The sequence below is a fragment of the Agelaius tricolor genome, unplaced genomic scaffold (assembly GCF_023055355.1).
Source record: "Agelaius tricolor isolate 1412-34295 unplaced genomic scaffold, bAgeTri1.0.p SCAF_12, whole genome shotgun sequence".
Classification (NCBI taxonomy): domain Eukaryota; kingdom Metazoa; phylum Chordata; class Aves; order Passeriformes; family Icteridae; genus Agelaius; species Agelaius tricolor.
This window is the reverse complement of record NW_027269272.1, coordinates 1217994-1290082: the sequence shown is the minus strand read 5'-3', so window position 1 is coordinate 1290082 and position 72089 is coordinate 1217994. Positions and strand designations below refer to the sequence as shown.

The 72089-nt window shown below is 40.9% G+C and overlaps 1 long non-coding RNA gene across 2 annotated transcripts; it reads right to left on the bottom strand.

Moving 5' to 3' along the window:
* Positions 1-40374: 40374 nt before the first annotated feature.
* LOC139594661 (uncharacterized) lies at positions 40375-67472 on the bottom strand. Of its 2 annotated transcripts, XR_011680724.1 has the most exons (4): positions 67433-67472; positions 54851-55017; positions 44067-44139; positions 40375-40578 (listed from the first exon to the last, which is right to left on the bottom strand). It is a non-coding gene; the product is annotated as an uncharacterized lncRNA (long non-coding RNA). The 2 variants fall into 2 exon arrangements; XR_011680725.1 differs by lacking the exons at positions 54851-55017; positions 67433-67472 and adding an exon at positions 48135-48185.
* Positions 67473-72089: the final 4617 nt, after the last annotated feature.

Here is a 72089-nt window from a genome sequence, read left to right as displayed (position 1 = left end):
TCTGAGCTCTCAGATCTCAAGATAAGGCCTGACTGCACTGTGCTGCTCGTGATGGTTGAAAGCTCTGTGCTACAGTAAGGACAGCCAAGGAACAGGAGACCTGGAATCCTGACTGCATTTAGGGCTTACCTAATCTAATATTCCATGAATGGTCAGGACCAGGCACTTCATAGGATCTGCTCCACAAACAGAACTCTAAACATGGGTTGCATCTGTCAAATAATGTGATGTTAGGAAATGATACTCTAGGCAGGGAAGTCTGTACTTCATTAATTACCAATAGTAATTACTTAGCAAGAATGGAATTCTTTCCCCTCTAACATATGGTTTTAGATAAGAGAATTACTAGACTTCATTATCTGGAGTATAGAATTGGAGGGTTTGCTTTAATGTAAGCCATATGCTGGGATGCCAAGTGGATACTGTGTTTGGGAAATTCTTGTCACAGTTACCCTACATTTACCCTCTAGTGAGGGTAAACTATTTAACTTCTCATTTATGTTGGCTTTGTTTCCCATTTTGTAAGCACACTTAAAACTTTCTAACATTTACATACATCTCTTACTTGAAACAAACTCCTGATGCTTCCAAAAAAAAACCCAGTACTTAAAAGAAAATTAAAAAACACTTCCATTTACCACAGAATACTTAGGTTCAATTACAGCATCTGTTTTTTAAGCAGAGTTCCTGATTTCTGACTGAGTTTGCCAGCTGGGCTAAATCAAGCCCCAGGAGTTAGCTACCCCTCGTTTTCAGAGCACATCTCAAGTGACCCTGCATGTCAAAAATTAACAGTGTGTGTAAGTTAAAAGGAAAAATTATTCAAGTAACAAATGCCACATGGTGTAAGCATTCCATTTCCAGACTTACAACCAAATAGTGTTCCCAGACCATCACAGCAAGGAAGCTGCAAGGCACCAAGAGCCCCACAGGGAGCTCAAATTGCCAAGGGAATGCCAGGGACCGCATGCTCCAGCAGCAGCCTTGCAGAGCCTTCAGGAGTGCTCTGTCTGCCACCCTGGAGCAGGGGTACTGCTGGAAGTTCCTTTAAGGAGCACTGACAGCCCCGAGTTTCCTGGTTTCCTCCCCACTCTGCTGTTCAGTCCCCTGCAAGGAGCTCCTTTCACCACAGGGATGCAATGACACCCCTCATCTCAGACGGGGTCAGGGACTTCTTTATTTCAAACTCTGAGGGGAAAATCAGAGTCCTTTTAATGCTTAAGCAAACAGTGGCAAGGCTGGAGGTCATGAATGTGTCCATTTCCCCAGGTAAAATGGATGACAGCTCAGGATTCCTCTATTCATTTTTAGGACAGGGACAATTGATTTAACATAGTGGCAAGCACCATAAGCAAAATAATTCCTAAAAAATCCAATTATGGAAGCCTTGATTAGGACATTTATGTAACTCTGTCTTGTAAACTAAGCCTCTCCCTCCCTTAACCACTGGGTCTAGGCTTTAACCTGTTGCCTTTCCTATTCAGATCAGAGATTACTTTGAGCCGGGTGTGCTGTCCTGGAGCAGGATGTCTGTCACTGCCAAGCAAAGCTCCTCTCCTGGGTGTCCCTGCAAACCACAGCACCCAGTCTGGAGCTTCCCAAATGAGCCCTGACACAGCCAGAGGACTGGTGTCTCCAGAGCTCACATGTCTCAAGCTCTCCAGGCAGAGCTGCTGAGCTCACTCTGGGCAGGGACTTGTTCAGAGCCAGCTGTGGGTCTCTGGCACTCCTCTGCTCAGGCAGCTGGGCTGGATGGCCACTGCAGGTCCCTTCCAGCTAAAATTATCTCTTCTAAATCCACCAGCCTTCTCTGAGCCTCTACTCAAACCCTGCAGCTTATTCAGCTTCTCTGGCTGAGCTTGAAAACCGAGGAAAAGAAAGAGTAATTCTGTTGCACTTGTAGCTTTGACAAAAGAACATTTTGTTTTCAACCTAACTCAAAGTAAACTGACAGGTAAGTGAAAGTGTGACATTGTACAGATCCTGATGGCCACATCCATTCAGACCACCTGACAGTTCTGTGAGGTAATTAGTTGGATTTGCATAATACCTGCTCTGCAATAAATCCTTGGACCTTTACCAGATCATTGACTTTCTTCTGTCCCTCCAATGCTGCAGCATTGTGGAATTCACTCCTTGAGATGTATTGAGGGGGAGAGGAGAGGAGAGGAGAGGAGAGGAGAGGAGAGGAGAGGAGAGGAGAGGAGAGGAGAGGAGAGGAGAGGAGAGGAGAGGAGAGGAGAGGAGAGGAGAGGAGAGGAGAGGAGAGGAGAGGAGAGGAGAGGAGAGGAGAGGAGAGGAGAGGAGAGGAGAGGAGAGGAGAGGAGAGGAGAGGAGAGGAGAGGAGAGGAGAGGAGAGGAGAGGAGAGGAGAGGAGAGGAGAGGAGAGGAGAGGAGAGGAGAGGAGAGGAGAGCTTGTCTCTACTCAGGGGAGTCTGAAGTGGCATGTTTGGCTTACCTACCATACTTTACCACTCAAAGCCAACCTGGCATTCCATAGGGAACATAGCACTCTTGCCTCAGTTTTTTTCATCACCTTGTTCCATGGACATGCTTTAAGGATTTCTTTTGGAGGCCTTGCTCACCTTAAGTGGCCAAAGGATTCACCCTAAAACACACATTGTATCATGCCCAGATCCACTCCAGAAAAGTGCTGAGTGCTGAGGAGCAGCACCTTCAGAGAAAAGAGGATGCTTTCACCACAGCTGAAAACAAGACTAAAGCCTTGCCCTTCAGCAAACATCCACAGACATCTTAGTGTTTCTAAATGAACAACGTTGAGTTAGCTGGCATATCTGGCACAGTTGCCAAAACCCACTCCTGTTATCTGTCTTTTGAAATGGTGAGCTCCAGATCTATTTTGGTATGAAGGACAGTTTACCTTCCTCAGTTCAGCAGGTAGGAAGCAACAATGTCAACTTTCCAAACAATGTTCAAAGTGGAAATTTAACAGTCAACATGCTTCTGCTTCCTCAGGCTGTATCTCTAGACTTTGAAGTGGTGATTACTTTTGCAAAACCTCATTTTATAGGCATGCCAACAGATCTCCACATAGATTGCAAATTAACTAGCACAGAAAGCTGCAACTGGGGTCCTCATTAGCACACAGTCATTTCCAGTGCTTCTCTCCAGCTTCCTAGATCATTACTTGAGCTCTGAACTAAATCCAGCATCATAATTAAACTACCTCTTTTAACTTGAGACCCTATAAAATTGCAGTCGAGTTTATTCTGCAATCTGTTTGTGCTTTGTATTCTGACTGAAGCACAGGTTTGCTTTTTCTGAGACTTTGGTATTTGAATTTTACTTTTACAACCCAAACAAAGCAGTGAAAAGTGTTTGATTTAATTTTTTCCTGGGCAGAGCTTAGTTTTATGCTTTCTTTGATTTTCAATGTCAAATATGGCAAGACTGCCCTTCAGGATTTGCAGACTCAACCTGACAGATATTTACTAGAGTAAGAAGAGGGAAGAGAAAGATAAAAGTGCAAATACCAAATTCAGCACCTTTCTCTATGTAGGGAACCTTGATCTAGATCTCCCATTTTCTAGTAAAGGAGCACTCAAAGTTTTCACTCTTTAATCAGTCTGGAACCAAACTTCAAATTATGTCATTGGGGAGAAAAAGAACAATCAAAAAAGAGTAAATATTTTATCAAACCCGCATTTTCAGCAGCTGAACTGGAACTTGCCATCCTCCCACAGAGCCACAAATGCCTCTAGCTGCTTTCAGGTTCTGATCAGCAAAACCCTAAACAAGGTTCAAATACCTGCCAAGGCAGGGCATTCCTGAGTCTGGGGCAGCAGTTCCAAAGGTCCCAACCCAAGCTCGTAGGTGCCTTTAGATTTCACATGAAATTCCTCACTCTTGACAACCCCCAAGGGAGCAACATTTACCCTAAAAAACAAACAAACAAAAAACCCCCAACCACACAAAAAAACCAAAACCAAACCAAACCAAACAAAAAAACCCAAACCAAAATAAACAAACCAAAAACCCCTAAACCAAAGAAAAAGCTGGGCTTTGATTAATATTGAAATGATGCTTCCAGTAAGTCAGTGAAAATCTCTAACTTTTGAATCTTGCTAGGTGTAAAGCAACATGCTGAGTAGTTAGAAGATAAAAAAGAGGAGGTTTTTAGAAAAAGCAATTTTGGCCACAGGCAGAGAAATGGTTTTGGACACTTCTGCCAGGGTAAACAAAGGCTTGGCTTCTGCACTGCCTCATTGTTGCTGCTTCCCATACTGTAGGTGGCAGATGGAAATTGAGCCAGGCATTCAAATGCTACCTAAGTCAGGATTTTATGCTTTCATGCGGTGTCTCAATTAATCAAAGTTTTGCAATAAAATTTGAGCAGCAACGCTCAAAGCCAAGTCAAGTCATAAAATACAAGCTGATTAATTTCCCTCTAATTTGTATGATAATTAAAATTCCAACTTTTAATTCTGTTAATTGTCCTCCCACAAGGAGGTTGATTGGGCTTTGCTAATACATGCTGTGAAAACGCATTTCCCACAGGTCTGTCTTTGTTTCTTTTAAAATGCAATGCTTTTACATAATTATCCCTTAACTTCCATAGATAAAGGCAAGCTTATCTCTGGCCTGTTTTGACACAAGTCCCCATGTAACTTAAGCTGTGTCCATAAATCACATGCTCAAAGTCATTGGGTGTTTCATCAAAATACGGTGCCAGTGTGTGCTTCTCTGTGACATTTTAATGAGCAATTAAACTTGCAAAAGACAGAGGGAGGAAAAATCTAGAGTAAAAAAATACACACACATTCCCTTCTGGAAGTCAAATATCTCTGAACTGGAATCAGACAAAATATGTGATACAGCAGACATCCTGCTTTCCTCTCCGCTTCTGCTTTCCATAATCCCAACAAACTGCACATGAGAGCAGTCAGAGGAGAGCTGGGCAGAGCTGGCACCTGCACACCTGGAAAAGAAAGTTTAACTGGTAAAGCTGCAGTCAACCTCCAGCTTGTGCATCTCTGGCTGACTATAAAATAAACTTGTCCTTTATCTGATAGACCTGAATGGAAAATCTTACCAGTCCCTTCCTTGGGGTACAACAGTTATTTGGGGTACAGAGACAATACCTGCCATGCTGTCTGCCGTACATTTTGGCCATTGCAAAGAAGGAACAAAGAAAGTTTTCTGTGTGTACTTTATCTCTGGACACATGCAAAAGTTTGCATAAGCAAGGATGGAGATGAGGCTGGTAAATCCATCACCATTTGCACTCAGTCTTGCCTGGTTATCAGTATCCATGCAGACTATTTTTCTTCCTCAGAGTATGAAATGACCACTTGCCTTCTGCCCTTTCATGTGCCTTGAATATCCTTTCTTTACACTTTCCTAGCTTATACTTCTTTTTCTGCATAAATGGGTATCATATCATGAGGACACAACATAAAATAACCTCCTGTCTTAGGCTGCAAGATGTGGCTGGGGTGAGTATTCTATCCCCATCTGTCACAGCTGGGGCAGTTCTCTGCTGTCCATGGGGCAGTTTTTTCTTTATCTCTCCCCCAGCCACTCCTCCCTGCAGGAGATCTCTGCTGTCCATGGCCACTGAGTGTCCCTGCAGGGCTGATCCAATTCCAGCATCCCATGGGGAGATGCTGCATTGCCCAGGGCAGGAGCCAAGCATTCCTACCTGGATCCAATGTGAGCCTGGCACAGCCCAGCAGCCTTTGCCCAGTGCATTGCCAGAGGAGCAGCTTCTGCTGCCCTGCATGGCCAGAGGGAGCCCAGGCCCATCTCCAGCAGCCCTGGAGCTGCAGAGGAAAACTCCCCCCTTGTGCAGGATCCCTGCTCCAGCAGAGCCACAGCTGGCACTGCAGGAGGGCTGAGCCCCCATGGGATGGGGCTGTGCCACCCCCTGGCACACAGGGGACAGGGCATGCTCTGACTCTGGCAGTGGTGTTTTGTATTACTGCATTTTTATTTTTATTTTTCATAATAAAGCACTGTTATTCCTGTCACTCCCATATCATTGCCTGAGAGTCTTTTAATTTCAAAATTATAATAATTCAGAGGGAGTGTGTTTGCCTTTTCCATTTCAGGGGAGGCTTCTGCCTTCCTTAGCAGAGACCTGTCTGTTCAAGCCAAGACACCTCCCAAAGCTGTCTGGATTTCCACTGCAGGGATAGGTGATTACACTTCTTCATAGCAGGGGCACTGCCATGTTCCCACCATTTAACCACTTTTCAAAGCCCCCAAGTTACAACTTTTAAATTCCAACAGCACCGGCAGTGAAGCTGGGGCTCAGGTGATGGATGACAGACAAGGAAAGCAGAGTCTCAGCCCTCACTCCCCTCAGGAGCAGCAGGTGGCCCAGAGCTCTCCTCTATTCTTGAACCTCATCAGCATCACACCATCATCCTGTGTGAGAAAGCAAAACCTCTTTCAGGCCTGAACCCCTTATCTGGGACTTTTCCCATCTTCCAGAGCTATTCCTTTGACAATGCAAAAACGATTAAATCTTATTTTCCATGGAGAATAACACTCAAAATGTAAAAGGGGGCACGGAAGCTCTGGCATAGATCACCCTCTGACTCAAACCTATACAGGAATATGCTGAGTGTGTTACACTAATCATATGGCCAAAATCTTGGCAGATAGGACAAGAAAATCAATTGTAATTTCTTTGGCTGTTTTCTCATATATTCTCAACTTGTTAGCAGACATTTTTTTTAAGAGAGCGGTCAATGAATATTTAATGTTGGGACGCACTGCCAATTTTATCTGCCAGCTAATAAAGAAGCTGCTTGGTCATGGGTGTAAGAGAAGAGGTCTATTTTAGCCTCTGTGGCTGGCTGGCTGTAATAAGAGGGATGACAATTTTAAATTGGGAGATTAATGGATAATTTGGAATCACTGTCATTCTGACACAGCCAGTGACCTTTTCAAATTGACAGATAGCTCTATTTCACCCCAACCAGCTAGAACAAGAGATGGTTTTAAACAATTGGACCTAAATGCCAGGCTTAAAGGAGGCCAGGCATAGGAATGTGGCAGGGCAGCTTATAAGTAAAATAGGCCTCCCACAGATTAATGGAATAGTTAGGAGGGCCATCCATCCAGCAGTTCCAATTCTCAGGTTTTAGCTACTGCAGCATTAGCAAGGTAAAAGGCACTGATGTCAGAAAGAAGAATGCTCAGTATTATCTTTTCCAGCAAGGAAAACAGTCCAGCTGAAGCATTGGACCTTCTAGGGTCTGCCGAAAATTATATTGTGAAAAAATATGAAATAGGTGAAAGGAAACTTCTGCAGACATCTGTACCCATCCTGTGATATTGGGCAGCATTGCTTCAGCAGTAACACACAGAGCCATAAATCACTTGTGAGAAAAATAAAATAAAAAAGAAACAGAAAAACTCATTTCCTGCTAGAGCCAAGTTTTGCTCAAGAGTGCTGAATAATGGACCTTAAAAGTAAGTTATTGCTAACCACAGAAAAACTACTTTATGCAAAGCTGTGAGAGCCATCTCTTTGTATGTTCTCTTCAGAAATCTTTCGTATTTTGATTCCCAGTGTTCAAGTCCAGTTTCATGACTTTGTAAGTGAAGTCATGTTTATAAACAAGGAAGTGAGTTGTCCCTTGACAAACTTGACGTCATTATGCTGTTTAATACACAACATGAGAAGAAATTGATTTAAAGGTTACTCTCACATTAATTTAGAATTCTGTTTTTAAAACTGTTCCTGTACAAAAGGCTTTGTTTTACTTGCAGGGGTTTGCTAGATGTGGATTACCATTTCTTTCCAGTGACAGATCAGTTGTCACACACTGTCACATACTCATTTTTTTAGGAAGATGAATGGGGTAGCACTTCAGGCAAGCAGCTCACCTTCCCAGTGATCACTGCTGGGAGATCCACATTCCCAAATGTCTGCACACTCTTACCCTTATTGTCACAAACTGTTTCTGAGCAGTTATTTTAAAACACTGACAACTACTGGGCCATTTTCTAAATGCAGAAAATGTCATCAAGCACTCCTCATGTGGCAAACTGAAAGCCTGTGTTGGAAAAAAGACGGGGATGTTGCAAAGAAATACACTGACTTTCCAGGAGATGGAAAAGCCCATGTGAGGCAGATGCATGTCACCTGCCACACTAATGAAAGGTCCCCATGAATTCCAAAGTCAGCAGTGGTCATCATCTGTTACAGCTAATTTCAGCTCATGTCCCCACATCAGGACTCAAGTCCCAAATGCAGCACAAGATACAGCTCAGGATGCCATGCAGATGGCTGTGCACCCCAATAATCCTTATTGGGTTCAGTAGCATGGCTAAGCTGAGATCTTGGAACTAGGAGCATATTTTAGATTCTCTGGGAATTAAGCAAGACAGAGTTCTTGAGAGATTCTGCTTGCTCCTGCTGGCCACTGAGAGTGCCAGACACTGTAACTAACTCCAAGTGTTAAAATGGAACAGAATATTCCTTTTGAAAGGGATGGGTGATGCCTCAGGTTTCAGCTTTTATATTTTTCAGATTCTATTCTGCTTTAGTGTGTGGGTCTGGGCTTCATATTAGGGATGGTGAGCTCTGTGCACAGAGCAGGGAGACAAAACAATTCCTGCTCCAGCTGGGCACCAAGGACAAATGATCCAAATCTCAGCCCAAGAGCACAAACACCGTGGGCTGGAGAGAGAAAAACAAGCAGGGTGGGGCTGCATGGGCTAAAGCTGGAATTGGACAATGAACTCCAATGTGCAAATGGAGCAGAACTGATCAAAGGGAGAGACCCCGTGCCCAGTCGTGCATTTTGTGACCATTTTGGGTTGTGCTGTCCAAGGTGGATCTATTTGAGACCTCTTAATAAATCCCTACTTTATTCTTTAGCTCCATCTAGTCTCTCTTCTAGGTCAGCCTTCACAAGGCATCACTGGCAATGATCACACCTTGTCCAACTGCCTGATCACTTCAGGGCTGACCAAAAGTTGCAACTTTTTATTAAAACCACTGTGCAAACGCCTCCTGAACTGACAGCCGTGGGACACTGACCACTTTTGTATTTGTGGGGTGCCCCATGGCAGAAAGGAATGATGAATCTGACTCTCAGAAGGATAATTTATTATTTTATGATACTGTATTATATTAAAGAATAATATACTATACTATACTAAAGAATACAGAAAGGATACTTACTGAATGCTAAAAGGATAATAATGAAAACTCCTGACTCTTTCCAGAGTCCCGACACAGCTTGGCCCTGATTGGCCAAAGAGTGAAAACAACTCCCAGCAGAATCCAATGGAACAATCACCTGTGGGTAAACAATCTCCAAACACATTCCACATGAGCACAACACAGGAGAAGCAAATGAGATAAGAATTGTTTTCCTTTTCTCTGAGGCTTCTCAGCTTCCCAGGAGCAAAATCCTGGCAAGGAGATTTTTCAGAAAATATGACTGTGACAGACCACCTCTCCAGGAAGCCTGTTCTAGGCCCTGACCCCACTCTCCAGTAAGGAAATGCTTCCTTTTGCCCAGCTGGAGCCATTCCTTCATCTCCTGTCACTGGGTTTCAGGAGGAAGAGCTCAACACCTCCCTGTCCACTTCCTCAGGAACCCTCAGAGGGCAGTGAGGTTTCCTCCTTCCCCTCACAGCCCCCAGCCTGCACCTGTGGCCAGCATTACTCTGCCTTGCACAGGAAATAAGCTAAATGATCATAAGAAGGCAAAGCTGCCATAAATCACCCAAACCTTCCTGACAGGAAATAAAAAAAAAAGCCAGCAAACCTGCAATGAGATCAGTACCTACTTTTTCCCAAAAATCTTTAAAACCTGAAAATGTACTTATGAAATACACACAGCAGATTCTTAACTAGCTATGTAACATTTCACCTGGATCAAGTGTAATATTTATTACATTTAGTGAGTGATGCACAAGAAATTCTGCCATTAAACATGATAAATCCACTTCCATGATCCATTATTTGTGAGCACACTTAGAAGTACCAGCTAACAGACTAAAATTCTTGGTTTTTTTCTGAATTATCACAGTATTTTCAAATTTTCAGCATGATTTCAGGACATAGGAGATGTTTCATAGACAAATAGGGGTGTATGGGGTAAATTTATCACCACACTGTGATAAATGAGTTACACATTCAATATGCACTAAATCTCTTAGGTAAGCTAGGGATGAGTAAGTGCAGGGATTGTTGTGGTTAACAGAAACCAGGAGATTCCAAATGTTTGCTAAAGTGACACAGAGGAGTGATCAGAAAGTTACACTGGAATTGAATCATGCTAGGTGTCAGAAAGGGACAAAATATCCCAGAGAGGAACAACCATAGAAAAGATTTTGGCATTGCTACTGCCAGAACTAAAGAGAAACTTCTGTTTTCTGTCAGAGCCCATCCTGCCTGCACACCACAAACAGAGTGCACACAATAAAGGGCTGAAGCAGAGCAACCAAGTTGATAATTTTAATATTTCAATACAAGTTTTAAATGACATTTTCAGCAAATGCAAGCCAGGTAATTCTAAAATTGGAAGCAGTTAAAACTTATGATTTTCTTTTTACCCCACAACTAAAAGCAGGAAATTATCTTTAAATTTATAGTGCAAAACCAAAGAGGTGCTTTTGTGACATTCCAATGCTGTGCCACTAATAGCATTTATTCAAAGTCATACAACTAGAAAATGGCCCACTGTAGCCAAATTGCTTCTTTTAGAAACAGAGTGGTTTGAAGATAGTTGGCTGCTAGTACATTACAGAAGTACAACTTTGATTTTATATTAGCAAGACTGGGAAGTCTGCACTTTGCTGTGACACATTAGAGCATTTGTGCAATTTCAGCTGAACTAATCTGGCACCCCATTTACATCAAAACTTTGCAGGAGAGCTCTACAGCATAAAAAGACCTGTTTGTGATGATTCTTTCATTTGATGGTCTCTGAAAATAATCCTGTCTCAAGTAGACAGGATTACTTTCCAAGTTTCATTTTCTTGTGTTATCAAAATACCAAAAGATTTTGAAGAGGAAAAACTGGAATTAATCCTCCAGGCTGAATATGTTGCACTTTATTTACAAAAGAAAAATGAAAAAGTAAAAAAGAACAAACAAACAAAAAAAAACCCCACCAACCAAATCCACACAAACAGAAGAAAGCAAAGCAAACAAAGCAAACCACCCCAAATAAAAATGCTGGTAATGTTACCAGGCTCCATCCCTGCCCAGTGCTAAAGCAATTGTGTAATTGAGGGTAACTGCTCACAAACCCAAATCCCTCCTCACAGCCTTCAAACCCTGAGCTTTTAAAGGTCACAGAATTGTTATTAGAGAACTATTTGGTCTTGCTTTGGGAAGGTCTTATCACAAATTCAATATTTGTTACATATGATTTCTTTTTCCCTCCTACTTTGCCATGAACCTCACAGATCAGTTGGGCTGAGGGGTGAAACAAACTCATGCCTTTTAAATCAGGATAATTTCCTTCACTTTCCCATTGCCACACCTTAGTGACCAAGAGCTGTTATACATTTTGCAAAACCACTACTTAGAATTTGGAATTGGGCATCCAAAAATTAGAGGAAGCTCGAATATTTTGGCTTTTGCCTAATTCTGTCTGTCACCAGGATAGAGGAGAACCAGCACATGGTAAAATTAGTCCTGCCAAATTTAACTGCTCCTATGAAAGCAGCACTACATAAACTCACCTAATTGTGAGTTAATTCTGTGCTACATCTCCCCAAGTGACACAATCTGGACTCTGTGGTGTGAGAATTTTACCTCTAAGAGCTGTGTTAGTGTGCAACATCTCCCCTCCAGAAGTCCACAGATAAAAGACATCATCTTTTCCTTTCTTGATATGAAAAAATTACAGGTGGAATTTATTATGCTGCTAATCAAGCAGAGGCTCCCATACCCTTGACACACCTTTGCTATGTGAACACAATTCCTGAGACAGTAAAAAACTGGTTTAATACCATATTAAAGTAATGGAGTTAGATGCAACATTAATTCCAAGGAAAAAGCACCTAAGGAAATTCTATGTATGTATTAAAGTACAGCAGCATTTTGAAAAAATATGAAACAAGAAAATAAGAACTCCTCATTTTTTTGGCTTTTTGCTAGTTTTTGAAAGCAGGGAACAATGAGAATAGTTTCAGATCTCCCTTTTCATAGAACATTACTGCGTTCTAACTGAACCCAATCAGTTACCACCCCAAGGGAAGGCACTGCAGGATTTACTCATTTTTAATGAAAGTTCAGTAGTGAAGCATAGCAAAACACCTTCATGAGTAGAAGAGCAACCCACTAAGTCTTAAAAGCATAATAAAATATTTACTAGAATTTAAAAAAAAAAAACCCTATACTATTTTATTGTTAAGAAAGAACAAAAAAAACCCACGCAAAATATTAAGGGTGTTTCAAAACATGTTTTTCCTTTTGATATTTAATGGATGTTTTTATTGCCATGCTGAATATAAACTCTCTAGATACATCCAACTGCTTGTTCAGTTATGTGTTAATCAAAGACAAAATTCCTTACCTGTAAATCACAAAAAGGAAAGGTTTTCACCACTTCTGTGTGGTATTTTAGAATAATATTCCAAAATCAGCCCTTTTTCTACATGACAAAATCACTGTCTATTAAGGATTAAATATAAGCAGGTAATTAATGACAAGGTCTTAAGTGCTTCAGACATTCTAATATTTGGTGTAAACTTTGGCCCTCAGACACAGCAAGCAAGGACAAAGTTCTGGAAAGCAATTGAAAATATCCCTGTCACTTTGAAAGGTGAATTAGGCAGTAATAAACTGCCATAAAACTTTCACGAGGTTCCCTGGCCATTTTCCAGAGGGAAGCTAAGGTAATATCCTTACTAGAGCAGGGCAGTAAAATGGAGAAGACCAAAGGAAAAGGAGCTTTTTAAAATGTTACAAGTCCATCTGTAATCTTAAATATTAGCAAGGCCAATGCACCTTTTTCTTGCTGAAAACTCAGGTCTGCCAGTGAGCCCAGCACCAAGATTTATGTCCACAAGTGGCTCAGTGACAGTATTTTTCCTCTCATACAGAAACTGCTCATTTGCCTCCTTAATAAACCCAGAGCACAGCAGAAGTGTAAATGCAGCCCACCTTGACAAGGGGAGAGAATGAGGAGGACTCCATCTTATCAGAAGGCTAATTTATTACTTTATTATACTCTATTATATTAAAGAACACTTTACTATACAGAAGAATACAGAAAGGATACTTAAAGAAGGCTAAAAAGATAATAATGAAAACTCCTGACTCTTTCCAGAGTCCCAACACAGCTTGGCCCTGATTGGCCAAAGAGTGAAAACAACTCCCAGCAGAATCCAATGGAACAATCACCTGTGGGTAACCAATCTCCAAACACATTCCACATGAGCACAACACAGGAGAAGCAAATGAGATAAGAATTGTTTTCCTTTTCTCTGAGGCTTCTCTCGCTGCCTTTCAGCTTCCCAGGAGAAAGTCCTGGGCCAAGGGATCATGTTCAGGGAATGTGAATGACACACAGCAGCTCAAACCCAGAGAAGTCCTCTAATCCCAGAGCAGTGCCCCTGTGCTTGGAGGGAACAAATCACTCTCCTAAAGGCTCTTTTTCCCTGGGAGAGGAGAAACATGTCCTGCTTGGGACAGGCTGGTTTATTAGGAAGGTAATAATAGGAATCCAGCTGAGAATTCATGCCCACTTCCCCAGATCATTACAGGCTCCATCTAAAAGCTCTGCTTTATCATCAAGAACTTGCAGAGATGGTAAGAAATTTGAATTTTAGAGATGGTAAGAAATTAGAACTGTTCATTAAGAACATGCAACACCTTCCTGTCCCTCTCTAAATGAGCTATGATTCCATGTCCCTGCCAAATTTATCCAGGAAAATTTATGCAGAAAAAAAAAATCCAGAAAAACAGGGAGATCCCTCAGCATTTTCAACTGCAATCCTCAAGTGCTCAGCCAACTCCTCCAGGGTCACCTCCCAGCCTGGCTAAGCTGCTTTGTGTTCCAGTGGCTGGAGTAGCAACCTGCATCAGGCCAGAAGCACATCAGATCTTAATTCCAGTTGGCATTCTGCAAGACTTCAATAAGTCATTTGACCTCTTCATGCCTCAAAGCATGGCTTGAAAGATCTGTGGGAAGTCACCACATCCATGGAAATCAGCACCTCACAAACTGAGAGTTTCCAGTGAAATTAATTAATATTAATTAAAAATTTAATATTACAGAACTGACTGTTGGTCAAATTCTGACTAAGAGCAATATGGTAAAATATAATTAGACCTTGTTCAATTCCCTAAGAGATCACACTGCTGGGAATGGGGCTGTGGACACTCTAAAATCAAGGTACAGGATTTCACATTCTACCATAGTCATTTTTTTAAAAATCACTTAGGCTGGACAGATTTATTGGCTGCAATTAAATGAATTATGATCACATCAGTTTTGCACAGTAGCTATTATGCAAAATAAATTCAGGGATTTGAATCAAAACTATGCCCATGCCATCACACAACACAATTCCTGCTAAAGTGAACAGGTTATACTCCCAAAATCCATCTCACTTTGTCCATATAATATTTTGTTCATGAGACAGGTATTTTGGTAGTCCTAGGATGCTTTAGTCTCTCTTTATTCTCCAGTGCAACTCCTCCTTAGGCAATTCCAGAAATATTCATCTTCTTGACCATTAGGGAGAATGCATCTAGCAAAAAGGGACAGAAAGATGTCAAAATTATATTGAGGAGAATAAATTACAACCATTTTAAGTTTTATTACATATAAAAGTTCTTCAGCTACATGGAAAATGAATTGACAGAGAAATAAGGCAGTCTATTAGGAATCAAGGATGAAGTTAGTAAAGGCCAAAACAAATTGGGCTCAATTGCTGTGTGCCCTTTTGCAATGGATAATAATAGTCTTGGTGGTATGTGGGAACCCACATTTAACATTTCCTGCTAAAAGGCTTCCCACAATTCATGGGAACAAAGGAGACAGGCAGTTTTATGATCTTTATTGAAATGGAGTTGGCAGCACAAAATTCCTCCCCGGATGGAATGGAATCAGGGTGGGTATATCCCCCATTTAGCTGGAACAGGCACCGAATCTGACCTGTAGAAATGTAACCAAGGGCCACTTTGGAAATTTGAATAAAGGAAGGTAAAAAAAAAAAAAAAAAAAAAAAGACAAAACCACAAAACAAACAAACCAACCAGCAAAAAAAAACCCCAAGACACCAAGAAGTCATCAACCCAAAGATCCCAAGAGGTGAGCACCTTCATGGCTTTGTGGTTTGGGCTTTACATTCCTGCCTGAGCTGCTGATTTCTTTCACTGCCTGCCCCAGAGGCACCAACAGAGCCACCTGACTGTGCTGCAGGGTGAGATCACCACAAAATCGGAGCTTATTAATCAAAAGCTAATGCTTGGCAAAGCAGGCAGCTCTTCACAGCACAGATTAGTCTGCTTTAGCAGCACTGTCTGTAAAATCAAGGTGGGTATGCTTAATCAAATATATAAATACATTCAGAGTATATAGTCACCTTGTAATCTAACATTAAGAGAACCAAACAATTGATAAACTCCATTAAAAAACTCTAACAATATACAGAAAAAACCTGAATGTATCAGCTTCTAATGAAATATACCTCCAAGTTTCTGTTGTTAGATCTAGTTGCAACAGATAACATGTTCATTAGAAAAGGAGCAAATCAGACAGAAATCACAGTCATCCCAATTATTTTTAAAATATTTTTATTTTTACTACAGGACTTCCAGCTTATTGGAGGAGGTGAGAAATTATATTATGTCTGACAAGGTACTCCCTGCTTCCTCCCTGCCTTAGTTTTAATTATCAGCTGAAGAATTTGGGCTAAATTTATTATAACTATGCCCACTAGAGAATTCTCTCCTCTGACTCATGAGAGATGCCTGCATTCATTCCACTCTTCTTGCAAACATAAGTCCAAAAATAGACCAAAATACACTGAGACTTTTGCCCCAGGAGCCTCATGCCACGCTAATGAAATCAATGGGAAATTCACCACTAACTTCAAACAAATATAAGATCAAGCACAAAATTATCTTCTAAGATTTCATACCTATTTAGAACCCTGCAGAAGATCTGAAACTGTTTTAAGACATTTATTAAATTAGGTTCTACATAATTTTGTGAACTTGGGCATACCCCATCTTAGCAATAAGTAAGCAAAAGGATTTTAAAAGTGGTTTTCAAATGCTAAATCTGCACCTGATTGATCACTGACCAACATGAACTTCATTTTTAGCAGTACTACAAGATGCCTGGGACAAAGTGGCTTTCCAAAAGATCAGGGCCCAGTTTTCCAAACTGAGGCCTCTATAACTTCATGCCAACACAGGAAAAAAATAATCAATAGTCACACTTGGAAATGCGATTGCTTTCAACTTTACCAAACTCTGCCCAAAAATATTTATGGCAGAGGTCAGTCTTGGCAGTGATTGCACTCTCTGTACAGTTCCTTTTTCCTTCTGCTACAATGGAATTCTTTCTTGTTACTTTTCATTATGGCACAGTCAGGACTGCTTGCTTTTAAGGGGTCTTTCCTCCCCTTTCTGTTCTTGACCCAACCTTCATGGCACTGTACTGGTTTGGGGTCTTCCTGTACATTCTCTTACTTACAAGATTAAGTTCATTGTCTCATGAAATAGCATTTTGACTATTTTGATCACTTTCCTAAGCCCAAACCAGAACATTTAGTAGCAGGTATTATCTATGATGTCCTGTTTTACCTCTTGTTAACTATTGCCCCCAATAATCTAGTGGAAAAGTCATGGAAAATTATAGACTCAAGATGCTTGGTAAAATAGACCATGATCCAATTCCTTCAACTAAGATAAAAGTTTTCTACCTAATCTCTACAGCATGTGTAGAGATCTTGTAGACAAGAATTAAGGCAGAAAGCAGAGCTGAAGTGCAGTAAATGATTCACCTGAAGCTGGGGCAATGGAAACAGAGAGATTTGCTAACAAGGTTCCAGACTCTGAGGACAGATGTTGGAGTCTGTGACATAAGTTACAGGGCTAATACAAAAAAACCCATTTACAGGTATTTACTGAGCTGCTGCTTGCTCCCAATTTACTTTTTCATAGCTCAGTGACAGACTGCTCATTATCAGGACAAAGATACCTGCATGTTACTAATGCCTACAATGCCAATATCAAATTTGGTGTTCAAATTTTTATTCAACACTTTGCAACACTTAGAAGACTTAGGTAAAACCCTTCCAGAGCACCTTGAGGAATAAACCTTTAGCTGTTGGGCCCTAAAAATACAAGGCATCTATTGTATTTGCAGGGACCCCGTGGCAGGAAGGAATGATGACTCTGACTACATGTTCTCAGAAGGCTAATTTAGTATTTTATGATACTATATTATATGAAAGAATACTATACTATACTATACTAAAGAATACAGAAAGGATACTTACAGAAGGCTAAAATGATAATAATGAAAACTCCTGACTCTTTCCAGAGTCCCAACACAGCTTGGCCCTGATTGGGCAAAGAGTGAAAACAACTCCCAGCAGAATCCAATGGAACAATCACCTGTGGGTGAGCGATCTCCAAACACATTCCACATGAGCACAACACAGGAGAAGCCTGTGGAGAAGAGTGTATACTCTAGTGGCCAGAGCATGAACTATTACCTGATAACCCTAAATAAAAACCATTACTGTGTTTGATAAACAGACAAAAATTCAATGTCACAATCTTAAATTAAAGCACGTGCATCAGACTGACATCTGAATATGATTAAACAGAGCTAGAGTGTAGAGAGTTAACTTATGGCAGCTCAAGAAATAATCAGGTCCACTACAGTTATACAACACAGCTATCATCTACTAGAAATAAACCTGCATAACTTAGCAGCTGTGTATTTTGAAGGCCTCCCTTCCTACACCATTTATGCAACTACAGATTCAAGTAAACATTCTGAACATGTACACTACAATGGGAATATAGGAAGAACAGCAGAATCAAATTCAGAATAAATAAACCCCAAGTAAAGCAGCTTAGTGTACCTGTTAACTTGCACATCTCAGTTCATCAGAGCAAAAAGTGTGATCAGCTTTCACTCCAAGAGATGTCCACAATGGTTTAGGGCAAAAAAGAGCTGGGGCAGTTAAGACTCACTAGAAATATTCAACTGCCCATTAATTCAGGAGGTGAGAATACCCAGACTTGTGTTAAAGTATTTTTGCTGCAGGGTAGGGGAAAGGATGTGCTCATTCCATAGGCAGAAACATTGTTGTCCTGTTCTGTAGGGCCTTTTATCCTTTTATTGATAGGGAACATGAGAAATACTGAAAGACCTGGCCTTTTTGTCTTCTGTGCACAGCTAATCCTAGACCTCTGCTTTGGATCAACTTGTCTGAGCTCACACAGGACAGTCCACAAGACTTTTTGTCCAAATTGCTTTTTGTTTAAACTCACACAAATAGGTAGGTTCTGCACTTAAGAGCTGCCAGAAATTAAATACTATGTCAAAAATTTTAAGACCTACTAATTGACTGGGATTCTTTTAAAAATTGTATGTAAAAAAAGTCTCAGCCTAACTGCAATTCATGATAATATGAATTAGCTGAATGCAGCACTGCTGATGAAGCTTCAAGGTACTTACTAGAGGAGAAGCAAACATCTGGTTGTTTGTAAAAAGCACTTTTTTCAACTCATCCCCCCCAGCTTTTGTAATATTTCAGGTCATTTGCCAGCAGGGAGGACAGATTGAGGAAAACAGCAGTCCTGTGTCTGGGGAGGTCTGCTCCTGGGTAAATCAGAAAGAATTGAAAAAAACCCACCCACTTAACAGCAAAGTGCATTGGATAGCTGTGGCATTCACATTCTCTGAAAAAATTCCTTCACCCAGGATTTTTCTCCTGGGAAGATGAGAAGCCTCAGACAAAAGGAAAACAATTCTTATCTCATTTGCTTCTCCTGTGTTGTGCTCACGTGGAATGTGTTTGGAGATTGTTTACCTGTACTTAGAAAAGGAAAACAATTCTTATCTCATTTGCTTCTCCTGTGTTGTGCTCATGTGGAATGTGTTTGGAGATTGTTTACCTGTTACTTCAGTTACTTTCCAGCTCTTTAGAGCAGGTAAAGTGTGCCAAGTTATCACCACGTGCCCAGCAGGCAGCACCAAGCAGTTCATCCAGTGTGTCCTTAGCAGAATGCTGGGGCCTTTTGTCGCACTTGTATGCTTAACTTTCCATTTTCAGTGTCAAATGGGGATGGGAATTTCAGGTGACTGAATAATGGGATCTGTGGGATATATCCTTGAAATAGCTTTCACATTGATTTCTCAGCAGAGCAAATATCTTTCAGTTCAAGAAAAGTCCCAGCAGATAAGAAGGCAGCTCCCCACTTCTCCCAGCACCATGCTTTGAGAATAACATATAAAAATTCATCATTGCAAGTTTCCTCTCATTCTTTCACTCCAGAGGCAAAGCACCAGGCACTGAAGTCAGCCTTGTCCTTTCAGTCTTCCTGCAAAGATTTACTGAATTGCTTTTTTCATTCTGTCCCACTCCTGTCAGTATACCAAAATTCAGCAGAATACTGCATATGACAAATCAAACTGTCTCTCTCCAGTTAAGGATGAGATGTCCTTCAAGTCCTGTATTTTTTACAGCTGGACATATATCATGTTCCAGTTGTGCCCCGTGAAATTCTAGATAAACATATGGAAGATTGATTGAGATCCAGCACTAACAAAGTGCAAAAGAACAAAAAAATTATCTCTGCATTTGGATGGAAACAAATTCTAGGGACTTGGACTGTCCTTCCTGGTTAAGCTCAGGTATCTCATATTTCCTTAACAAATATATAAGGGAATTTGTTATTCCCTTTACAAATGCATGCATTTTAGCCCATTTAACCACACACCAGGGTAATAACCTCATCTCAAGCTTTTTTGAATAGGAAATTCAAGTGTTCTTCATGTCAGAAGAATGCTTTTGCCTCTCTAATTAATGTCCTAATTGGCAAGGATCATGCCCACCAGAGCAACTTCCCATTAATTTTGAAGCCTCAAGATATCTTGAGGATTCTCACTACTTCAAATAGTAGGTTCAGAGAATCACATGGACATAAAACTCAAAAAAAAATCATATTACAGAACTGACTGTTGGTCAAACTCTGACTAAGAGTAACATGGCACAATATAATTTAACCCAGGAAACCTGATATAATTCCAGACTGTTCACCTGTATTTGTGCAGGGTGAAATAACTAAGCTTTCTGCATTTCTCTGAACTCAGTTACCTCCAGGACCTTTGATTTCACATTTTTGCAGCTGGCAAAAATCTCTCTCCTATTGTATTTGCTGGGAAATGCCCCGTGGCAGGGGGAATGATGAATCTGACTCCATGTTCTCAGAAGGCTAATTTAGTATTTTATGATACTATATTATATTAAAGTGTACTGTACTACACTACACTAAAGAATACAGAAAGGATACTTACAGAAGGCTAAAATGATAATAATGAAAACTCCTGACTCTTTCCAGAGCCCTGACACAGCTTGGCCCTGATTGGCCAAAGAGTGAAAACAACTCCCAGCAGAATCCAATGGAACAATCACCTGTGGGTAAACAATCTCCAAACACATTCCACATGAGCACAACACAGGAGAAGCAAATGAGATCAGAATTGTTTTCCTTTTCTCTGAGGCTTCTCAGCTTCCCAGGAGAAAAATCCTGGGCAAAGGAATTTTTTCAGAGAATGTGAATGCCACACTCTCCCATTTGCAAACTGAAAGCTGAGCCTGCAGCACTTCACCTCACCCTCTGCCATATGTTTCAGTTTCACAACTTTGGGCTTCTCTTTGCAGAGTCTGAGTGTGGGGTTTGCTATTCTTAGCATTTCTGCCTGATTAAAAGCTCAGTTTCTGGTGACTTGTAGCAGAGAAATCACAAAAGCTCCAAGACTCAGGTTCCAAGCTCTGTAGCATGCACTTCTCCTCTGATGGTTTTCAGCTTTTACTGCTCCAAAGCGCAACTCAGAGCACATGCTGTGCTGACCCACAGCTTCCCATATGCACTCAAATGAGCTTTCTTCTCCTTGGCAACAATAAATAATCTAATAAAAAAGACACTGCATCTTATAAACAGATTGTTATTCCTTTGCAGATCTCTCCAAGGGCCAGCAAACTTTGACCCAGCAGACTGACATCTCCAGGCAGATCAGATTTAAAAAGAAAATACCCAGCACTTCTATGAAAATATCTATGCCATGCTTACACAAGCCACATGCCACCTCAGCTGTTTGAGAGCACTCTGAACCTCAAGTTCCAAATCCAAATGAGGATATAAGTGTTCTGAGGTGGCCAGTGGCAGGGTGCAAGGGGCAGCTTTAACTGAGGTCACACTGTGGTTGCCAACAGGGAAACAGAATGTATTTATACATTTTAAAGCAGCCACAACAGACTTAATTGATCCCACAAAGGAATCGATTGCTCACCATCCTTCTCAGTGCAAGGGAATGGGGGGCATCAAATAAAGCTGCAGAAAACAAGCAAGTGAAGAGGAAATTCAGGCAGCACGCAATTGATCTTAGATAAAAATTACATTTGTCCATCCTGTCTTAAGCATTCATTTCCGGGCTCTCATCTAACTGCACTCCTGCAAGGCCATTAAGTTAATTAAGTTTAGAAGACCAAAAGCATCTCAGTTCCAGATGAATCTGATGAATCCACATGGAAATATCTTTGGGAACCAGTCTTTTATTCATGGGGATGACTGTTCTTGGCCAGTGCAGGATTGTTCTTCAAAGTATTAAGACTATTCCTATCTGCCTTTCAATATTCCCTTCTTTCATAAAACAAAATATTCCTGGACTGCACGTAGATGCTGTAACTCATGACCCAGTGATGTTAGTTACTTTTCCAGCTTCTGAAAGTTTCTAAGGCAGTAATTTCCAGCTTCCTCATCCCATTTGCTTGGATTAGTTAGACCTGGAATTTGGGAACAGAGCTCAGAATCTCTTCCCCTCTGTGCCTCAGAGAGGTCTGATACCTTCCTGTCACATGGCACTATGCCCCTTTAAAACAAAACTGCTCAGAACTGCCAAGTTCCTTTTTCACAGAACAAATTCAGCTACAAAATTCTGTCCTCCATCAGACCCAGCTCTAACATTACTGATTATAGGTGTCTCTCCTCTCCTCCCTCCTGCTATTGAAAGTATGTTTCAGATTAATTTCCCTACACAGGTATTTGCTGTAGAATTAAAAACAAATTAAACATTTCATCCCAGATTTCTAAGTCCTAGAGACGTTTCCAAACAATTTGGTAGGAAAGTACATTTGGAATAAGAAAGAGGCTGCTTGCATTTCACTTCAGATTACCATTTGCCACTTTGGCTTCATTTTACAGTCCGCTTCATCAGCATGCTCTGCAGTTGCCAAACATACCCATGCAATTGTTACTCTGTAGAATGAAAACCCAGCTGTACACACAAGGACCCAGGTGCCAAGACATATTTAGAAGGATAAAAACTATTGGAACTGATGGAGTCCCACACTTAAATACTGCAGTGGAACTGGGGTCAAATTTTAGGCACGAATCAAGACAATGCAGAAGCTAAAACCACTCAAGAGGAAAGTTCTTCATGGTCCTGGCTCCACTGCCAGTGCTGTGACCCCTTGGATGTTGTCAGTGCTTGAGAATGTCAGATAACACTCATTACAGAGCAACCTGCGTGAAATTCAGTGACCTCTGACACCAAGTGGATCAGACTAGACAATCTGATTATGCTTTCTGTGAACCCCCTAAGAGCTATGGATTAGATCCTCCAATGAAAAAGGCTGGGCAGAGCCCCCCACTGCTCTTAGAGCAGAGGTCTTGCCATCAGCATTTCCAAACAGAAATCAAAGTCAACCTCTCAGTCACCTCCCTTGAAGTTGACAATGTTTTGGTTTTTTGGTTTTATTTCTCAAACAGTAAGAACCAGAAAGCAGCTTGGAATTTCTGTTTTTTTAAAATAATTCTGCTGGAAACACTGAGTGGAGAAGCTGGGAATTTGTGGCTTGGAGTTTGGACATGAATCAGCAAAGATGGGATGCTCCCCTTGGCAGAGTGCCCTTGAATTAGAGGAAACTGTAAAAGGAGCAATTCTCATGGTTCAAGCTATTGAGGCTTGTGCCCTAATTCTGCACAGATACACACACATGGTGTTTCTCAATGAATAGATGTTGCTAGGGATTCTCGTCTCTCCCATCATTAAGTTTTAACCATTAAAAACACAAGTTTCTCCATGCAGACCTGTTTTTATTGTAAGTAATATAAAAGTAACTTAGCAAAGAAAAAAGGTGGATTGAGATTACTATATTTAGCAAAGGACTACATAGATATGATTTCAAGTACATGAAAAGCAGAAGGATGGGTCAGTGCATGAAAATGCCCAAAGGACAAAGAAGTATGAAAGATCCACAGAGCAGAAGCTGTGAATTGTGACAACTACTTGGGTTTAAAGATACTTATAAAACAATTGCCTGCATTTTCTCACATTCTCTAAAAATTAAAGTTCAGCAAAACAAAACCTGTATATACACAAGACAGAGAAGGAGTCCTGTTCCACATAGATTTACTCTTTCTTATAAAAGAAAAAAAAAGAAAAAGAAAGAAAAGCACACACATGCACACAAAAGAGGAAGCCAGTAAAGTCAGGCTACTTGACAACCACAAATCCAGATGTGCACATGGACTGGTCACCTGCCAGGGGTGGAGACCTTCCCACTGAGCCTCAGCAGGAGCAATCACTACTCCAGGCAGAGGAGAGAGGCTGCTGCTACATGAAGATAAAACCTACAGTGCGTCACAAGGAAGCCCACAACCAAGGGTGACAAAAGAAATTCTTGCTGCAGCCCAGATTGCAACTGTACACACCTGACCTGACTGGGGAGCTGCCCCAAAATCTCCTCCTGCAAACAATCTGGGTGGATCCCACCACTTTGAACAGAGCAGGTCAGAGCTCACAGCTCACTTTGTCTGGATACAATTTCAGTGAAGGCAATCAAGAATAGTTTTACACACAACAACTGATACCGGGGTCCCTTAGATGCCATTTTAGCCTGCTTACAAGGATTTGTGGTCAAATAACCTTGGGCAATTCTAAGAGTAGGTATCCAGCTAACAGTGCAAACAAACATAATGAGGCACCTCATTGCATGGCAGGGCAGGTAAAATGCTACATTTCTCCTCTGGGACCAATCTAAATGTACATGAATAGACATTTGATTTTGGGAGCAAAAGAGAAAAGGGAAAATTGTCCTAACCAGATGGATAAGCCTGGCTGGCTGTGGCTGTGCTGTACACTTTCCCAAGTGCTACCAGGTGCCAGCCACACTGATGCTCTCAGTGAGTCACCACAAGCCAGACACTCTCCAGAAGAAGCTGTCCTGTGGCCAACAGCAGAATTTATCCAAGAATTTATACAAGTCCAGCTTTGACCCCAAGTTCTTGCTTTGGAAGCTCAGACTACACATCCTAGCCCTAGGAATACCAACCCCAGGAATCCCACCAGGCCTCTGAACACAGAGGAACAACAAAACTGCTTTGATTTACTGCTCAAAGTCTCCATCTGCACTGAGACTGTTGTTCTGAGAGATGCTTCCATCCATCCCTGACTCCTGAGAAGCACTGGGGTACTCAGTGCTCACAGACAGTGTGTTTGTGTGTGGTTCCAGCTGTGGTGCAAGCTGACTGATCAAGGAGTTGGCAGCAAGGCCCAATGGTCCACATCCAAAGCAAAGTTCAGCTTACAGCTCCGAGCCTTTGCCCTTTAAAGCATTTTCCTGCACCACCCTGTGCCAAGAAAATGAGTGAGCAAACAGAGAAAGGCAAACACTGATTGCAAAAGTCTATTCCTGATATTCTGAATGTGCTCAGTGACTTGTCCATCACAGCCAGATGTTTGAGATTTGAACAAACTAAAGCCCAAATTAAAGTTGAACAAATTAAAAGCCCTGCTTTTTGCCCTTGGCGTATTTTGGTTTGTAGTGCATCTCATTAGTGTGGTTTCCTTTAATGGCTCATTTAGTTTTTGGACTGAAAATTAGAAACCAAGCAAATGCTAATTTAAGCAAACATTTTTTGTAGAGCCACTTGCTGGCACCTCAGAACTTAGGGGGCTTGGGAAGGATAGGGAAAAAAGGGCTTTCTGTTTATCCACTTCACCACAAGTCTTTTTGATGCTAAAATATTCAGGTTCTAAATACTGCAAAGAGAATATTTGTTTTCTTAAAAAACACTTCCATGAGAATTTAGAGGTCTGAAGTTGATATATCTACCCTTAGTGGCCAATTTTAATTGGCAATATCCCTTTAAAAACAAAGGGCCTTAGCTGCAAAGAGGTGCTTTGAATGAGAAAACAAATTTGGTTTTGAGGAGTTCAGATGCCTGGAACCTGACATCTTTAAAGCAGAAAGAGCTTTCCTCAAGAGATTCAGCTTCCCAAGAAACTGAACTAAAGGCCAACAGCATTTGGAGAGGGAATCTTAAGAACTGAACAGAAAGCTTCCAAGATCTGTCCACGTGAAAGAATCAGGTCTTTAAAGTTTGAAATAATAGCATTATATAAAGAAAATTAAACTCTTCTCTGTGAAGCTAATCACACTTTAAACTGAAGATACAGAAAATGCTAAAGGTTTGTGCTAAGCAATGAACCACACAAAGCCCTCACCCTTCTGGCCTTATTAAATATCAAGCAGACATTCACAATTGTATTCTAAATACTTCACTGTTTTGTATTAATGACACATGATCTGACATCCCAAAGATGCTCCATGGATTTCAGTGTTTAATGCTGCTGGGCCCCTCTCCTCACATTGTCATTGCAGAAACATTTATCTCAACAGCCTGATGCCAGCAGCACCTCTAGAGGTGGGCACCAAAGAGTGATCCCCTTAAATACAAGTTACACATGTTGTTCCAAGTCCCTTAGGCTATCCAGTAAATTCCATGATGCCATGGAAATACAGCTCAGGTCTAACACTCTGGGGCATCAACAAAAACAAAACAGCAAATTGCACAAAGAGCTGATGTTTTCCATCTCACAACTTCCTTAAATAAGTAAAATTGTTGGAACTCCTCCCTGCAGAAAGTCACATGGCAAGCAATGTTTTTGCAGTGCTTTTGCAAAGTTCTGGAGAATCTCTCACAGAGGATAATGCTCATTTGAGTGCACATTACAACCCTTTCAATCTGCATTAATTTATCTTGTAAGTGATCCCAGCTATCAGCTCCCTTCCTCTGCCTCACAAATATATCTTGATAAAAAGCAGTTACCCATTTCATAAAAAAACCCCCTGCAACGAGATATTCCTGCAGCTGAAATCACCCTTGCCCAGTCTCCCACTTCTTCAGAAAAGGCTCAAACACTTGTCAGATTCTAAGTCACGTGGAGGAGCAGAAAAGATGAAGTCAGAAGTCTTTCCCTGCAACGCAGAGGGATGGCGGGTGCAGCAGGACACTGACTTCCAGAGGCTTTTCCACAGTGTCAGTGTGGCATTGCTGGAACATCCTCCCCACACCAGGGGTGGCCCAGATTGCTGTGTTCCAGGTTGAAAGGATGCTCTCAGATTTCAGAGCTGTCAGTCACTCCCAAGTTGCTCTCTCAGAAGATGACCCCTGAGCTGACACTGATGCCATGATGGGGTTTTTTGCCTTTCCTTTTTATACACATTTATAACATATTCTTAGCATTTATATTTATAATTCTTTAAGCCTAATATCATACCATAGTCCTGGTGTTCTGCTAGAGCAGAAGAGCAAACATCCTAAAGGCCTCACAGCTGGAGGCCCAAAAGCCTCACTCTGTCTTGAGCCACCAAGGTTCTCTGTGGAACATACTCTAAACTAGGATTGAGTCCATCTGGGGAGAAATACTTTAAAATAAGGAGATGTCACACCATTCATTTAAGCCTCTCATGGGGAAATCTTTGTCAAATATGCTAATTTGCAAAGTCTAAAAAATTGTTTACATGATGCACCGTGTGTGCATTTCGGTGTATTCCACCTTGACAAATTGTTGCATGTAAGAATCCCTATTAAATACCGAGGTAAAACCCCTTTTTTTGTCCCTTAACCATGTTTGACTCATAATTCTAAGACCAGGGAAAAGGCATTGGCAAAAAGCTGTGTAATTTCCATAAGGACAGAGGAACATGAGCAGCCCCTGAGGAGGAGCTGGGCCTGGTCCTCAGCCTCACATGCTGAACATGAGAACTGATCTGCAACAGAAATTGTCTTAAATTTTTTAAGAGATTACTCTTTTATTGTAAATTCAGGCAACCCCAATGAGGGGAGAGAATGATACATCTGTCTCCATGTTCTCTGAAGGCTAATTTATTACTTTATTATACTATTTATGTTAAAGAACACTATACTATACTGAAGAATACAGCAAGGATACTTACTGAATGCTAAAAAGATAATAATGAAAACTCCTGACTTTTTCCAGAGTCCCAACACAGCTTGGCCCTGATTGGCCAAAGAGTGAAAACAACTCCCAGCAGAATCCAATGGAGCAATCACCTGTGGGTAACCAATCTCCAAACACATTCCACATGAGCACAACACAGGAGAAGCAAATGAGATAAGAATTGTTTTCCTTTTTTCTGGGGCCTCTCTTGCTGCCTTTCAGCTTCCCAGGAGAAAAATCCTGGGCAAAGGAATTTTTTCAGAGAATGTGAATGCCACACTCTTTCAAGCCACACAGAGGTAGCACAGATCACACTCTGCAAGGTTGTCCCAAAACTCCATCTGAAGCTGTATGCACAGCCTGAGAAGGTCAGGAGGCACAGGCTGTATTGAAATGAACAAAATAAGTTTAGCTTGCTTTTTATCCAAATTTTCTCTCTATGCTCAAAGGAGAATGAGATGAGTTGAGCTTGCCAAGATTTTTTCCTTATTACATTTGCTTTAAAAATCCATAACTTGATATCTAAATCATTTGTGTATTTGGACTAAACACAAAGAGTTTGAAGAAAAATACAGTTCAAAAGTTTGTTCTTTTTTTTTTTTTCCTTTAATATTCTCAATGAAACATTTTGGATACTTTTCCCAAAGCTTATACCTTCAGAATTAAAGGAAATGTTTTAAATTAAAATATTTCTTTAATGTCTGAATGTTTTGGATTAACTAGAAAGGATTATCCAGCAGTTTCATAGCTAAATAAGAACAACAAAAAATCCTGTTATTTCAATAGCTCTAAAGAATGTGGATTAGAAAGACACATCGTGTACAGCACTTTATAACTTTTGGAAACATGTTGTGAGAAAAGCTGTAGGAGAGCTACCTACAAGGAAAGCCATAAATAGAACTGGAAATTCATCCCTCACCCCTGCTGCTGTTTCACAGGTCTCCCTGAATATCACTGTGTATTTTGAATATCACACAGATCTTGAGCAGGTGAAGTCACTGCACTGCAGCAGCTTCAGAGGAACTTCCTGGACTTTTTGTGCAACAAATCTCCCATGACATAAGGATTTTTTTCCTTTTTTTTTTAGTGGCTCAGCGCCCCATTTTGGTAACTTTCTAGAGATACTGCCAGACTAATTGAAAAGGCTCAAAGTAAATAAGTAATGAAATTAGAGTCTGAGAACTGATTCAGAAGGAGTCTTGTTGGTTTTGTGGTTTGGAAACGTGTTTTAGAGGTTTTGGGCAGAGAGCCCACTGACTGAAACTTGCATGTTAAAGGCTGTAAATCCAGAGCTTGTGGTAAATACACAAATCCTCTTTGAAACAAACTCCTGTAACTGGAATAGTCCTTAGGCATAAGCAGTGTGCTCCCCAAAGGCTGTTGGAATTCTTATGACTCTATCAGCTGCACAAAAAGGTGCTGTTCCTAGAACAATTTATCATCTGAAAGTTTGGGGCAAGCCTCAAGGAATCTATCTGAGGACATCAAGAAAATAAATATTTACTGCAGATTCTTCACAAGTTTGAATTAAATTCAGTGCAGTGTTTGCCATGGGATTTATTCATTAAATTCCCTTATCATTAATGTGAGCTATGAGGAGAGCACATCACAGAGGAAATTCATCCACTGCTGTATCAGCAGAGATGCTGGAACTCATGGGTGTGCATGACATCCCAGATTGAGCCAGAACCCAAAATCTGCCATTGCAAAGCAATTCCATGGATGACATTACAAAAAGCAGTTCCTCTGTGTTAGATGCAGGGTCAGGCTTGTGCTATGCTTCAAAGCCAGAGCCACACAGATCCTTGGCATAGTTTTCCTTACATGTTTAAGTCTTCTCCATGAATGCTTTTTTGTCAATAATGCCACATAACTTAGAATGTTTATTTCCAGCAAGTTGCACAGAGCAGAAACAAATTATTGGCAACAGGCAATAATATGACTTTTATTTATAGTGGTGAAAAATAGAGGTGAAATTTGAGTTTGGAACAGATACAACTAAGAGCACCATTGTAACCAGTGCCCAAATCCTCCAGGGTAGTGTCATACATGCTGAACTGTTTGACATAATATTGTGGGAAGGCAAGTTTATAGAAATAGCAGTACTTTGAAAAGGGTTTCTAATACCTGTTTTTTTCAAAGGATTTTTGGTCTGTAGCTTAGAAATCTGCATTTACCCATGGAGCTATTTAAAACTCAAACAAGCCTTTAATCTTAATTCCACTGAACAGAAGGGAGGCAACAACTTCATGTTAAATCAAGGATATGGACGTACAAACAGTAAGCAGCTGAGTTTATTTTTTAGAAAGATCTCTTCTGTTCTCTGCTCACAGACTGCCCTAAAAACATATCCCTGCTCAATTCCCAGTCTGACTGGCTTCTAAAGCCAGCTACTTTAAAGGTTCAGGCTTAGCTAATCAGGCAGACAGCACCACTGTCCCTGTAGCTCTTCAAACTCCTAATCAAAACCATTCCACAGTTCTTCATTTAGATACAGAAAATATATCACATTTCTGCAGAAGCACAGAGACCTCAGCAGCTGTTAGTTTCCAGATTAGTAAACTGTAATTGGAGGGTAGGTGCTGATCCTAAGTCATTAGCAGAATGTCCCCAAATGCTGTGGATGGCTGCCTGCTGTGCTCCTCAGAGCAAAGGCACCAGCAAAGAAACACTTTCTGAAGAGCAGAGATAACAGAGGTCACCAGCATTACGATCAAGGTTCCAGATAATCTCCAAATTAAAGGCCTTCAGGTGCAATGAAGCCCAGCTGGCCCACATCAGGGTGATAATCTAAACATAATCCACAACCTGCCAAACTGAAGACTGAATTAATTATAACACTGAGGGGCTATGTAAAAAACCAGATTACTGAGCTCCTATTGACTGAATTTGATTACCCTGGAAACAACATAGCAATTCATTGAATTTTATCCCCTTCAGTTCTGCTTTGGACAGACATAGTTTTGTTGAACTGTTGCTGTATCTCAAATTAAGCCTCTGCAAGATTTGGCATGCAGTAGCAACCTTGGCTGAAAAGCCTGAAAATTTGACAGCTAGGTAAGCGATCCAAATCTTTTAGTTCTTTTCTTCAGAATATCAAGTTCTCAGAACAGGCTGCCTCACAAGTATCCTGCTATGCTTCATGAGGTGCTACATAACCCAAGAACAGTCACATTCTTGCAGCACTTTGGCTTTTTATTAACTCCATCTTAGTGGACAGTACTAAAAATAAGTAAAAAATAAAAATCCAGGAAGATTCATGTTTAATTACTTTCAGTTTTAGATTTATCACAACTGGTTTACTGAGGCCTAATACACTGTTCCTCTATTATAACATAACTCAGTTCCCTGACAGTGAAATTCTCTACATCTGTAAATAAAAAGCCTGTTCTTTGTGCATTCCAGGAATTGAGATGCACGCTGCTTAAAGAGGAATAATCCAAAAATACAGCAGAAAAAAGGCTCTGCTCATTTTCATAAGCTTAATTTTTTGCAAAACCCTTGTTAGTATATTTTAAATAAACTCTTGTTATATTATTTTAAATAATATATTTTAAACATTTTAATAAACATTTGATTCATGTCATTTATGACTTAAAACACAAAACTGCAGAAAAACATTTATTAACAGATTACAGTGATTCACTTATCTTCCTTCTTCCACCTGAAATGGAGGTGGAGCTGTCCATTTAGAATTTCTCATTGCTTACTGAATTGAGCATTTCTGTTCTGCACACACCCTCCTCTTCCAACAGAGCATTTTCAAAACAAAATATTTGCTCCCCAAAGCACACCACCACACCATGATGTGTCCAAGTCCTTTGAGCAAACACGTCATCATCCTGTCTCCAGAACCCAAATAATTTCCTTCCAAGTTTGACACCGAACAATGGTGGAAATCTGCCTCAATTTGCTCTGCAAATTTGCACTTTTTTAGCAACACATCTTCATTTGAAGCACAAGGTGAGCAACATTAAAACACTGGCCTCACTATTCCAACTCAATCTCTGTTCCTATGGATTTAAAGCACCTTCTTCACAGACAATAAATGAAACAGTATATGAATGACAGTGTATGAAACACTGTCACAAAAAGCACACTGAAAGAGCTGGAGGATGAAAAAGAAACTTTACCATCAGGTCTCAGGGATGACAAGTACTAGGTTCAAATGCAAGAGATCAGGACTAAGGCTTTGGTGGAGCTGCTATTGCACTTCTTCTTCCCTTCTTTTTTAAGAAAAGTAGTAACATAGTTGATATTAAGCATCATCTTTACATTATTAACAAGAGAGTCTTTGCCCTCACTTGTATGTTTGTTCTGCTTTGAACAGCACCACTTTGACCTGGAAAAGGAAATCTGAAAGTTTTGTCTGAAGTCACCCATTTCCAAAATTCCATTCAAGGCAGAATTTGAAAAGTGCACTAAGCATAACAAAGTCCTCCTCTCCAAAGCTTACTATTTAAAAAAAAAAAAAAAAAAAAAAGATTAATTAGCTACAGTTTTGCAGAAATCTACAATTATTCTTTCCACAGGCAAGGAATATGAGCATGAATGAACCAGGATTTGTTTGAGGCTATGAGACGTTGTAGGAAAGGGCCAAGGAAAGCAGTCTCCTGAGACCTAATTCACAACTGAATTCCCAGGAAACATGTTGGAAATAAATACAAACAGATATTTTTAAAAACACTTCAGAAGACTTCTAGGGTTGCTCCCTTCAAAAGAAAAGAACACAATGAAGATGCTCCCTGCCATGCCCCTTCCTCCTCTCTTTTTTCCTTGCACTGTTTCTTAAATGCTGGAATTATCTAATTTGAACATTACTCATTATTTAAAAAGAAAAAACAAAAAATACCAAACTTTGGCACAGCAAGTATTCTCAGAAGAAATCTCACATATTTTTAGACTAGCTCACAGTTTGTAAAGTCCCCAGGGCATAAACATGGAAATAAAAAGCACTTTAAACAATCAAACTACAAATATGCTGTAAAATGAGCATGGATGTTGCAGTGATTATGCTCATAATTTTTTAAAAATCTTAAATATTATTATTATTATTATTTTAATTTTTTTTACAAAATTCAGCCTTTGATAAAATCCTCCACAGGTCTGAGCTACCAGTCAAAAAATTCACATCCCATCTCCAAATCCCACGTTGATCACTTCAACTCCACTTCCTGAGGTTAAAGTGGAGGTTAAAGTGCCCTTCCCTACTCTCCTAAGCAAGGGCAATTGAGCAGAGGGAGCTGCAGGCCTGGCAGTGCACATCAGCCTGCCACAGCCCCAGGTGGGATTGAGGAGAGGAGATTTGTTTGTTCTCATGGTTTTCCCTGTAAGAGCCCAGGCAAGTGCCAGGGCTCCCCAGGGACCAGCCCCAGGGAGGGTCAGGCAGTGCCTGGGACCCTCTGGCTCCAATCCTGCTCCTTTCTGCACCAACCCTGGGGGTTCTGATGCCTTGGGAGGATGCCAAAAACAGAGCTAGACAGGGTTAAAGGAATAAAGTAGAGATTTACTAAAAGGCTTTCAAAGGATACACCATGGGCAGTACAAGGCCATGGCTCCACCCAAGATGGATGAGGTCAGGAGTTTTCACACTTTAAGTTTTGGTCCATTTCCATATTGGGGTTAATTGTCCGATTCCAGCTGCAGGTTATGCAGTCCTATCCTCCCAGTTTGCTCTCCTCAATTCCCTGTTGTTGGTGCTTTTTGGGCCTGAAGCTGTAATGTTGTCCTTGGTTCTCAGGCCAGAAAAGTATTATTTTGTGTGACTGAGCTGTGAGGAGAATTGCTAACACTTCAAGTTCAGAGGTTGCACACCAAGGCAGGACAGAATTGGCAAAATAGGAAAGCTGAAACTTAGGGCATCAGTTCTGGTGCACATCAGGTGGAACATGAGCCAGCAGTGGGCCTTTGAGGGGCCAAAGGGGGCTGACGGTTTCCTGGGCTGCATTGAGCACAGCAGCACCCTCAGGCTGAGGGAGAGGATCCCTCCCCTCTGCTGAGGCCACACCTGGAGAGCTGAGCCCAGGAACGTGCTGGAGGCATGTCTTAGTTGGAAATGCAAGATGTGGCTTTGGGTGTGCATTCTATCACCATCTGTCACAGGTGGGGCAGCTCTCTGCTGTCCATTGGGGCAGTTTTTTCTTTCTCTCTCCCCCAGCCACTCCTCCCTGCAGGAGATCTCTGCTGTCCATGGCCACTGAGTGTCCCTGCAGGGCTGATCCAATTCCAGCATCCCATGGGGAGATGCTGCATTGCCCAGGGCAGGAGCCAAGCATTCCTACCTGGATCCAATGTGAGCCTGGCACAGCCCAGCAGCCTTTGCCCAGTGCATTGCCAGAGGAGCAGCTTCTGCTGCCCTGCATGGCCAGAGGGAGCCCAGGCCCATCTCCAGCAGCCCTGGAGCTGCAGAGGAAAACTCCCCCCTTGTGCAGGATCCCTGCTCCAGCAGAGCCACAGCTGGCACTGCAGGAGGGCTGAGCCCCCATGGGATGGGGCTGTGCCACCACCCTGACACACAGGGGGCCAGGGGGCCAAGTTCTATTTTTTTTTTTTTACTATTACATTTGTTTTGTTTTTTTTTAGTTTTCCTCGTAAAGCACTGTTATTCCTACTCCCATATCTTTGCCTGAGAGCCTTCTAATTTCAAAATCATAATAATTCAGAGGGAGTGTGTTTGCCTTTTCCACTTCAGGGGAGGCTCCTGCCTTTCTTAGCAGACACCTGTCTTTTCAAACAGAGACAAGGCAGCACAGGGTCATCAAGATGATTGAGGGACTGGAGCACATCTCCTGTGAGGAAAGCGGAGGAAGTAGAGAAGGCTGCCTGGAGTAGAGAAGGCCCAAGGGGATCTTCCAAAGCACATCAATACCTGAGTGAAAGGTGCTGAGAAGATGGCCAGACCCTTTGCAGTGGTGCCCAGTGAAAGGACAAGAGTCAATGGACACAAACTGGAGCTGAACATCAGGAAATGCTTCGTTACTGTGAGCATGACTGGCACAACTTGCCCATGGAGATTGTAGGATCTCCATGGCTGAAGGCTTTTAAAAACCATCTGGACATGGTTTGGGCAGCCAGCTCTGGGCAGCACTGCTTCAGCCTCCCTGCTGGGGAACATGAAGCCTCAGGTTTCAGCTTTTATATTTTTCAGATTCTGGGCTGCTTTAGTGTGTGGGTCTGGGCTTCATATCAGGGGATGGTGAGCTCTGTGCACAGAGCAGGGAGACAAAACAATTCCTGCTCCAGCTGGGCACCAAGGACAAATGACCCAAATCTCAGCCCAAGAGCACAAACAACGTGGGCTGGAGAGAGAAAAACAAGCAGGATGGGACCGGATGGGCTAAAGCTGGAATGGGACAATGAACTGCAAGATGCAAATGGAGCAGAACTGATCACAGTGAGAGACCCCATGAGCAGTCATGCATTTTGTGACCATTTTGGGTTCATTTTTGGTGTACCCCTGGCTGGGCTCTTGTGCTGCCCAAACTGGATGCCTTTTAATAATTCCCTACTTTATTCTTTAATTCTGTCTAGTCTCTGTTCTATGTCAGCCTTCACAAGTCATCAGACAAATGACATCCAGAAGCTCCTTCCCACCCCAACCATTGTGTATTATATCTGTGATTCAGTATCCTTGCTCATTCCAAAGCTGAAAAAAGGAAATCACCCCCTCAGCCACTTCACTTTTGAGTTACTTAGGAAAAAACTTTGGTGCCTGATCCTGATAGACAATGCATGTATTGAGAGCACTGCTGAGCAGAACAAAAGGTTATGTGGGGGCAACAGCCCCCCCACCACAGACCTGCACTTGAGGTCTCACCCACAAAAGTGCTCTCAGGAGCTGCACAGCAGAAAGGGAGAACAGGACCTCCTGAACCACCAAGCTGGGCACTCACAAGGGGAAGGCCAAGGCATACAGCTGTGTGACATGGGGAGCAGCTCACTGCCTGAGGCTGCTGTAGTGAGCCAGCAGGATCACAATGGGAAAGAGAACCAGCCAGGCTGCAGAAAAGCACCTTTTCAGCCTCCTCTGACCTAAGGAATAAAGCACCTTTCCCATTCCAGGCAACTTACATGCAATCATGTATAACTTACAGAGAGCAATGCCCTTTACCATTGGACTTTACAAATATCAAGTGTCAAAATGTTTATATGTTCCAGAATCAGTGTAAGGTGTAAGAAGCTGAATTTACCATTGCCTTGAATCTCCAACAAACACTTAAACCACAACAAAATGGAAGTATCTGCAGTAATTTCATGTATATGAACACACATTGAAAATCACATCCAGTAAGGACTGTAAAATAGTAATGATTAGTCTTTTTTGTGCTTAATGCTTATTTTGTCCCCATTTGTCATTTAATTGCTTATGTAGCTGGTGACAGCAACAAAACAGAGTCCTCACAAAATGGGAAATTCTACAAACCTGAGCGAGACAAAAAGTCAACAGTCCAGTGGAGGTCACAGAGAACCACACACCTTCCCACAAACAGACCATGCCCCTAGCCCCTGGGCAAAAAGAGATTTTAAAATGCAAATTAGATACCCACACAGTAACAAATCATTGTAAGTAGAAAACCTTTCAGCCCAGTACTTTAATTTCAAGATGACATATAGTTTAATGTTGGTGCTATAAAACCTCAGTGCTGTTTTTAACTTGCTGTTCTGCTCTCCCCTCAGATTTACTGCAACAGAATTGAACCAGGGTTATAAAGAGCATGTGTAGTTAAAGAAATTCTATTTGATCCTGGAAATAGTTTCAGAATGGGCAATTAAATCCATTTTTCCAGCAACTTAGATAGTCTCAGCAGTCAGTGTTGTAATTTGTTGTAAAGCCTACCACACATGAAATATTGTGGCTATCAGCTTCTGGCTTTTAATGGTGTGATGCCAACCACAAGAGCTCTTTAATACAGTAAAGCTTAAAAAGACCAGAAAATGAACAATTTTTCATCTTCATTTTTCAAAACTGAAAAACTCTCACACTCTTGAGATGAAAGGCACCACAGAAAGACTTTAATATTAATTGTCTATGATATGCAATTCAAATATTCCTACAGGAAATTGCTAATCTTAGAGTGATATTAATATAAGCCTGACTTAAGACACCAAGTAGGACTGCACATGGAACAAACGAGACATTCAAGAAGTTGTCTTGTGTGGCTTGGGCACGAGGATGGGCAGAAATATCTGACATTTGTTTGTATTTGTTTAAAATCTGGACAGAGCATGTGGTTCCTCCCTGACATAACCTCTGCTCTCCTAACACAGGGTTCTAGTCCTTTCACTGCATTCTTTCTCTCACCTGAACTCAAGACATACTGTCGGTTTCTGCAAAGTACCAAAGCAGACAGCTCCTCATCTCAGTTGACATATCTGTACACTATGACACTGCAAAACAGAAAGAAATATTCCAAAAGGGAAACAGTGTTGAGTGTACGAGGAAGAGAATCTCATTATTTTATATACATGTATACATATATATACATACACACACACAGAAATACAGAATCCTTCTGGTTGGAGAAGACCTTTAAGTTCATCAAGTCAAATCATTCCCTCAGCACAGCCAAGCTCACCACTAACCACATCCCCAAGTGTCACATCTAGAAATCTTTTAAATCCCTCCAGGGGTGGTGACTCCACCACTGCCCTGGGCAGCCTGTTCCAATGCTTAGAAACCCTTTCTTTCCATGAAAACATTTTTTTCTAATTTCCAATCTAAACCCTAGTGTGACTTGAAGCTGTTTCCTCTTCTCCTGTCACTCATTCTTGGGAGAAGACGCTGACCCTCAACTCATTACAATCTGCTTTCAGGTAGTTGTAGAAAGGAGTAAGGGGCTCCCTGAGCCTCCTTTTCTCCAGATTAAACCTTTCCCAACACCAAGTTGTTCCTGTAGTTCCCAGATTCTGTTCCTTATTGTAGATAAGGATCACAGCTGCTCACCTCAGGTCAGCTGGGAGCTCCCCACAGTCAAGAGTGCTGGTGAATGATGGACAGCGAGCACTTCCACCAGGTCTCAGCACCCCGGGAGAATCCCACCCAGCCCCACAGACCTGTACGTATCTAAGGGCTGTGGCAAGTTGCAGCATTCACAGTCTCTGAACAGAGAGAGACATAATTCCCTCTCCCCCAGGATTTCTCCTGGGAAGGCAATGAGAAGCTTAGAGAAGAAGAAAAACAATTCTCATGTCTTTCACTGCTCCTGTTGTTTTGCACACATGGAATGTGTTATGGAGATTGTTTGCCAAGAGTGATTTGTTAATTGGACACCAGTGAAGATTGTTAGATTGTTTTGTTTCCTTGGCCAATTGGGTCAAAGCTGTATCCTGACTGTCTCAGACAGTCATGGATTTTCTTTAGCATAGTGTAGTATAGTATAGTATTCCTGGGATCTCTGCTGGTCAGAGTGACTTCGAGATACGTACAAGTCTCTTTTCTTAGCTCAGCAGCTGAAGAAGGAGTCAGGATTTTTTCTGTTTTCATTCTTAAGGTTGCTTATTATTTCTCACCTACAACATTCTTTCTTTGGCTCGCTGAGGTCTGTCTGGCAGGTAAGACAGAGGGACACTAACCATCCTCAGAGGCAGTGTTGTCTTTTATACTAAAAACTATATGTACATTATTTACAATAACTTCTTAATACTTATCACTTATGTTAGACAGTGAGTTTCTACTTTAATCTAAAAGTGCTAGCATCACTCAGAACATGGAGATTAGGAAGAAGATAAAAGAATTTAAGCATACCCTGTCCTTCTATCTTGGGAATTCAAGCCTCCATTCTAAAAACCTTAAAAATCTATTTTTCACTCCATCATAAGCTAACTATTATTTTACTTAAACTTTTTTGACTTGTAATTTTTTATATAAAGGTGGTAATTTGTTTTATGGGTCAAAATCAAAGTCACAGGGGCTCTGTGCCAAGGTCTCTGAGGCCCCTGGTAGGGGCTCAAGCCATCTAGGACAGCCAGAGAGATGTCTTGAGTTCTGACACAGTATAGTATCTCTTTAGTATAGTTTTAATATGGTATTAGTGTAATATAGTACAGCTTTAATAAAGCAATTGTTCAGCATTCTGAATCAATGGAGTCAGATACCAATCATTCCCAGACATTGGGGTCAGCCTGCATTCAATAACGAGTCACTGTTGTTATCATATTGCAAAGCTCCCATACCTTCTCAGTGATTTCTCACGAGCAGCTCCTCACAGCACAGCCAACAAAGTCTAACACTCTCCTCACCCAGCTAACCCCCTTTCTATAGCACTCATCCTCATTGGACACAGCTGTGGCCTGTTAAGGGCAGGCCTGTTCCTAATCTTTGCTAATTAGTACAGCTGCAACTCCTCAGGGGTGAGATTACCTTCTGCACTATCTTTATCGTCTTACATTCTATCCCTCCACAAGTCACTAAGCATTCTCCCCTGGGTTGTGGTGCTCCATTCTGCTCCCTATCCCTGTTTTCCCTCTCAGGGAGTTGTGTACCTGGACAACAGCTGTTGTTACTCTTAAAGGCTGAGGGAAAGAAGGTTTTAAGTGTCAGCCTTTTCCTCATTCTTTGCCACTATATTTTCTTCTGCATCCAATAAAGATGGGAGATTATCCTTAGCCCTTCTTTTTCTGCTATTTATTTACTTTTTACTGCCTTTTGTGGCACTGGGACAATTGAGCTCCAGCTGGATTTTGCATATATAGGGGCGTGTGGGTATAATTTCAGAGGCAGAATGAACCCTCATTCTCCCTGTTCCATTCCTCCAAGTCTGAAACTCTTAGTAGCAACAGATGAAGAAGCTTACCAGAAATAAACAAAAGAGTCAATATGAGCCAGACAGAATTGGTGTGGGCAGCCACACCATGCATTGGTGTCACCTGAGGGTCACACTAAATCCTCACACTGAAGGGTTCCTCACCTTCCCAAGGCATCTCTCAAACCTCAAGAATTGGAGATCCTTGGCTCTCTAAAAATGCTCTTTTGTGCCAAATTTAATTATACTGAGAAAAATCAAGCTTTAGTTACAGATGTTTCTCCTTGTCATGCTACATATAAAAATCAGACATATTGGTGTAATCATATTTCTTTAGTTTAGTCAGCATTTAATATCTCTTTTCAATTACCACAGGGGATGTTTTTCATTTGTGGAGATGGAGTTTGTCTTGCTATCCCAGCACACATCATAGGTGGACCATGGATCATTGGGAAACTTACTCTGCTAACACCCAGTGCAAAAACGAAACATAAATGCGAAAGATCTATCAGTCAATATGAGCCAGACTGCAAAGATGATTTTGAACCTTGGAGTTTTACCAAGGATTTCCAATTCTTGAGGTTCAAAAGATGCCTTGGGAATGTGAGGAACTTTCCAATCCCACACATCTACTGGGGACCAAAGATCCCGTGTGGATGATCCTGCAAATGTACCTTGCATGGCTTCAACAATTTCTTTTGGAATTGGCCAAGCATCCACTGGCAAACAAACTAGACAGGTGGAAAATGTTTTTTTCTGGGGTTGTGTTGGACAGAGATATAGTATGTAAACCTGATACATCAGTGAAAGTCACCCAAACATTTTCTCACTGGCAAATCTGTATTACTAAAAGCAAGCAAAGCAAAAAAGCAGAAGCATAAGACACTGCAAAAGATATTGGAAGTAGACTAAGGGAAAAGGTTTGAATTGCAACTGACAAGCTGTTTGAATCAGATTATAGCAGATACTGCTTTAAAAATATTTACCAAATATACCTCAAACCCCATGAAATTAGGAAAGCCGAGTAAGATGTTTGCAAGAATTTAATTTTAGGAAAAATTCCAACTCACACCAGATTAACAGATCAAAATCTGACCTTTTATAACTGACAAGGTCAGCAACTTTCTTAGTGCCTTGCCTGACCCACAGGATTTCTGACAGAGCCCAGCCTTACCTCTTCTGTTGTGCTTTCCAGCTGGAAGATCACAGAGGAGTCCCTCAGCTGAACTTAACCCAGAGATGGTCAGGTGGCCTGCCAAGCTCCCTCTGCTTACTGAAGGAAAATGCCATCAAATGATGGTTTTTTTCCAGCTGGGTTAGAAAGTTGTTTGTTGTCAAGCACTACAATAGTGAGGCATGATGCTGAAAACTGAAATAGCTGTAACCTGTGCACAGTGGGAAGAAATAAAACACAGCTGTCATTTTCAGGGCTTTAGTTCTCTATCTCTCTGATGCCTCAGGTTTCAGCTTTTATATTTTTCAGATTCTGTGCTGCTTTAGTGTGTGTGTCTGGGCTTCATATCAGGGGATGGTGAGCTCTGTGCACAGAGCAGGGAGACAAAACAATTCCTGCTCCAGCTGGGCACCAAGGACAAATGATCCCAATCTCAGCCCAAGAGCACAAACACCGTGGGCTGGAGAGAGAAAACCAAGGATGGGACTGCATGGGCTAAAGCTGGAATGGGACAATGAACTGCAAGATGAAAATGGAGCAGAACTGATAAAAGTGAGAGACCCCATGAGCAGTCATGCATTTTGTGCCCATTTTGGTTCATCCTGGGTGCAGCCCTGGCTGGGCTCTTGTGCTGCCCAAACTGGATCTATTGAGTCCTCCTAATAAATCCCTGCTTTACTATTTAACTCTATCTTGTCTCTGTTCAATATCAGCCTTCTCAAGGCATCACCACCTTTAGTTCAGGAGTTTACATTTTTTTAAGTGAAGCATCTTGGACTGCCCTGAATTTCATCTCATGTCTGGATGGGCTTCATTATTCAAAGGGCACATTATCAATTCCTGATGTCCAGGAAGAGAACTGTGCCTGGAGAATTTTTAATCTCTATGTCGGTACAAAAAAAACACAGTCAGAAATATCCTGAGAGAAAAAATATTACATAGCAATCCCCATGTATGGACTAAAGGCCCTGACTTCTTGCTGTCTCCAGCTATGTATTACAGAATCTAAATTTGTCATTAAAAGCCATAACCTTTAGCTAAAGAAAATCTAAGGAACAAAAGAGCAAAGCAAAGGGATGATAAATTCAATAGGATCTCCTGTGTAATATCAGACAGGAATTTTGCACTGCACCACCTGCCTCCAGCAAGCTGTCTGAAAATGAGGCAGATTCTACACCCACAAGATTAACTCTTAAAAACATGCTTTGTTTCAATTTTTCCACATTCAGTGCTCAGAACAGTTCTGTGCTGTTTAGGAAAGGCAGTAAATCTTGAATCCAGCCATAACATTTCCTCAAATAACATCACATCCCTGCTTACAGCACAAGCCCAACACCAGCGCAACCATGCTGGGCTCTGCCTGTGTCCACAGGCTGGGAAAAGCTCATTCCATGGCAGCACCAGCCAACTGGAAAGCTTTAACTGCTCAAGAATTAGTGTGCAACTACCATGTTTACTCCTCAGAACTCTTCTCTCTTTGGTGGTTGCTCCATTATTCATGGGTCAAAGGCCCCAGCTTAACCCAAGAGAGAGCAGAATAAAATCTGTCTACAGATACAGAAAACATAACTGGTGAAACTAATTCACTCTCCTATTTCAGAATATTGAAACATTTCTTTTTAAAACAGAAATTATTCAAATCCTCTATTTTATTGTGACATACAAATGCCAGGATACTCAACCTTAGATTCCTGTGTTCTGTAGACCATATCAACACTGGCCAGAGTATCAACAAATGTGGGCAAACACCACGATGAGGAGCAATCAGGGAGGAAGAGAAACTATTGCAGCCAATCTGACACTTGCCAAAGCAGCTGTCAACAAAATTTTTCAGGCATTGAGTCAAAGTTTTTCAAGGCTGGATGTCAGAATGTGGCTAAACCAAGTCACATTTGAATGAGTTACATTTGAATGTCAGAGAAAACATACAGCAGAGAATTTGCAAGGAATACTCTTGTCAAGTGAATTGCCTTGCCACAGGTTGCAGTGATGACTGCATGCCTTGAGTGCTGCTCATACTTGTGCTGGGGAAGCTGAGATGAGGCTTTACTAATTTACACACTGAGTCTTTGCAAGGTTCTGCAATTCAGAATATTTGTTCTTGACACGTGTGGATATAGATTTTTGTCAAAGCCTTATTTTGTTCTTTAAGTAATAAAACACTGGCTGCCTTGTATCATGTACAATAAAAATATGCACTTAATATTCTGAAGCATGAGAGAATTTCCAGAAGTTGTGCCTCATCTTATTAGACAGAGCAGAAATGCCTAAACAGTCCCCTGTTTGATGCTTCATTGTGTTCCATAAGTGAATTCCCCTTCCTCCCACTTCACATTCACTGCTCATTTTCTTTCTAAGCTGATCACACTAATGGTTTCACCTTTGTCTATTTGTGTGGGTTTGAAATTGGACAAAGAATCTCTCATACCTACTTTCAGAACATTTTATTTCTTTTATCTTGCTAACATGCATTAGGAGTGTGATAGGCTGGTCTCTATCAGCACTTTCCTCTGTATTTAGATGAGATCATTTTGAAAAGCAAGGCAGCAGCAGAACTTCCAGATGAGATCATTAAAAACAATGCTGTTGAATTCCAGGGAAATCCAATCTGAGCAGGTCTCATTATCACTCAGGTTACAGACTATCATGAGCAAGTCTAAACTATATACATTATCAGCTTTCCTTTTAACAGTGTAAATATTGGGTCTCCTTTGCTCATCCTTTCCTCCCAAAGTGCTCTATTTTCCAACAAATCTTACCTGATTCCAGAATTTGGCCCATCTCTGACCTCAATCCACTATTATGAGGAAGGCTACCAAGATGATTAGAGGGATGGAACACCCTACTTTCCTGCTATGAAGAAAGATTGAGAAAATTGGGATTGCTCAGTCTGGGAAGCTTCATGGTGACATTAATGTGGCCTAAGGTACTTGAAGGGGAAAAAAGGTGGAGAGGGGCTTACTGCAAGAGCATCTAGAGACAGGGCAAGGGAGAATGCCTTCAAACTGAAAACCAGAAGGTTTAGGTTGGATATCTGGAAGAAATTCTTGACTGTGAGGGTGGTGAGATCCTGGCACAGGTTTCCCAGAGAAGCTGTGGCTGCCCCATCCCCAGTGGCAGGGGATGGAATGAGATCTTCAAGGTCCCTTCCAACCCAACCCGTTCTATGTCTCTATGATTATTTCTAGGGAGTTTAGCAACCTGAAATGTGTTAGAGGGAAGCCTAGAGAATCAGCCTAACACACCATTATTAAGGTGCATGTTAAATAAACAATCATTAATAGTCAGTTTTAGCCTCAGCTATATTCTGAAATGTTAAATTCTGGGATAGGTTCACTCTAAATATTCTGTTCAATAGCTTCTCAGGAACTCATTAAAACAAAGTAAGCACAGTAAAAGCAAAACACAATGCAGATAATGCACATTCTAAAATGTAAATAATGGAAAATAATGTAAATACCATAATATGTTCAATATAAATTGAAATAAAAAGCTCCAAAGCTTGTAGGGCAGGGCACTGACCCATATACATGTGTGAAACATCCAGCAGACATCCTGTGCCAGCACCAGAGCTGAAGGATGAGGTTACTTTGGATGATGGCAGGAGGGATGAGGTCACCTTGGGATGATTTTTCACACAGACTGTGAAAAAGTTTAATACAGCAGGGACCAGGACAGAGATTTCACATTCAGCCTTACCTTTGTCACTTCCACAGTGCTTTTGACAGCCCTTAAAATAGTAGTATTTGGTGAAAAGTGTAAGTCTTCACCTCTGCAGAAAGAAAAGCGTTGATGTTTTGTTACTGATGTGCTTTCCCACAAAAGGTGAAAGAATGTCATGGCAGATTGAAATAAATTCTGCTTGTGACAATGGTTGCACAGTTGTACACTTTATAACTTAAAGAACAGTTAAAAATTACATCTCAGCTATTCCATTTTTCTTTATAAGGAAAGAACTGCAAACCCGCTGCCTGCCCTTACCAAAGTGTAACTGATAACAGATCATGTATACAGAAAAGAATTTGTTGGAAACACTTTTAAAAACATCTAAAAATATAAATGCTGCTAAAGTATGACCCTTGGTCTTACTTTGTAGTGGTATGATTGTGTCAGAGCAAATAAATTCCTTTCCAATGTATTTATTTACTAGTACCTTAGCAGATTTTAATTTTGTTGACACCTGCCCCTAAAAATGATAAAAGCACACCCATTCTGCCTCTCCCACTGCCTTATTCTAATGCACATGAGGGCAATTACTACTTGACAGCTCTCTGATGAATAACTCTGCTCTTTGCTAAGCTTGTCACATTGATCACTGGCCAGCAATACAATTAATAAAGTATTGCTGCCCACATAGCCCATTAATAACTAGCCTGAACTAGAGGTGGCAAGTCTGGTAGATCCAGAGCATTTTAATCTTTCATACCCTGCCAGCTTGGAAGATTAAAGGAAATCTCCAAGACAGTCTCCACATGCCTGCACTGGGCTCCATGACACCCCAGCCAGGGGTACAAGCTCGAGACCTGACATCTCATTAATGCAACTCAGTTGGACATTTCAAGCTTCGTTTCCAAATGCTGCACTGCCTTGTGGTCAAAACATTATTTATTTCTTTCTCCTTCCTATTTATATTTCTGAAAGGTAGAATTAATTAAAGTTGTCAGTTCAACCAGAATTCATTAGAAAAAAATGGCCATAAATTTAGTGCACTCTCAAACATTGCTTAATAATTCCATAACATTTAGAATGGGAAAAATCAATCTAGGAAAGGTCCCACTTCTTTAATACAGAAAAGGATGAATTAAAGCTCAGTCATGAGCAGCAAGTCTGGAGTTTTCCCACAAGAAAAGAGTCATTTTAATTTCTGCTTTTTAGAGTTTTGCTGACAAACTTCAAGAAGATTTTTTTTTTATTATTATTTCTAGGATATATTATGATCTGTTCATTTAGTCAAGTCCACAGAGGACAGAAAGCTCATCTAGCAGAAAAATATTTTCAAGAACCCCAGCAAGATACTCTGTCATCCTTGGAAATATCAGTGCCTCCATTTCACATTGTGAGAAAATTCCAATTGCATCTCCAGCCTTGGACTAACAAAATCCACATCAGGATCTCTTCTGTTGTCTGTCCTCAGCTTTGCCCAACTTCCAGCCACTTGAGGCTGACCATTCCTGGCTGCCACAAAGAAATTTGGCACAGTAGAGATTCTCCACTAGAATCATATAATCACCCTTTAATTGCACTAGCTTTATTAAGCAGAAACAACACAGGGGAGGTAAAACATTCTAAGAACAAAAAAGGAATGTGATATTCTCCCTTCTTTGAGAGATGTGAAAGGCAGGAGGAATGCTTGAAAGGACTTCACTAATTCTTATCACTCAGCATCAGCCAAGAATAGTGAAATGGGATGAAAAAAGAATCCATGTTTCCAGCAGAGCCCACCACGTGGAAGGGAACTGTGGTGATTTTTGTGCTCCCAAATACCAAGGAGCAGGGTGTCCCACCACCAAGACTATTCCCCCTTGATGGGCACTTCTAATCTTTTGCAAATCTTTTATTTCCAACTTTAGAGATTGTGTAATTCCCACACCTGGCACAGAACAGTTCTTTTCCACAGTTCTAGAGAGAAACACACAGATCTTTATAGCTTATGTGGATTTGACCTGCATTATTCTGTATCACAAATATTCTCTTATTTTTCTCCCATTTCTAAGTGGTCTGCCTGACATATCCATTCCAGCTTTCCCTCAAGTGTTTCCTAAGAGCACCAGGAGTGTTCAGCACACCACCTGAGGCAATCACCAGATCACCACTGAACTATCTGCTCCAGCAGATAAGCAGAGTCCCACTGAAATACCAGCTCCTCTTTAGGTTATCTAAGCGCAGAAAGCCTTAGGATAAAGCTTCCTGGGCAACCTGGAGTGCTGCAGTTCTGTCCCAAGGTTATGGCTGACAGCACCCTGCTCAGCTGTGGAGGGAGATTTGCTGTTAGCTGATCTCACAGAATTCACAGAATTCACAGAATCACTGGGTTGGAAGAGCCCTTCAAGACCATCGAGTCCAACCCAGCCCCAACACCTCCACTAAACCCTGGCACCCAGTGCCACATCCAGGCTTTGTTAAACACACCCAGGGATGGGGACTCCAGCACCTCCCTGGGCAGCCATTCCTGAACTTTATCACTCTTTCTGTGAAAAACTTTTACCTGATATCCAACCTAAATTTCCCTTGGCACAGCTTGAGACTCATTGGGAGCTCAGCCCAGCTCTGGGACCAGGAATGGATTACACCCACAGACAGTGTGCTGAGGATGTTCTCAGCCTCCCAAAATCCTTCCGTTTTCAATACCTTGCTTCACAGGGCCAAGAAGCTGTGCCATCAGTCTTGCTAAGCTATTTTTTATTACGCTTTATTTTGCCTTTGGTTTCAAGGGCATGCTTAACACCCGTAGGCAAACACAATGGAATATCTCATTTGTCTATGTACATTACATTATTATAGAAGTGACATAGCAGAAGCAATGTGGACTTTAGAAGCTTCTTCTCACTCTGTTTTAATAGAAAAGTTTAATAAGGGAATCTTGACTTCTAGTAATGAAATTAAAGTTTATTGAAGTGGCATAATATGCTGGCAGTGGATGGAATCACAGTATGCACTTAATTACAAAGATGGCTTTCATAAGATTACCCATGCAAATTAGTTGCCTCTTTTCTATGTGTTTAAGGGTTGCACAACCAAAAGACATTTGCATTGTAAATTGTAAATAAAAGAAAAATGGCAGCAACCAGTTATAATACCAGTTAAAGTCATCTCCTAGGAGTGCATTTTCCTCATACACTCCACTTTCCCAGCTCAATGCACCAGTTCAGCTGCAGAGATCCATTCTACCATTAAATTTTGCATGCAGACTTTTGGAGAAAATAATATGCATGTAAAATGTCACTAGAAAGGATTATCATGGGAAACAAACTTAAACAGCCGCTGAGGATGGATAGATGAGACCTGTCAGAGGGAATAACACAACTGACAATCCTCAAAGATGGCAGAAGCCTCTGGAAAAAGGTATAGCATTAAATTCCAGATATTTCTATCAAATCTGGGGGTTTTAGCATAGGCAAAATAACCCAAAAAACCCAAAAACATGCAGTAGGAAGAGATAGCTCAATGCCCAGTGCTGGGGTTCAGAAGGAAGAAACTGTTGCTACAATTCATTTATCCATTGGCCTGGAAGTCCTGCCATCAAATGAGAAGTGGAAAAGTCTCATATCCAGTTTTATATAAAAAAAAAAACTTTTTTATATTTATATCCAGTCTGTTCTCCTTAGCTGGCCAATTTTGTTTCTGAGAGAAAAGAAGAATTTGAGTTAAACACTAGAAGTAACATTTACAACCATTTCAAAGGAAGCAGTTAAAACAAGCTCTTTTCAAATGCATTTGCTCTTTTGGTTTTGTGAAAGGGCTGTTGAAGGGAGTTGTCACAGCAGGAGAGTCTCAAAATTCTCTCTAGCAGTCACCCTTGCAAAAGTCAGAGGAAGAATGGTTCCAAGGAAGTCTTCAGAGTGAGAGCAGGTAAAATTCAGTGATGACAAGCAAGACTGAACTAAAAGGTGGTGGTGTTGGACCTTCTGTCAACGTGCGTGTGCTCCCTGCAAGGCCCAGCAGAAATGGGTCCTATCAGCTCACAAGGAGTTTGGTGCACTGTCCCACCCCAGAGTTTCTCTATTTTTATTTTTAGGGACTGATTTTTAGTCAGTGAAATGTACTCACAGAAACCCAAACCAATCCACTAGTGGAAGATATAGTCTTGAAAAGACTTTCTAGGCGTTTTCCAGAATGCTTGTCAGGCCTTGGTCTTTGTGGAAGGGGTTGAGTGATGAAGCAGCCCTGGACTGTACTGGGAACTCTGGAGTGGATGAGGTAGGAGCAGCACTCACTGTTCCAGAACTCCTGCTGCCTGGTGAGAGTGGAACAGTCAGTCACACCCTGGAACGTTCCTCACCTGAACTCTAACCTGAGTGGCATGAAAACATGTTGGAGCTCTGCAAACTCTAGAAATTGCCAACCTGGATTGTGGCCAGGGTGGGATTTCAGTTTTTGTGACTAAAGCCAACCATCTTGTGACCCTAGTGGTCCCATGTCATCCCAGAGTCTGCAGCCAGGTAATAATTAGCATTGACCCCATGATTCCAGAAGGCTGATTGTCAGAACCCAGGAAATTCCTCTGACTGCCCTGGAGGACTCGAGACCCTGCCCGGGAGGCTCAGAGACCTTGGCACAGAGCCCAAGACCCCTCTGATTTTGATCTTGGACCATGGAAAAACAACTACCAACCTTAATATAAAGAATTACAAGTCAAGAGAGTTTAAGTAGAATCATAGTGAATTTATTACTCGGTGAAAATGTAGATTTTTTGGGGTTTTTAGAATGGAAGTTCAGGAGTCAAGATGGAGGAATCTGGGCATGTCCAGCCTTTCTCCTTCTTCTTCTTGGCCTCCATCTTCTGCTGTGACAGTGGCACTTTTAGATTGGTTTAGAGTAAAAGCTCACTGTCTAACATAGATGATAGGTATTAGGAAGTTATGGTAAATAATGTAGTTTTTAGTATAAAAAGATAGCACCACCTCTGAGGTGGGCAGTGTGCCTCTGTCTGACCTGCCACACAGACCTCAGTGGGTCAGAGAAAGAATGTTCTAGATAAGAAACAATAAACAACCTTGAGAACCAGAACAGAAGAATCCTGACTCCTTCTTCGACTGCCGGGCTGGGAAAAGAAGCTTGTACGTATCTCAGAGTCACTGTGGCCAGCAGGGATTCTGAGAGCTGATCAATCCCTTTGTTATACTATATTATACTGTACTTCTTGAGAAACTCATCACCTTTACAGCCAGTTCCATACCAACAGACCCAATTGGTCAATCAATCCAAACACCATCACCAGTGGCCAATTCAGAAACCACCCTTTGGTAAACAAATTCACATAACACATTCCACATGTGCACAACAACAGGTGCAGCAAGCAGAGATAAGAATTGTTCCTCATTCTTTTCTCTGAGCTTTCTCATAGCTTCCCAGGAAAACCCTGGGAGAGAGCTGTGTCAGAGGATATGTGATTACCACAGTCCTGCATGAGGCACTGCACACTCCTGGACTGCAGCTGGCTGCAGACAGCATCTCCTTCTGAGAGGATGCTCTCAGAGCTCACAAAAAACCCTAAAAATGCATACTGCATATATAATATATAATATATAATATATAATATATAATATATAATATATAATATATAATATATAATATATAATATAATATATATATTACAAGATATGTACTATATATAATATATATATAAAGTATCAATATATAGTAGATACAGTATAAATATAATATTATATACATTAGATATATGTAAATATATAGTATGTATATAAAGTATAAATATATGTATTGTATGTATTTAGTGTGTGTATATATATATATAAAAAGCATAAATAATATATTTATTGTTTTGAACAACTCACCAGCTGCAAGTTGACTGCAGGCAGACCATTTCTTTGTTTGTGTCCCCAAAGTCAAAATGGAAAAATCTTACATAAATAAGAATCTGAAAAGAACTCTAAAAGCTCCTTTGAGAGTCTGGACAGCTACCTGAGCATCCTATTAGAGTGAGAGGATGTACAAGTGTCCATATGAGTGCACTAAGTCTGCACAATTCTTAGAACTCAGCAGTCAAACACAACATTGAAAGGGTAGTAGGTAGATCATGAGCATGGATAATTATATTGTTGAGTAGGATAAGTACAGTCTAAAAAAACTCCGCAGGAATATAAGGTGCATACACTAGGAAGGCTGCCATGGAAAGCATCCACTTGACTTTAAGAGACTGTGGTGTTTGTACAGGCTGTTCAAGCAGCTCTGCTGCCTGGCACTGTGGGTTTGCAGCTGGGACAGCAGGGTCCTTCCTGCTGAGATTCAGCTTCATGGCATCTGTTGGTGCAGGGCTGGGCACTGCATCTGTGCAGATGCATGTGGAGAGGGCTGTGAGGGTGATGGTTGCACTGCAAGACCATGTCCTTGAAAAAGAAGAATAAATATCCATTATTTCATTGAAAACATTGGATTTAATTTGCGGGTTTCTTATAAATCAGCATCACTGACGCATACTTTAACCTAAAAATATTATTCTTGCTCTTCACAAATTTTAGATATTTGCATTTTGGAAAGGGCCATTTGCTGAGACAAGAATATTTAAGTAATTAAATATGAAGTTGCAGATCTCTTTTGGTCTATAAAACACTTATTAATATGAAATGAGTGAAACAAAAACACAGTGAGGAGTCAAACAAGTCAGTCCCAACTACTGATGGCTGTATTATTAATCACATAATTAATGGCTATTTAGTCCTTGGAATAACTGGAATCACCTTTATTTGCCAGTGTACCATGGTCCAGCAATCCCCAAATATGAACACCCAGCCCAGAGTCACAGATTGCTGCAGCTCAGCCCATGTGTAAGGACTGCAAGGACAGCACATGCCATGGATGGAGCCTTTGTTCCTGCTCCAAACAGAGCAACTCTAGTGCCCACAATCCACTATCAGCTTAGAGATTTTGTTTTTAATCACTGTTTCTAAGCCTGATTCATCATAAATACATTCACAGGCACCCTTTAAAAGTCACTTCTTTGTTCCAAAGAAATGCAACACACCAGCAGGAAGATATTATGCAGTAACACACCAGGGCAAGCTATATGCAAAGGAAACCTGCCAAAATGAGTTTTTCCTCCTTTTCTGCAAGGCAGCAGTTTTTTTTTTCCCTAAGCTGTCTCACTTGAGGGCTGTGTATACAGTAAAGAGGCAAAAATCCATTTCACTTTCCTCTCTTTCAGGTTGTCATCAGCTTCATTGCCATGACACCAAACCTCCTTTTAGGTTGCTGTGTCCCACCCTTCAGGCTGACCTGGCACAGCATTCCAGCAGCATTTCCATGGCTCCAAGCCCTGGTGCTCTGAGTGAGGAATGGAGACCTGACTGCAGAAAACACTTTCCCTCTTCTTTCCCAGGGCTGTACCCATCAGAATCCACAAGTTTTGTGTTTCTTCCACGAGGCTTTCCTCTCCAATTTCTTATTCAAATCAAAAGCATGCCCTTAATCCAAATATCTCAAGTCAGGTAAGGTAAAAATACAACACAGATGCAAGTTGTCTGTATCTTCCCAGGGCCACACAACTTGTAGAAAGTATTTATAGCTCCAGATGCCTATATTATTGAATTTAAAATAAAAGCAGCATTATTTGTAGCTTCACTGGACAGCTGACTTGATGTGATTTATCCTCACAAAAAACTTCTGCTTTTCAAAAAGAAAATTCTCACTTTAGTCTTAAAGGAAAAAAAGACAACAAAGAAGCAGTCAGATAAAAATCTGTTTTGAGGCCCTACAACATAAATTAAGTTAGCACAGCAGGGCTTTCACTGTAATAATTTAACTTGTCAGTTCACATCATTGACTAACTTAAAGAATTCATGGGGCTTAACTGATCAATATAATAAACAGTTTGGATGGCTCTGCAGGAATAGCCCAGTCTTAATTTGAGGTCAGTTCTTATTCCTTTTAAGTCTCATTAGCAGAAGCCAACGTAAATCCAGAGATGTGAGGACAAAAGCAGAAAGCTTTGCATCAACAGCAAGGCCAGCCCAGTGTCCAGTTGAATTGGATGCATCTCAACTGCAATCTCTTCCAGGTCTCGGGCATGGAACAAAAAGCCTGTGTGATCACTGGCAGCAAAGGGGGACAGTCCTGGCTTCTAGGAACCATACATTTTCTCTAGTTCCAAGTTGAAAATCCACCATGGGTGTACCAGGCCAGATTTTCAGCTAGCACAGAAAGGTTTCAGTCTAATACACTCTACAGAGAAAGCCAATCCCCAGCTGATACCTTGGGTTTTAAGTTTTTCTGTTCTGTTTTGGTGTGCAGCTCTTAGCTTTGTTGTGGAGATCCCAGCTGTGGGTTTCTCTGGGTCTGCACTGAAGGCACTCCAGACAGCAGTTTCATGTTGGAACTCGGGTGTTTATTATTCCTTATCAGTAAAACAATCTCACTACTGTGAGTTCTGCAGCTTTTCATTAGAAGGCACAAAATGGCCAACAATCTCTTGGTACAAGGTCTTTAAAGGCTAACCTATCCAGTTAAGAACTGACACCTGGATTATTTTCCCTTTGAACCCAAGAACTGATCCCACAGAGCCCCCAGTGCAGACTTTTCTGCCCAATCACAAAATGCCACCCAAACCCATGGAGAAGAAGGAAGAAGCAGCATGAAGATGAAACCCAGGATAACACCCTGTGCCCTCCATCCTGCTGCCATCCACAACACACTAAAAACCCCAAAACCTCAATTTCTCTCCAAGTGATCCACCTGCACTGCTCTCTATAATCTATTGCACACTTTTGTGGACTCCAGTCTGTCTTGAAGTCTGGGAAAGTCAGTGCTAGTGCTGCCCTGGGGGTCAGGGCACCCCAGAATAGACAAATATTCCCAGTACCCTGGGTTTCCACATCAAGTGTTACTGGGATCTTTGCACAGGGTGGTGAAGACAAAACAATCCTATTCTAGCTGGATGCTCAAGGACAATCTCTTCAAATTTCAGGCCCAAAGCATGAAAAAAGCATGAAGAGAGGAGGGTGGGCAGGCAAGCAAGGGGGATGAAACTTCCTCATTTGAAGCTCTTAACTGGGCAGTTAACTCCTGTATGCGAATGGACTAAAACCTATAAAAATGTGAGATCTCATGACCAATCCCTCCTTTGCTCCCACCTTGGAGCCCCCCAGGGCAGAGCCAGGACTGTGGCTCTGGTACTGCCAGGGTGTGGCCTCTGAAGGCACCTCAATAAATATCAATAAATCTCCACTTTATTGCTCTGAACTCCTTCCAGCCTCTGCTCCAGCTCCTTGAGGCATCTCAGCAGCCAGGTTGTTTGAACAGCACACTTAAGCAACCATTGCCTTTCACCCCTAAATTCTAAAGCAATTCCCTGAAGGCCTGTCCCAGCCTTTGTACAACCTGCTATGGGGTCCTAGGCCAATTCTGCAGGAGCTGAGCAGCACCAGGGACAGCACAGCAGCTCCACGGAGCCACCCAGCCCTGTCTCAAGCCCAGCCAGGCAGGCAGACCCTGGAGCCCAGCCCAGCTGATAGGGGAGGCAGAGCTGTGTGAGCTGGGACCCACTGCCCCACCATCAGCTTAAAAGCTGCCTTCAGAACAGGCAGAGCTGCCCCTTTGGAGAAGTCCCTCTGAATACTTATTATCATTACTGAATACTTATTATTATTACTCTGATGATGATGATGATGATGATTATTATTATCATAATAATAATAATCATCATCATCATCATCATCCTTTTAATTGAAGGGGTGGGACCACCCCTTCAATTAAAAGGATAATAATAATATAATTTTAACCCATCAGGTTAAAACAATTTATTGCTCAAGTAAACATCAGTCTCAGAGGCCATGAGGTTTAAGAGAGCAAGCATTCAGCCACAGCTCAAAGTGGTCACAAGTTCTTTGTTATAAGACAATGTATAATTTCTAATATATAATTTCTAATGTATATTATAGATATATATAATATATTATATATAATATTAAATATACTATACCTAATATATATCTTATATATTATCTGTCTATCTATCTATATATCTATATCTATATATATATATATATATATATATAAAGAATATATATATTATATATCTAGTATATAATTTCTTTCTAATACAATGGACAGTTGCCACAAAGTTTATTTTGCTTTTCTAACCTATCACCTTTACTTACTTCTACTGCACTGTGGATACTTTTATCCAAAGAGCTGCTATCACACCTACACACAAATGGTTCTATTATAACCTCTAAACTCTCAGCTTACTCTGTACAATTATACTCCTCCATTATAAACCCTTTATCATCCTATCAATACAGTTTCTTACTTACTTAAGGCATATTCTTACTAACAACTATAGAAACATAAGTCTATGATTTTTCTGCCTAATGTCCATGTATTTTATTTTTACATCAATCCAAGCTTCTTCCATGACTGCAGATCTGTGGAAGTTTCTGGCTTTCCATTTCCCACAAATACTGATCTGTTTGCCCAGTGTGCCAAAGATTGAAGAGTGCTGCTTTAGTCTTTCCAAACAGCCACATTTAATCACTCTCAAAGAAAGGAACATCCCAGGCCAAAACCTCTGACTGAGCAGAGTAGCAGTATGTGAACTCCACTACAATGAGTGAGAAAACTGAAGCTCTCAGGTGACTAGTGAATGTTCTTTTTCCTCGGCCTAAGATTTCAGAAGTTCCTTCAGCTAGAAAAACTCTTAGAGCTAGAACTTATGGCCTGTTACCTTTACCCACACCATGGCATCATCCCTAAATGAAGTCCAAGGAAACCAGTTAATTAATTTGTACTGAATCATAGGGAAAACCTACCCTGCAGCCAGGTGAAGCACACCCCATGCACCCAGGAATGAAGTTCAGGTAAGGTCATCAGCCTGTGGACAGATGCTTCTGCAGCAGAGTGAAAGTGGAAGAAACATGCAAATGAAATCACTTCTATTTGAAGAGCCAGTTGAAGGCCGAGTCTGTAGGCTGAGGATCTGTAAAGGAAGAATTGAACTACATAAATTCAAGGACTAAACCCATTTTTATCTCAAGAGAGAGGCAGCAAAAAGCAATAGAGCATGGTAGTGACAATGATGTGTTAGAAAACCAACAATCCTTCCATTTTTCCTATTTACTTGTTGTGTTGTTCTGTGTGGAACAAAACATCTGCTTCACAGCTCCTCATCAAAAATACCTGAGCCTGATTAAAACCCGGGATGGAAAGGATGACTTCCATGCACTGTTATTCAGGTGCATAGAAAATATTAATGGATGCTTATAAAAGTGGCAGAGCTTGAAAGGAAGACAGAGTCCTTAAAAACATATCAGGACATCAGCTGCAGCAAAATTCCCAGAACTGTGTAACTATTGTTGCATCCAAGCTCTGTACTCCCCAGTGCCCCAGACTGAGTTTACATTTTAACAGGAAGGCCACAGAAAGGTTAAAAAGAAAACAACTCATTATTCCATATGGAACAGAAGCACATTCAAGATATGCTTCAAGGTGCCTGCTTCCAATTCCAAGTATGAAAGAGTGTTTACCCTGTTTCATGTGCTGCAGACCAACTGTCAAGCCACAGGAAGATTGCTGAAATATCAATTTGCCCAGGTAAGTAAAACATCACCTGTTTTCCCAAGTGAGGCTGGTGAAATCCTCGTGCTGATTGGAGTGACCAGTGCCAGTGCTGTAAATGGGAGCAGTTTCAGTCCCTGGTATTTCATAGGTGGCTTTTCCCCACAACAGGGTTCACAGCTCAGGGACTGGGGCATTTGAATTGATAGGAGCATTTTTAATGGGACATTTTTAACCCCACAAAGATAAAAAGCAAAGCATACATCTTGCAAGTGATGCAGAAAGAACATTCTGAGAAAGCCAGATCTTCACAACATTCAGATTGGTGCCACTTTCACTCCGGTAAAAATCAGTGCTTTGTAACTAACTTTAGACCATCACTACATCCATATACATAAAAATGACAAATCTTCTAAAGACTTTTCCTTATTAACACAATGTCCATGTCTAATGATCTATTTCCTCCATGTTTTTCACCATGAAGGCCATCCCAGTCACTGCTTTTCCACATTGCACTCTCAGCCTCTGCTGACATCTGCACACAAACTCCTTTTATGATACAGAAAATTTACAAAAAGCATTTTTCCCTGCCAAGTGTTAAGACACTTGCTCCAAATTTCAGCAAGATATACTGAACCCTGTGCCTGAGCTCTGCTCCTATCAATTCACACAACACAGGTGTTACATTAAATGGAGCATCACTTAATCTGTCAGCAATGCTTGCAATGAGAAAAGCACATGGGGACCTCACCATAAATTTCTCATGTTTAAATGGAGAAAAAGGCATACGGTAATGTCATATGCATCAACTTTTCAAGTGAAACAATTCTGTGATATACAGACCGCTAATCTTCCATGTAAATATTAGCCAGTATAAAGTGTCTAACATCTAAGTGAAACATCAAATGAAAGCACATTTTTAAGGTGTTTTGCTCCTGAGGAATAAGGCTTCTCCCAGTAAATGGTGTTTCCCTCTGAAATCTATTTTCCCTGAGCTGAACATTACACTCAGAAAAAAAATCAAAGTGAGATATCTAGGAGGAAGTTTTAACTTCTCATCATGAAAGCCCCTAGATACAGAATTTAAGACAACTATGACTCCTCAGGTATCTTTACAGAAACAAGAACAACTTTCACATGGCCAATTCCCACTGGCTGACTTGGATCAGAACTCCATTGTGGAAAGCCCCATTGGCAGATCCCTGCTCTGATGGCTTTTGTAATGGGGGGGGAGGGGGGAAGTTTGCTTTTCACCAGAAATAAACCCCTTCCCATAACTTCCAATCTGGTTTTTATTGCATCAATACTAAAGAATTACTCAAAGGAGACATGTGGCTAGCTGAGTGTCTCTGGTGAATAGCCCCAAAATGAGAGGACAGCTCTGATGATGTCACCCTGTTCTTCTAAGTTCTTCTGAGCCTTCTGATGTTTACACTCTTGTAACAAACTTTCTCATGCACTTTTATGTAAATAATTATTGGTTTACATTCTTCTCTGAAGGAGGAGAAATTTGACAGGCTGTTGGTTTGTCCAGTGTGATTGGAGAGGTGGCACTGTCACCCTCCAATCCACTGTCACTTTTGAAAGTCTATAAATGTTGGAGTCAGAAATTAAACTTCCATTCTCTTTACCTTAGAGTAAAAAGATTCAGTGTCTGTGTTGTTTTATTTGCAATGTGATGTGAAGTCTGCTCACAGGTTAAAAGCTGTGTGATTTTATGTCATCAAATCCCCAGCAGGGTTTTTTTTGTCCCTCCTGCAATTTTCCTCCTGAACCACTTGAACCCCAGACACTGCTTCTCCTTCCAGGCACTGTGTTATCCATCAGGTTCTTCCTTTCCTATGATTGGCACCAGCACATTCCTAAACCACCAGCCCATGTGGAAGTCCTATACCACCAGTCCTTCCCATGTGTGGACTCATTCCTGCAGGAGTTAATATTTACCCTGTCACCACCTAATTGTGCTGAGATAGAGTTTTATTCACCATCAATTCTGTTTACATGAATTCCTTTTCCGGGAGCAATATATCTTTTGCAAGTTCCTATTCAGCACATTATCCTGAAAGTCATAAAACAGAAGGAGACAAATCAATAGCATCTAATCTGAGTATGGCTCAGTCCTGTGCTTTTGGTAAAAGGAAAATAAGGAAAAATAACTAATTAGCAGACATCTAGTCTTAGATACAGTATCAAACATTGCCAAATGGACTTTATCTTTAAATACAGTAGTCCAGATCCAATAAAATATTTAAAAATGTGATAGTCCAAAAAAAATCCATTCATTAATTTCTATGGTATAATTTGAAAATAAAGTAGTTCTCAGATAATTGCCAAATTTCCATATTTATAAGAAGATGGCACATGTGGGGATAATAGCAAATTTGGAAGTACCACTTTTCTATTAATATGGAAATTCAGAAATTATTTGAGTTATCTGTTATAAATCAACTTTCTCATTCTTTTGCTGATGGAAATGCCATTTATCCACTACAATAAATTCCAAAACTACTAATGCAACTCCCCTTTCACTCTGATAAATCAGTGTAATGGTTGTCATGCTTATCCTCAAATTTGGCAGGAGTTCTGCTCTTATATTAAAATGGGTCAAGCCAACCCTAGTGGTGCAGTACCACTACAGGTTTGGAAGTTAGAGGGAGGAGGGATTTGCTCACACAATTTTGTTATTTTCTGAGTTCATCTGCCCCAAACAAATACTGCAGAGCCACAAGGCAGCTGCATTATTCACTTAAACTGACCAAAGGAGACTGTGTAATTCCAAGGCAATATTTCATGGAATCACAAATGATTTAGTGGAAACTGGCAAGAACAAGAGATTTTTCAAGGATTTGGGTTTTTATACCAAGAATTGCATGTTGCTTGATGTGAAGGTAGCCTATCATCTTCCACAGAGGAGTGCAGCAGTGCATGCCTGTCACCCTTTTCTTCTAAGTTCTTCTGAGCCTTCTGATGTTTACATTTTTGTAATGGAGTTTATCATGAACACTTTCATGTAAATCATTATTGTTTTGCATTCTTTTCTGGAGAAGGAGAAAATTGATGGACTGTTGGTTTGACCAGTGTCATTGGAGAAGTGGCAATTTCATCCTCTAATCCAGGGTCACTTTTCCAATTCTATACATATTGAGGTCGAGAATAAACTTCCCTTCTTTTTTACCTGGGAGGTTTCCAGAATGTGTGTCATTTTATTTCATGTCCAGTTGTGACAGATCCCTTCTTGTGGAGCAGAAGAGTCATCTGTCTTGATGATTCATCTAGACTGGTTTCATCTAGATGGTTTCATCTAGAAACCAGTCAGATGCTGAAACTGCAATGTTTTTTCAAGTGTTGGTCCCCTAAAGACATTGTTCCTCTCTCCCAAAAGTGGTTTCACAGTTCTGTAACACCTCTAAACGAGGCAGTTGATGTGAGATAATAGCTTATACCGGGGCTAACATGGGGCTACTGCTCTCTCTTAATGCAAAAATTCTACAGAGCACTAAGGGCAATCATGGACACTTAGGATTGTTCCCCCATGCACAGAATTTCTCCTATCTCAAAATGAACAGCCAAACCTCTGTTAATTATTTGATGCTTTAAATTAAGGTGGGTGTTCAGCCTGTTGATGCTTTGCCTTCCCAAGGTGAACCCAGGAGCTTGCAGGTTTCCCAGCAAGGTTCCATACATGAAATAAAACATCTCCCAAAATGATACTAGTGCAATCAAATCTTGAAAAAGAATCCTGCCAGGCCTTTTACCCCCTGCTTGCTGCACAGCCTGTAGGGCAGTTGGCTAGACCAGCATTGTACTGTTGGAAGCAGCAGCAGCCAAATGTGAGCAGCAATGCCCTTCCCTGTTTTACCACAGCACTAATTCACACATAAAAGATGAAATGCTGAAGATGCATCCATTGACATCAGCTTCACAAAACTGTCTCCACAGGGGACCTTTTCAACCTGAAAAAGTCAAACAACTGGCTGCATCACTACTTAACAGTAGGGTCTTTGTAAGGATGAATGAGGAAAGATGGTTCTCACCTACTATAAGGATGAATTTATTATTCATAGAGAGACATCTAGAAGAAAATCTTACTTTTATCCTATTTGTTATTACGTTCTAAGTGGATCCCAAAATCTGCACAGGGTCCTCAGTCTACCTGTTCAGAAAAAAAAGCTCTTCCATCAATATTTCAATCTCCTGCCAGACTCTGCAATTTATTCTGCATAGCTCACACAGCACAGAGCTGGGACAGAGGGCCAGGGCTTGACACAGCATTGGACAGAGAACTTTGTACCAACTAAACCAGTTCCACTGCAAATGGTACCAAAGTCCAACCAGCCTGTCCCCACTCCACACCCAGGGTCAATAAGCCCATGAGCATCCTTTAGTTATTTCACCCTGCACAAATACAGGTGAACACTGGAATTATATCAGGTTTCCTGGGTTAAATTGTATTGTGTCGTGTTGCTCTTAGTCAGAATTTGACTAACAGTAAGTTCTGGAATATTAATTTTTTTGAGTTTTATGTCCATGTGATTCTCTGAACCTACTATTTGAAGTAGTGAGAATCCTCAAGATATCTTGAGGCTTCAAAATTAATGGGAATTTTCTCTTCTCATGTTACACTTCCTTGTCACTAGAGTTTCTAACAGTGTGGCTTCGAGCTGAACAGTGACCTTCCCCCAAAATCACTCCAAATGTTTTTAAAGCACTGTTCACATTTGGAGGATGGGAGATCACACATGCACAGGTTAGTGAGGAGCCATGAGCCCTGCTGATGCCTCCTGCCCACTGTGCTGCTGTGTTTTGGGTGAAACCACAGAGAACCCTCTGCCATGATCACAGTGGCTTCCCCTCCTACTACAGCTCTCTACACCCAAAGCTTATTCCAGAGTTTAAAGGTCAAACAGAAAAAATTGTGGCATGATGACATGAATAATTTGTTTCAGTAATTTAGCAGCATGGGTTTGTTGTGATTATTGCTACAAAGTCCTTTCGTATTTACAACTGTATCCTTTTAACATCTGAATAATTTATATCTAGTGATCAGTGATGCGTGTGGCAGAGAATCATGAAAATTAGCTCCTCTAGTGCTCCCTGACTCTAAGAGGACATATTTTCCCGTCCAATTGTATTGTTTCTCTGTTGTTTACATTTTGAATACAGAGAAGCACCATGCCAAGAGGTTCTGAATGGGAGCTACAAGATGATCTGCACTTAAGATGTAGCCATACAGAAACACCCATTAGACATGCCAATAAATTTCACCTTCTCCACAAGAATCCAGTGAGGGTCAAGAAGATGGGAATAATTGTATTTTTCACCAACTCACACTGTGCTGCAATTTAAAATCAAAACCAAACAACTCCAAAGTAGACACTTCTCTCTCCAGCACGTTACAGAATTAACTGAACATAGAGAAGGAACTGCGGGAAAAAAAAGTTACATATTGTGACACTTGCTTTAAGTGTTTGCAGCCCTTCTGGGCAACAGGGATCCTGAAGGACACTGAGGGAAATCCAGTAACCTCAAAGACCCAGAATAAGAGGTGTTCCACAAATATTGAAGACAGACGAGAGATCAGTAGCACTAAAGCTGAAAAAAGATGGAAAATGTGGGAAGGAAACTTGTATAAAGGGGCTTTAAAGCCTGGGGAAAGCACCAAAGCTGTAGCTTGCAGTAGCCATCCCATGGGCTGAGATCCTCCTACAAACACTCCTGGGCAGAGATAAGTGTGCCCAACACCTCAACAAGACAAATCAGCAAGACAAATACAGATAAGACAACATGAGGCATGCCTGACAGGAAAGTTGTGCAGGAAAGTTGATCTACCAAAAAAGGGGCTGATGGAATCAAGGTGCAGCTGTGGCAAGTGAGGCTGGAAGGGAACTTCCCTTAAGAGATGGCAATATCTGGAACAAGTTTGGTAGTGACATGCTTAAGGGGCTCATCAAGCACATCTGTTCCAGCCTGGAGCTGCAGTTCCACCAAACAGCTCAAACACAGAGTGTCCACTGCATTGCAGTTCAGCTCCAGCAAGATCCCTGCCTTCAGGAAACTCCTGTGTAGCCCCACATTTCTCTTTACAGAGAAGAGCAGGGCACAATTCTTCCCACGAATATTTCTGGGATACACATTCTCTGCACCTCAGAAAAAGGAAAAAAATTCTTATCATTTGCTGTGCTTGTGTTTGTGCAAAAGTAGAATGCAATATGGAGATTGTTACCCAAAGTGATGGTGTTATGGTTCCTTGGCCTGTCAGGGCCAAGCGTATAGCCCCGCATTTCTCTTCACAGAGAAAAGCAAGGCACAATTCTTCCCAAGAATATTCTTATCTCATTTGCTGTGCCTGTGTTGTGCAAAAGTAGAATGCAATATGGAGATTTTTTACCCACAGTGATGGTGTTTTGTTTCCTTGTCTTGTCAGGCCCAATAGTGTGTGTGTGTATGGGGACTGTTGGGTGACAGTCATGAGATTTTGTACAGTGTGAGCAGTTGTGTGCAGGGTGGAGTGTTTGGCAGATTCAGTTTTAAATGTATAGAACAATATAGTGGAATAAATTAATTAGCTATCTGATATCCATGGAGTCAGATGGATCATTCTCTCTCCCCTCATCAGGGCCCTCACAGCATTGCTGTACTCCTGCAGGCATGGTGCCTCAGACAAAGCAGAATTTCCCAAGATCCATCAAGGTGTTTAAAAAAGAAGAAAAAAAGGCAAATAAAAAATCCCAGGTCTGCTTCCCTATCTACCCACAACAAACACAAGCACAAAATTTATGAATCCCACCACTTCAGCAAAAAGGCTGCACAATATTTCCCACTCCCAAGCAAGGGACAGCTGTGAGCCAGTGCTGGTCCCTCCTTCAGGAGAGGCAGAGACAGCAGCTGCCCTGCCTGGGACCTGGCTTCACTCAAAGCCAAGATGAGGCACAAAACTGCCTTTTGACTTGACCCTCCCAGCTATTCCTGGAGTATCTTCCTTCCCAGCAGGTTTATGTCAAAGCCCAGTTGTAGATTCTAGAAGTCACTTGCCTATTGAGCACTGGCTTGCTCTGTAACAGTAATGCATAATTTCATTTTAAATTGCAGCAATGCATTTCTGAGGTGCTCTCAAAAATTTCTTACACAGAGATAATCAAGGAAGCATTAAGGTATGAGCCTGCTGCATCTGCAAAGCAGGAGAGATTTAGCACATGGAAAAAAATGAAAATCAGATTAAGATGCTTATGCTTAACAGATGAAAATCAGGAAAAAATATGCTGATTGTACACATTCTCCAATATAACAAATAGAAGACCAAAATACAAAATGTGTGGCCCAACAGCTGCATTACTTTGAGCAGCCAGAGCCAAAACATATAGAATATTCCTTTTGCTGATTGGAATCTCTAAGACACTTCAACATCTGTTAGAACAAGATGTTTGTTTACCACATTCCCCTACGAAATGGAATGATGTTTCTTACCTAATGTACTGAAGAATTTTTAGATGAAAGAGGGATGTTTATGAGATCCATGCAGGGTGTAATTGAAAGAATATTTCCGGATAAAAATACCATATGTTTTGTATTTCCATCCAACCTATAAATATCCTTCTAACACTTTGGGCCTAAAAATACCATGATTGGGAAGAGTTTTATGCATTTGCTTAAGGCTTTTATTACTTTCAATTATCAGTTTGCTAACTGCATCTCATTTCCCTCCTGCTACATCACAAGTATTCCCAAGGATAAATTCAGAGATGTCAGTAACATCACTGGGATGGGCACAGAGCTGAACAGTTGGAACAACCTGGTCTTCACAGGGCACAGACAGCAATTCCTCCCCCACCACAAATGCTCTCTACAGTATGTGACCTGCAAGATATATTTGCTGCCCTGGTTGCAGGGTATGATGGAGAAAACCTTAAAAATGCAAACCTCCAGCAAGTCCCAGCTGCAGAGCTGTGTAATGTAATTCTTCCTGCACAGCACATTAGCAGGAACAGTGGAATGTGAGCATGAAGGAAGAAATCTAAGCTCCTAGAGAGACAGAAATTACAATATGTTACTCCTGACCACATAAGAAATTCTTAGTCTCTTTATAAAAAAATTAATAAATTTTAAAAATCAGTGTTTTCTAAATCCTACCACTGAAAGAATCCTTTCAGGGAAAACTGCCAGTTTTCCATGAAAAAATGCATTTTTCACTCTTTTTTTTTTCACTGTATTTTGGTAGTACAAGAGCACTGTTTGCCCTTGCTTTAAGAAAAACTATTTTACTATCAGTCTTGCTAAAATCTGATTTCTGCACTACTTTTCTACTCCCTCAGAAATATGTTCTCCTAAGAAAAATTAACGTTTGCTTATTTCACTTTCAGCTTAACTTACACAATGGTTTTATTCCTCTGATGTTTCATATTAAAAAAAAATAGAGAACATCTCTGCACAGTTAAGACAAGCCTTGCAATTCCACATGCACTGTTCTGTGGTGCCAATAGCATTATTCAGATGCATGAAAGTTAAAACAGAGTTTAAAAGTTGAAGAATTCAACAATATGCATCCACCAGCACAGAAGCTGGTGAAGTCCCCTGGAAGAACACACAGTTTTTCCACTGAAATTTTTCAGTGTCCCTGCAATTCCGGATTACAGTGTTTGGAGTGTTTGAAGTGTTTGGAGTTCCATGGGTCTCTCCATTTTGCATACGGGTCACCCTGTGCCCTTTTCACCTTTACCAGGTGAATGACAAAAGAATTCTGTGGCACTCCAACATCTGAGAGCTTTGAGGGACATCCCCCTCCACAGTCAGGAACACAAAATGTTGTACCCAACGATGATCAGACTTTTACAGCTTTCTAGAAAAAAGGGAAAAAGAAGGGAGGAAAAATATTATCTCTGGAATTGGAACCCAAAATCAAATTCTGCTGCCAGATTCAATGTCAAGTAAGGAACTTAAATAGGATTTATTGTTTAATAACAAAGTTTTCTGTGTCTCATAGTATCATTTTAAGTCATCAGAAACTCAACACTAAATACACAAGTCCATTTCCCAGACAGTGCAAAATAAATGTAATTTTTTTTCTTTTTTACTTTTCCAGTATACTGCATTCATTTCAGGTTAATAGGACTACAAGAGAGATAAAACAATTTATACATGTGTGTGCTCCTGATAAAACAGTTTTTCAACAACTACTTGTTTAAGACAAGTGCTACCACCATTTTTAGGCAAAACAGCAGCTTGTAAGTAGCTCCCAATTTCCTGCTGACCACTGTATTTCCACCTCACCATTTTAATTATTTATCAAGTGTTTATGCCCCATTGGAGCAGAGCTCCCATGAGTTTTGCAGGGTGATGATGCCACTCACAAGCAACAACCTGTATCCTGGTCTGGGGTGTTCCTCTCTCTGGAGTCCACAGGACCTATCAGATCGGACAAATGTCAGCAGATTGCTTTGGAAAGCACACATAAGGGAGAAATAACATCTGCTTTAGGGCAGATATCTTCTCACTGATTTACAAGAGATTTACAATTACTGCAGGGAAAGCCCTTTGGAATAGTGATTTTCCATTGATAGTGAAAACTTCCTAGGGAAAAAAAAATAAAAAAAAAAAGAAAACAAACATAAAACCCACAAAAACCAAACCAAACTAACAAAATAAAACCCACCAAAAAAACCCCAAAAAACAAATAAACAAAAACCCTTGATGAAATTAAAAAAAAAAAAAAAACACAAAAAAAAGACTGATTAAAGGGACCTAATGATAGTGCATTAGAATTCAACCAAGAGCTCACTGGGACACAGCAGCAGCTGAGTTCCTGTGTCTTCACAGCTTCCTGAGGATGAGGAGATCCACATGGTCTAGGAAACACTGCCATGATCAGAGCAGTGTGAGGTAACCCCACAGCAGACTAGAGCTACAGCCAGGAGCCTCTGAACTCCAGGAGCCCAAATCCCATGGGCTGTGTCAGGCAGCACCTGGAGCACAGAGCCCGGGAGGTCAGAATGCACATGGGCTGTGCTCTGTGCTGTTAGATCCAAACTGGGATGCTGCAGGCCCAGGACTGGCTCCATGGGAAAACTTCAGGAGACCAAAGTCAGCACAGATGGCTGGACAGGCTCTGCACAGCCCTTGGGCTCAAATGTGCTGCTTCTCTTGGACTCTTTCCACAGGCTGCAGACACTCCTGCAGCAGCACAGCAATGGCTTTTCCCATTTTCTGACTGCTCACTTCCTGTGCCCACTGCAGCAAAACCACCTGGAGATGATTGCTCTGACAGGAATGAATGACATCAGCAGGGAGACCCTCCCCAAATGAGGTGTTCCAGACATTTTCCCAGCAGTCTGGACACAACTGCAGAGTTATGAGCACCACAAGTGACAGCCCTGGAGCCTCACAAATGGATTTTGGGAACCACCAACACCAGCTAGACACGTTCTGGACATGTGTGCAGCAGCTGTCCTGGCTGAACACCATTCCACTCAACACCTCCCTGCATAAGCTTACATACAGGCTAAAACTAGCAGGATCTCTTCAATTTTCAGACAATTATGAAGAGAAAACGAGTCCTGGACACCTACAACCAGGCAGAGCTCACACAAGGGCAAAGTCTAAGGCAGCTCTGAGCCACTGATCTGATTTCCTGTATTTTGGTTTCCCAGACATAACATTAAAGAACAGTTTTGTATTGTGTCATATAAAGCCAAACTCAAAGGATTAGTCTTTTGAAGTAGGCTGTTCCAGTGCAGTATTTCAGAACATCTTCTCTCAATGCTAGACCTACTTTATGTTACTTATCTGCCCTATTTTCTTTGGGTATATTTTCCAAGCATTTTTCCCCCATCAGTTGCTGCAAGTCAGTGCTTTAGGACAGCCTGAGCTTTGGGACAGCACTGCTGGCTTACTCTGACTAGTTAGCATTGGTGTTCTACCAGGAATCTAGGGCAGAACTAGCTAGGCTGAAAAGAAATGGTAGAGTACACAAATATTAACTCCCAAAAGTAGTTTGGAGGAGGAGGAGGACTCATTGGGAAGGCTACAGATTGCCAACCAAAATATCTGGGCATTGGGAACTCAGAACAAGGAGCCTGCATGTACAGCATCCATTCAGGAAAGAGTGGATAGAACACTTCCCATGCCTTGTTTTAATAAGAGGATTGATTTACTGAGAGTGCTTTGGCATTGTGTGGTTACAGCCCACTGGAATAGTTACCCCTTCATCTTAACTGACTCCCTCACATCCCTCCTTAGAAATAACACTGGAGGGGAGCCAAGCAGGAAATAGCATTTCTGGATCTGCCAAAATATCATTTGATTCAATTGGATATTGAGAAAAACCACTTGTGGTGTTTTCCTTGCTTGAATTCACCCAGCTCAAACACTTTTCTACCCTTGGAAACTGCCAGCAGCAGAAGAATGGCTGTTCCCAAACACATTCTTTGTGCTAAATCTAAAGTGCACACATTTTTCAGACTATTATTTCCATTCATCACCTTGCCAAACTTGGCAAAATGACTCAGTGTTGCAATTTCCTTGGTGTGATGTGCCCTAGTGCCCATTATTGTCATGTTCTTCCCTTTCTAGGTCCTCAACAAGCCTTAGAGAATTCCTAAGCAAACTCTAGGAACTAAGATTAGTATAGAGTACCTCCTAAATTACATTTTTTACAGGTTTCCAGGTGCATGAAAGCATCTTGCTAGAACTCTTTTACAGATTATTTGGGGTTTAAGGTGAAACCAAGAAATGGTTATAAATGCAACCAAGAAATATACAAATATAACCTAGAAATGGTTATAAATGTAACCAAGAAATATTTAATATAACCAAGAAATGGTTATAAATGTCAGCATTCTTCTTACTCTGTAGATGGAAACACAGCTCCATGTGCTTCAAACCAGCAGAAGGATGTCAGTAAATGTGGGGTTTGGAGTTTTTTCACATTTATCACGTGGGTGTTCCAGGGGAGTTAAGCCCATTCTTGTCTGCTGATCCATTGGGCCAGGTTAATAATCTGGAAGAAGCTTGTTCAGGTAAAAAACATCACAATAAAGATCCAAACCTAAAGGTTATTTTCTGCAATTCGACAGCAGGTGAAGAAAGCTTGGAAAATTCTGAGGCCTGAGATAGAAAAGAGGGGTTGAGGATTGTTTTGAAACCATGTTGGCCAGCAATTTTGGCTTCCATGAGTATAGCTTCAAAAAGTTCCCCTTTGTTAACAGTAGTTATGGAAGTTAAAAAAGCACTACAGCTTCCAAATACATCACTGAGTCCCTTGCAAGAGTTTTGCAGAACCAATTTACTGTGGTATAGAGCTTGATGAAATGACTCTTAATAGGTGAACAAATTGAGCTTAAAACTTAAAACATAAAATTAATTTAGAATTTCTGCTTCTCTGCTTTCTGTCTGTGGATCAAGATGCTTCATGACAGCAGAGAGGATTTTTTAGTAGAATTTATTTGCGTTCCAACTATTATCCTGGAATAACAGTCAGTTGTACTCTATATCATACTAATTACTCTATCATACTAATTATCATACTAATTACACTGAGAGCACAATGGCCAGTAGGTGGGCAGGAAGGTAAAAGCAGCAGAAGTTCTACAACTGTTTGAAAAAAATTGCTTTCCATAATTACAGTGCTGTAAAGAAAAAAGGAAGCTCATCTACTCCCATTTAGATCAGGGACTCCTCATTCAGCCTTTTCTAGTGCAGTGCAATGTTACTTTTTAATGGCCAATACCTTTTCCTGCCTCTAGTGAAGGTCCTGTTCCAGTACTGAGCATAAATTTTGGATGGCATATAAGAGACAGTACCTGACTCAGTTTATGCTCTGAAAATTTGGATCAACTGAGAAGTGAATCCTAATCTTAAATTTATAATTTTAATTTTTAAAATTAATTTTTAAAATTAATAATTAATTTTTAATTAATTTTAATTTTTAATTTTATAAATTTATAATCTTAATTTTATAGTTCTAAAACCCTTACTAATTTCAATCTCCCTTGAAGATTGCAATTCAATGCCTGAGAAATGATGGGGTGAATGAAGAGAAAATTTGAAATATAAAAGTCAGAGAAGAGACAAATATAAGTTCCACCCTGAAAATAAAATGCAGCCACACAGAAGCACTGAGCAAGGAAATGAGTGAGGGTTTGTTTGCCAGTCCTTACAACAGCTTGAAGTCCTCAATGAAAGGCAGTAACAAAATTGAGCATGACCATGTCATGTTCTTCCCTTTCTAGGTCCAAGAAAAGCCTTAGGGAATTCCTAAGCAAACTCTCGGAACAAAGATTAGTATCAAGTACCTCCTAAATTACATTTTTTACAGGTTTCCAGGTGCATGAAAGCATTTTGCTAGAATTCTTCTACAGGTTATTTGGGGTTTAAGGTGAAACCAAGAAATGGTTATAAATGCAATCAAGAAATATATAAATATAACCAAGAAATGGTTATAAATGCAATCAAGAAATATATAAATATAACCAAGAAATGGTTATAAATGTCACCAAGAAATATATAAATACAACCAAGAAATGGTTATAAATGCAACCAAGACATATATAAATATAACCAAGAAATGGTTATAAATGTCAGCATTCTTCTTACTCTGTAGATGGAAACACAGCTCCATGTGCTTCAAACCAGCAGAAGGATGTCAGTAAATGTGGGGTTTGGAGTTTTTTCACATTTATCACGTGGGTGTTCCAGGGGAGTGAAGCCCTGTATCAACACCACAGTGATTGATGTAGTGGAACATGAAGAGCTGAGGATGTTTGCCTTGCTTTGCAACACACCAATGTATCTAAAAACATTATTTAACCTCCTAAGCAGCTGGCTTGGGTGCAAAGGAGAAGAGTTTCTCTTTTCTTGGATGACACTGTACCTCCCACATCAATGATTCATTCCTCTTAGCCTTGGGAGAAGCAGCTTTCTCTCCTGGCTTATAAACACATTTGTGAAGTATCTGGCAGCACTGGTGGTCTCTGCTCAGAATCCCTTCCCTTATGCTGCTTCCCCTTCAATTCAAACAGGCTCTGAAAAATTTCAGTCAACAGCCATAAATATTTTTATTATTGTTGATAATTTTGTTGGAGAAAAAAAAAATCAATCCTTAAAAGGTTTGGGAAGAGGTCACACATTTAAACCACATCTGTTCAAGAGCTAAATATGTTTCCTGTGATTCCCACATTAGCTGCCAGTCCAGGAATTCACTGCTACAAACATCTCCCTAATGATTGTGAAAAAACTCAGTCACAAGATTTTCACCACAAATTACAGGAAAGTAGGATTTTTAAGCACTATTTCTGGAAATTCAAATGCTAGACTGAAAGTGTTTCTTAATGGCATATTTACATGCTTGATACTAAAATCAGTACTAGCCCAAATGTCTACATTTTTAATGAAAAAACATGATTGACCCAGTTTTTAATTACACAATCTGGTTAAAACCTTCATGCTTTTCAAAGAACATTGTGTGTTCTAAATTTATTTCTATAAATTCACATCCAGTTTGGTTTGTTATTTTTTCTCTCCTTTTTTGACGTCTTTCTTCCCACTGTTTTCCTTCACCAGGAACTGGATGATGTGATAAATGCAAACACCTGAACAGAATTTCAACCTGAAATTCACTTCTAAAGGTTTCTCAAAGATTTTGAAAAAAACTTTTCCTAACCAGTTTTATAAGTTAATTTAAAATTTTTCTTTCCTATATATTTATATACATACACACACATGCTATACCTAGTAAAGAACAATAAACATACTCTCATCCTGATGATCTGAATAATTGAAAGATTTCCACTTTGTATCTATCAGTTAATTTGCTCTGAAGGAAATTTCTCATGTTAAAGAGCTTTGCAGAAGTGACTTCAAGGTTCTGCTTTGTTTTGGATGACACCCTTACCTTTCTCTGCAAAAAGCAGCATAACATCAATGACAGTAATACAAATGGCACAGGTTTTCCTTGAATCATATAAAGGGAGTATCTGGAGAAGCTGATAAAGGCACAAATTGCACTATCAGGGACTAGATTTCAGCAGCTTTAAGAGCCCTCATTTCTACCTTCTTCATAGGAAGCAATATTTTTCAAATGCTAAAGCCTCTTTTGACAGGTTCAGCTTTGTCACAGGTTGGTTGGTAGTCACAGCATTTCCAGCCTATAAAAAACTGATCCAGAGTACAGGGTCTGTAGAGAGTTGGCTGAAATTACCTCAAACTGATTTCATCAGGCAGGACACTAAAAGATCATGACTGAAAGAGGAAAAATCAGAAACAGGGACCGGCAGAAAACAATGAGACAGTTCTCCTAGGAAAGCAATTTCAACAAGAGATTATAATTCCTGAGAGATAGGGATTGCAAAGAGCAGATGTCTTTCCAGGTCCTTCAGGATAAACAGCATGATTAGAAGGAACAGTCACTTTGTAATGATAGATTACATTTTCACCTTAGTGACTGTCAGCATTAAGATAAGTGAGGTTTGCTTCCAAGCCCACTGAAACGACAGGCTCTGTGTATCCCAAATCAAACTCAGCTCCAGCCCTGATCTTGGTGAGGTGAGGATGTTCTGCTTGCTGTTCAACCCCTCCACTATATTTAGTCCCAAATAGAGCCATGGAAGTACCCCAAGCCTGCTCTTCTGAGAGAAAAAACCCATCTGAACAGGACAGATCCTGCCTCAAGTGGCATTTACAGCCAACCTTTACACACCTACAGCACACAGGCAGGAAGCAAAGCCAAACACATGGTGCAAACATGCACTTTGAATGTTTCATTTATACAGCTTTGGTGTTTCTCCCCCAGATGCAAGTGTCAGGAGGTGATTTGGAGCACATTGCTGAGGAGGAAGTGCAGCCCATACTGACAGAGATGCTGCTTGCAGTCTCATGATGTTCCAGAGGGTGGAAGAGGTTTTACAGCCACTTCTGTGAGCCAGAGAGCAGTTTGATAAGAGAATCCATGTTCACCTCTGAAAGAATTCTCTGCCAAGGTCATTGACATAGAAACCAAAAAAGAGAGAAAGATAAATAAGAGAAACCTGCAACTGCCTGTTCCAATGAGCACTTTGTCTCTCCTGACCAATTGTGGGAACTCAGCACATCGTTCCCGATGTCCAGAGATGCCAGGAGAACCCTTGGGGGTCTCGGAAATCCTGGAATGTTGCCAAGAGTGTTTGGTGGCTTGATTTTGATCCATCCACAGAAGTGACAGCAGTTTGAGGACATGAGAATCACTTTAGAGTGAAGGGTGTAAAAGGGACACATTTATAGGGTGAAATATAAACTTTAAGGTTTTTGGTACAGGGGGGTTATGGAGACAAGATGGAGGGATCAGGGCGTGTCTCGTCCTTCTTCTTTCTTCTTCTTGTCTTCCATCTCCTGTGGTGATGTTGGCACTTGGGGATTGGTTTATGGTGAAGGTGCACTTGCCAACATGGGTGAAAAGTATTGGAAAATAAAAGTAAATATCATGTACGTAGATTTTAGTATAAAAAGACATGACCGCCCCGTGGGTGGTCA